General features: G+C 35.3%; 3 protein-coding genes, 1 long non-coding RNA gene and 3 other non-coding genes across 8 annotated transcripts; 3 read left to right on the forward strand and 4 right to left on the reverse strand.

Moving 5' to 3' along the window:
• The first annotated feature begins 406 nt into the window (after positions 1-406).
• LOC107615398 (putative pectinesterase/pectinesterase inhibitor 28) lies at positions 407-3168 on the forward strand. The gene is made up of 3 exons (XM_088500186.1): positions 407-889; positions 1138-1669; positions 2435-3168. Exons 1-3 carry the CDS (start codon positions 407-409, stop codon positions 3166-3168), a joined length of 1749 nt encoding a protein of 582 aa, XP_088356312.1.
• An 18567-nt stretch (positions 3169-21735) lies between these two features.
• LOC107619718 (uncharacterized) lies at positions 21736-25051 on the forward strand. 2 transcript variants are annotated; one of them, XR_001615758.3, is made up of 2 exons: positions 21736-22550; positions 24817-25051. It is a non-coding gene; the product is annotated as an uncharacterized LOC107619718 (long non-coding RNA). The 2 variants fall into 2 exon arrangements; XR_001615759.3 differs by having other exon boundaries at positions 24831-25051.
• Positions 25052-25580: 529 nt separating this feature from the next.
• Positions 25581-34320, forward strand: LOC107619128 (epoxide hydrolase 3). Its single transcript, XM_016321352.3, has 3 exons — positions 25581-26267; positions 33480-33724; positions 33841-34320. The coding sequence occupies exons 1-3, from the start codon at positions 25794-25796 to the stop codon at positions 34088-34090; spliced, it is 969 nt and encodes a 322-aa protein (XP_016176838.1). The 5' UTR covers positions 25581-25793; the 3' UTR covers positions 34091-34320.
• A 1006-nt stretch (positions 34321-35326) lies between these two features.
• Positions 35327-37651, reverse strand: LOC107618985 (large ribosomal subunit protein eL18). The gene is made up of 5 exons (XM_016321183.3): positions 37513-37651; positions 37320-37409; positions 36098-36226; positions 35808-35990; positions 35327-35691 (listed from the first exon to the last, which is right to left on the reverse strand). Exons 1-5 carry the CDS (start codon positions 37513-37515, stop codon positions 35533-35535), a joined length of 564 nt encoding a protein of 187 aa, XP_016176669.1. The 5' UTR covers positions 37516-37651; the 3' UTR covers positions 35327-35532.
• On the reverse strand, positions 36428-36511 carry LOC148544335 (small nucleolar RNA snoR53Y). Its single transcript, XR_015901797.1, has one exon. It is a non-coding gene; the product is annotated as a small nucleolar RNA snoR53Y (small nucleolar RNA).
• LOC148544336 (small nucleolar RNA snoR53Y) lies at positions 36885-36970 on the reverse strand. The gene has a single exon (XR_015901799.1). It is a non-coding gene; the product is annotated as a small nucleolar RNA snoR53Y (small nucleolar RNA).
• Positions 37138-37241, reverse strand: LOC148544337 (small nucleolar RNA snoR69Y). Its single transcript, XR_015901319.1, has one exon. It is a non-coding gene; the product is annotated as a small nucleolar RNA snoR69Y (small nucleolar RNA).
• Positions 37652-72089: the final 34438 nt, after the last annotated feature.

Below are 72089 nucleotides of genomic sequence, written 5' to 3' on the forward strand. Positions count from 1 at the left end.
TAAACCATAGCTTTAGTCTTCAAATTAAAACAATACCTTTAGTACAACTAGCTTCTAAACCGTTCTTTCGTGTCTATATATATTTATATTTGAAAAATTTTCTATCAACCTGAAAAAGAATATTAAAACGAAAGGATTTTCTATTTTGCACATTCAATCACAAAGACGCACTCTCCAGAGGGCTTTGACGGAGGATCGCCACCGCGCCTCAGCAGGCCCTTTTTCCCATTCACTTCTCCCGGGGTGCAACTTCTTCTAATTTTACGTATATCCTAAAACAAAAAATTTAACATAAACAAAAAGGTACTTAATTTAATATGTTCTTTACAAAGTTGTAATTAATTGTGATATTTTACATGCATGACATTATTTGTAACCCAGGAGGAGGTTCTTAACAAATTCAAGAATGACGACCAACCTTGAAGAAAGTGCAGAGGCGAAGCGGAGAATCGCCGTCATAGGCATATCTACTGTCATACTTGTCGCTATGGTGGTGGCAGTTACCGTCGGTGTCAGTCAAGTCGACGGGGACGAAAAAAACACGAAAAACACAAACCATGTGGCTTCGACGGTGAAAGCAGTGAAAGCCCTTTGCCAACCAACAGATTATAAGGAAGAGTGTGAGGAAAGCCTAACTGCCGAAGCTGGCAACACCACGGACCCAAGAGAACTTATCAAGATTGCATTTAATGTAACCATTAACAAGATTGGTGATGGGCTCCAGAAATCACATCTCTTGCAAGAGGTTGAGAACGAACCTAGGGCCAAGATGGCGCTTGACACGTGTAAGCAGCTCATGAATCTCTCTATTAGCGAGTTTTCGAGGTCACTTGAGAGAATAGGACAGTTTAATCTCAACAACCTCGACGAAATCCTCACTAGCCTAAAGGTTTGTCATATTTTATTTGTCAAGGATGATAGTGTGTACGCCGAAAATCACCAACCAAAACAATCAACCAATATAGAATATAGTTAAAATATTAATTAAATGTTTAAATTAATTTTTAAAAGTGTTATCAAAAAATAATTTATGATACTTTATATAATCTAACTAACAGGGTCGTCTTATATCTTCAAGAGCAAATTGACGTAACATTTTTATGCGAATATAACACAATGTTTATATTTGGGATGAAGGTATGGCTCAGCGGAGCGGTGACATATCAAGAGACATGTTTGGATGGTTTTGAGAACACAACAAGCAAAGCTGGTGAAAAGATGAAGGAAGCGTTGACCAATGCGACGAAGATGAGCAGCAATGCCCTAAGCATAATCACGGAACTCGCAAATACTTTCTCAGAGTTGAACGAAACGCGGCAAGACAGCTCTCATCGTCGCCTCAAGGATGAGTTCCCATCGTGGGTTGACAATGGTGCTGGTGTACGTAGACTCCTTCTATCGAGTTCACGCAAGCTGAAGCCCAATGTGATTGTGGCCAAAGATGGCAGCGCAAAGTTCACTAGCATCAATCAGGCTTTGAAGAATGTTCCTCAGAAGAACATGAAGCCATTTGTGATATTCATCAAGAAAGGTGTTTACAAAGAGTATGTTGAGGTTACCAGGGAGATGAGACATGTCGTCTTTGTTGGTGAAGGTGGCGACAAGACACGAATCACTGGCAACAAAAACTTCATTGATGGGACCAACACTTATAAAACTGCTACAGTAGGTACGTGCCCTTTAAAAAGAATAAACAAGATTTCGTTTAAAATTATTTTATTTATCTTAAATTTTAAGTCTTAAATCATACTTTCTTAATTTTAAATTTTAAAATATAAATTTTAAACTCTAAATTTTCAAAAAAACAAAAACTAAAATTTTTAAAATTAAAAAAAATAATATTACATAGAACAATAAAATTTATCATTTTTGCTAATAATTAACCAATAAAAATAATTTTATACCAAATTCTAAATTCTAATAGTATAAATCTAAAGTGTTGGGCTATAATATTAGATGTTGACTAATATTGATAAGAAGTGTTGAACCCAAAAAATTTTTAAAACGTAGAGTAGTTATACAAATGAGTCATATTTTTTTTAAATATTTGTAGACCTATTATTATTATTATTATTATTATTATTATTATTATTAATTTGTTTCATTTGTTAAGTCGTGATGGACAATTAAAATGAAAAATTTTAAATTTTGTTAAAAGTTTAATTTTGATATACTAAAATAAATTTATAAGTACATCTAAATATATAATATTATATTAATAAAATAATTATCTTTTATATTGATTAAGTGAATAATTTTTTAAAAGAAATATAATTATAGAATTGTATAAAATTATACTCTTTTATTAAATCAAAACCAAAATTAAAAAGAAAACTTGGTAGAAACAGAAACAAAACTCCGTTGACTCTTATATCTATTAAATCTCATGTATATCATCAAGCTAATACCTAAGAATGGATGCAAATTATGGCAGCAATTCAAGGAGATTACTTTATCGCCATCAACATGGGGTTTGAGAACTCTGCAGGTGCCCATAAACATCAAGCAGTAGCAGTAAGGGTCCAAGCAGACAAGTCTATCTTTTACAAATGCTCGTTCGATGGCTACCAAGACACACTCTATGCTCACACCATGCGTCAATTCTACCGAGACTGCACCATCTCAGGTACCATCGATTTCATCTTCGGCGACGCCGTCACCGTCTTCCAAAACTGCACCTTCGTGGTCCGGAAGCCCATGCAGAACCAGCAATGCATCGTGACGGCGCAAGGCCGCAAGGAGAAGCACCAACCTTCAGGAATAGTAATCCACGGCGGCTCGATTGTGGCGGAGCCAGGAGAATCAAAGGACCACAAGAACGTGAAGTTCGATAGCAAGGCTTACTTAGCGCGTCCATGGAAGAATTACTCAAGGACGGTGTTCTTGCAAACATACATCGGAGATTTGATTGAACCCGAAGGGTACATGCCTTGGCAAGGGCCAGAAGGTAATACCGGCATGGATACTTGTTACTATGCAGAGTTCAATAACATTGGCCCTGGTTCAAATGCAACGAAGCGCGTGAAATGGCATGGTGTCAAGCACCTCACGGAAAAATCTGTAGGTGCTTTCTTCCCATCCAAGTTCTTCCATGGTGACGATTGGATTAGGTTTACTAAGGTTCCTTACTCCCCAGGCTTAACTAATTTCACGAAGCACAAAATTTAAAGGGCAATAGTGGTTAATTAATTATTACTTGTGCTTAGTCTTTTTGTATTTTTAATTAGTTTTTAGTCATCAGTGGAATGTAAAGGTTATTTTTATTTTCTAATTATTTGAGGGCCATATCCCTTAAATTGTAAATACTCATGTTATGTACGTAATATATTCTTGTAGGGTGTGTACTTTCACTTTTGGTGTGTGATCCCACTTTTAGGAATTTTATGCATGGTAGACTGATTACCAATCCCTCTTTAAATGTATTTTAAAGAAATGTGACAAAAATAGAAAATAATGTTAGGTAATCAATAATTTTTTGAAACAACATGAATAATTACTAATCAAATCAAAACACAATACATCTCTAAATTACCCACATAAATTTTAATAATAGAATAATTATCTGCACACCTAATAAAATAAATATCCGATACATCAATTATTCACATTGTTTAATATTTTTATTGTCTACCTATACTTTTTCTATGTTATTTAATTTCTTACTTGTTCTATGTCAAGCTCATGAATAACCGTAATCCTATACGAAGTTGGTCCCCATTCCAAATGCATATGTGAAGGATGTTGTGTCATAGAGAGTGAACTAAATTTGAAATATGACCTAAATCATGAGCAGCAGCATCCTATTATAGTTAGCAAAAGTGATATTTTCTAAATTCTAAACAAGAAAAAAAATCATAAATCCTTAACCTTACACCATAAATTAATTATAAAGTCTAAATTTTAAGATAAACTAATATTAACTAACTAAAAATGATTCTTTATATTTTCTTTACTTATACTATTTCTTCCTTTTTGTGGTTCACATTTATATAATTAGTTTCTAATTATGAATATTTTACAAAGAAAAAAGTTCAATAGCACTACCACAAAAAAGGAGTTTTATAAAAAATTATATTATTATATGACACGTGTGTAATGTGTCTTATTGTATTAATTTAATAAATATTTAATTAAACAATAAAATAAAAAAATTATATGATTATTTTTTAAATGTAACCAATTTGATAAAAGTTAATTTTTATGAAAAAAAATATCAAAATGCAGTCTTTTTTTCCTATTAATAAAGTCTTTTTTTTTATTGACCATCAATAACTTAATTGAAGAAAAAATTAAGAAAGTAAAAAAATGATAAAGTAAATTCTTTCTCATACCATTATCAATTTATCACCATGGATCAAGACTAGCTAGTAACTCTACTCTTTATTTCTATTTCTATTGTGAAAATCATAAATTTTAAAACTTTTTTCTTGTGATTAGTTTTATAATGTACACTAAAACTATATTAAACTAACATGTAGTATCAAAATTTTTAGATTGTGAAATTTATGATAGTCCATAAAAATGATATTTTTACTGCAAAATTGATATAGCATAACATCTGCAGTTATAAGAGTTTGTAACTATATTTTCAATTCATGTGATTTAGTGCATGATTGTTTAATGTATGGATATATATGATTATAATGGATAACCATGCTTGCACATATAAATGATCAACGCATGGCTATTATGTTGTGTTATTAGGGTGGTATATAAAATAACTAAATTATGATTAATCGGTTAAAAAATTATAACCATATTTTGGTCAACTATTTTAATAAAATAATTTTAAAAATTATATTCATAATATTAAAGAGTGATTAACTAAAACTAAATTTTAAAAGATGATTTTTAACTCGTTCACCAAAACTAAAATCAAATTTTATGTAATTCTTGTGTTCAAATTGGTTAACTGATTTTTTTATAAAAACTAGTTTTTAACCAGTTAAAATCGGTTTTTAATTTTTTTTTTTTGAAAAATCTAATTTTTTTATGTAAAAACTAATTTTTTAAAAAAATGGTTATTTTTTAAAATTGGTTTTTATTTTTATAACCAGTTAAAAACTGATTTTTAAATTTTATAACCGATTAATAACCAATTTTATCATATAAAATCAATTTGGTTTCCAAATTATAATTTTGGCTAATCCAAAAACGTCTGTTTTTGGATTAACCAAACCATGTACAGCCTACATGCTATTATGCTGTGCCCATATCGATATTGGTTTCGTGAAATTACGCGTTGTGCTATTATGCTTGCATATCCAATTTTCTCTCTTTTATTTTTGTAATAATAAAAGAAAGTTTTTGTACTAAAATTTTGAGATTTGTTAATTACTAAAGTGGTCAAATAAAAAAATTTAGTTAATATAATTTTGTATCAATTACATATAAAAAGATGCTAAATGATAATTATTTATATGTTAATTGAAGTTTATTGTTATGAGATATTTAAGGATCACTCAAAGGTTGATTAATTGATCTTATAATTAATGAACATGATTGTTAGCATATATATGTACTGTTACTAGTATCTAAATATCCAAATATATTAAATATTTTTAATTAGCGCATATATCTTTGCTAAATAAAGTTAAGTTTATTAGCATCATTGTGTTATTATATATTGATATATCATGCAAAGGAGAATATTAATATACTTTTGAATATTTTTATGAATGCTCTTTGTATTTGAATAATGTATTATCTTATGACTCAAAGTGGTAATTTTAAGTATGTGTTAATTGCAGCAATTCTTTCTGTCACATTGTATTCGCATACTATGTCTTTTCCAATGTTTAATGGGCAGAATTTTTTTTGTTGGTCTGAACAAGTCCATTTTTAGTGTCTTGCATCTTGATTTGACACTTCAAGTTAAAAAACCTGCTACTATTACTGTTTGTAGTAGCAATAAAGAAAAAATTTATTATAAAGCTTGGGTAAAATTAAACAGACTTAGTATTATCTTCATGCGATGAGCATAGGAAATAATATCAAGTCAGCTCTTCCCAAGTCTGACAATGCTAAAGAATTTATGAAGCTTGTGGAAGAGCGCTTCTAAGCTGCTGATAAGTCTCTTGCTGGGACATAATGGGTACTTTGATCACCATAAAATTTGATGGTTCTCGTACTATGCATGAGCATATCATTGAAATAACAAATATTGCAGCAAGATTTAAGTGATTGGGAATGAAAGTAAATGAAAATTTTCTTGAGCAGTTCATTTTAAACTCGCTACTGCTTGAGCATGATCATTTCTAAATGAACTATAATACCATGAAGGACAAATGAAATGTGCATGAGTTACATAGTATATTAGTTTAAGAAGAAACTAGACTTAAAAATAAAAAAAACCATTCTATCCATTACCTGAACCATCAAGCAATTGGAAAGAAGCATGAAAAAAGAAAGAAAAAATGACCATTAAAGACTACTAAGTCCTCTTCCAAATTCTAGAAGAAAGACAAGTGTCATTTCTGTAAGAAATTTGGACACTTTTAAATTGATTGTCCAAAGAGGAAGGCTTGGTTTGAAAAGAAAGGCAATAAACTTAATTATACTTATGTATGTATTGAATCAAACTTAATTGAAGTTACTCGTAATACATGGTGGATTGATTTTGGAGGTACAACTCATGTTTCTAAATCGATGCAGGAATTTCTTACAACTCGAACCCTAAGGTCAAATAAAAAAATTATCTACATGAAAAATAAAGATAAAGTTCCAGTAGAAGCTATTCGAACTTATCAGTTGGTTCTCGAAACTGGACATCATTTAGATTTTCTAGATACTTTTTATGTACCAAATATTTCTAGAAATTTAGTTTCTTTATCTAAACTTGATGTTGCATGATACTCTTTTAATTTCGGTAATAGTTATTTCAGTTTGTTTAAGCATAACTATATGATTGGATCTATCATACTTTTTAATAGTTTATATAAATTTAATCTTGATGATTTATATGTTGAATCACTTATGACTTTGCACATAAAGTTGGTACTAAACGTGGTTTAGTGAATGAACGTTCTGCTTACTTGTGGCATAAATGTTTAGGTTACATTTCTAAAAAAAGAATGGACAGGTTGATAAAGTATGACATCTTTCTAAATTTAGATTTCACTGATATTAATATTTGTGTGGATTGTATTAAAGAAAAGCAAACAAAACACACAAAGAAAGGAGCCACAAAAAGTATTTAACTTCTTAAAATTATACACACTGACATATGCAGACCCTTTGATGTAAATTCTTTCAATAAAAAAATATTTTATCACCTTTATTGATAATTATTCACGTTATAGCTATGTCTATCTACTTTATGATAAATCTCAAGCAATTAATATTTTAGAAATTTATATAAATGAAGTTGAAAGACAATTAGACAAAAAGGTAAAAATTGTTAGATCTAATAGAGATGGTGAATATTATGGAAGATACATTAAAAGAGGAAAAAATTCAGTCAGGTCCATTTGCTAAATTACTTGAAAAACTTGGCATATGGGCTCAATACACAATGCCAGGTACACCTCAACAAAATAGTATATCAAAAAGGCAAAATCGTACTTTAATAGAAATAGTTAGGACAATGATAAGTAATACATCTTTACCTATATAATTGTGAATGTATGCTTTAAAAACTACTATGTATTTGTTAAATAGGGTTCCTAGTAAGGCAATTTCTAAAACTCCTTTTGAGTTATGAACTGAGAGAAAATCTAGTTTAAGACATCTACATGTTTGGAGATGTCAAACAGAAATAAGAGTTTATAATCCGTAAGAAAAAAACTGGATGCAAGAATAATCAGTGGATATTTCATTGATTATCCAAAAAAATTAAAGGGGTATAGATTTTATTGTCCTACTCATAGTACAAGAATAATTGAAACTAGCAATGCACGGTTTATTAAGAATGGTGAGACTAATGGGAGTACAACTTCATAAAATGTTGATATTAAGGAAGTAAGAATACAAGTTCCTTCAACTTGTACTTCTTCTTCTAGAGTTAGTTGTTATTCCAAATGTTATTGAGCCTCAATCAACAGGAACAACAAATTATTGATCCTGTTATTATTGGACTAAATAACAATCAAACCTCATCCGTAGAATATTTAAATATTTGTCCGAGGGTAAATTAAACCTCACATAAGCATTAAGAATAAGGCAAAAGATCGATGCATCTGGCTTAACCACATCCGTAGATTGAACCTTTTTATCCTTCAAGCAAATGTAAGAGTCACAAACATAAGATAAATAATTACATGCAATATATGCTCCAATCTCTATCTTTACAAGGTGCAAGAAGACCAATTACAACAAATGCATAAGGGGCACACATCTGTTATCCAGAATTGTTCTTCTCTTTAACCACATGCAAAACCAAATCAAAAGCTTTTCTCGTCCAAAGATGATTAGATGAATAAAACAATTGAACAATGAGCTAGTTTAGCAAGTGAACCTCAGGGTACCCATACAATAAACCTTGAAAAAATTCACATCAATAACATCAAGGAATCAACCTTAAAAAAATAGAAAAAATAAATAAATTCTCACCTGTTGTTGCAGAGGCATAACGTAGATGACGAATAGCAGTTCAGGCAGTAAAACCACGAAAGAAAGGCAAAGGAGGGACAAGGCACAACGTGATGTCATGCAAGCACTCACCAAGAAGCGAGCACTCACCGCTGGCAATGAGCACGCGAGGGATGACGAGCAGAAGAGAGCACACAATGTGGTGGATCCATCGAGAGGCGCGGCGACAGAGGTGAACGTGCGGTGGTGGTTGTAAGAACCCGGTTTTTGGTAAACAGATTTTTCTGTCTATTTTAAAATTTATTTCGCAAAATCTAGAATCATGGCCCAATAAAAAATAGTGAAACTAACCCAATGGTAAAAAAAATGAAGAAAGAAAAAAAGAAAAAAATTAAAAATTAAAAAGAAAAAGGCCATTAATAAGGTCAAAATTGACTTTATGAGGATAATTAATTCTCCCTAAGTCAACTTTGACTAGTAAATAATAGATATTAGATTACCATTGGTTTATTTTCTCACTAGAGACTTTTTGAGCTGGAAATTCACTTTTAGTGACGATTTTGTGTGTGTCAAGAAAAACTCTAGTTACCGAAAACCTCGGAATCAGTGGTCAAAATAATTTTTACCCAAATAAATGTGGCTCAAAATTTATATTAGTTATTCATTCATAATTTACTCCTTTAAGAATAAATATTAGCCATTAATTATTTTATAGCACAGTAAAAGTTACCCGAACTTAATTTCTTACTAGTATTCCGTAAACGATTCCTAGAGCCACCAATTCTTCTTACTTGGCATCCAAGTAACTTGTATCTCCTTCTCAACCTTTGGGCCGAGATTATCTCAGACTTTCACCCCTCTCTGCTGTGTTTTTAACCTCGAGTAACTAACTGCGGTTAATTGCGGATAAGCTCGACACGCAAGGGCTGACCAAGCTTCCTCGTTTTCATGCCCCTTCTTCATCAAAATTCCATCCCTTGACCACGAAAATTCCAGCACATTTTACCATCATAAATTCACTAAGACTTTGATTTTTTTATTTAAGGAAGCATTTGCCACAAAATTCACAAAACATTATACATTTTTACACTCTTTTGACCAAATTCTTGAGAGAGAAAGAGAGAAAATTCTACACACTCTACCTGAGTTTTCAGCCTCTTATCTCACCATTCATACACTATTCTTCAAGTGTTCTTCAAGGACTCAAACCATACAAGCACAAACTCTTGTCCGTTTTCGCCAATCTTTGCATTTATACCAAATTCGGCTAGGTAAACTCGTGTTCTTTCTCCTTTTCTTATTCTTTTAAAAAGAAATAGTAATCATGATGAATTATTAATCTCCTCCATGTATAGAGAACTCCTCTTGAAGCACCCATGGAGCACGCTTAAGGAGTTAAGGAGTTTCGAGCTCACAGCGGTTAAATTTCGACATTTTTGCGACACTTTCGGCCAAAAACAAAACTGCACCATCACCATCTGTGCTTTTACCCTTGTGTGCACGTTTTCTAGTGTGTAAAAGGTTTAAGAACTGAATTCAATAAGAGGTAAGGGTTGGCATTAGTTAGAACATGTTTGTGCTTGTTCATATGAGCCACTTTGTGCTGATTTTGTGCTTGATTCTTAATTATAGAAAATCAGTGCTATTTTTGGACTATTATTTGAGTGATATATGAAGCTTATTTATCTCTGAAAATTGTATGAACTCACTGAAAATTATTTGGAGCACTTGGGATTTAAGTTTCAAGCTTTAAGAGTCACTAAAAATGGATAAAAATAAAAAGGTTTTCTTTTCTTCTTCCCCCCTTACTTTTCTATTATTCTTCTTATTTTTATATGTTATCTTCTTTTCTTTTCTTTTTACTTTCATTACCCATATTTTCTTTTTCTTTCTTTTTCCTTTTTACTTGATGTTGGAAATTTATTTGAGTCATTATTTCTCATTATATACTTGTGGATTGTTGTAAAATTGTTTGGCAATTATATATTACCTTTTTAAAGGGTTGTTTGCATGTTCACTTTAATACTTTCTATACCTTATTTACCATGCATGCTATGTGTTTGTGAAAAAGCCCATATGGCATCACGCATTTTTCTACATTATTCTATTCTACTATTCAATGCTTGCTTTTTACAAATTCCCTTTACTATTGTATTAATTGAATTCAATTGTCAATACAAACGTGATGGCTAGTTTGTTACGAGTGATAATACATTTGACTAATTAAATGCTTGATCTATGCTACTCATGCCTTTGCCTGCATGCCAATAAACCCCTTGCATTTAATTATCCTCCAATGCACTTGCTATATTTCCATTGATGAACTTTTCACATGCAGTCATGACCATGTGTTAACAACATTCTCTTTACCGTGCATTGTTTATCACTTATACAACCCTCTTCCTTGCTCTTTCTCTTTGAATTTACGTTACTTTCTTTTTTTCCTTTTCAGGATGGCCACCAAGAAAGGAAAAGAGAAAGCTACTCCCAAACCACCAGCAAGAAGAGGAACAAAAAGAGCATTAGTGGAAAAGCCCTCTTCAACTGCGGTTAAACCTTCAACAAAAAGAACTAAGAGGATTATAAAGGTTGATGATAAAGAAAAAGCCTTCCCAGCAAAGGACACTGCGCGATTTCCCAATCGCTACTGTGAGTAGATGTTCTCCATCCTGGCAGCAAGGAGTTACAACAACGAATACCTTCTTCTCCTCCCAAACCATATTGCTACCTTTGTTGAGCCGCAAATTGCACAAAGGCAATGAGGTTTCCTACAGAGATAGCCGAGGCAGGTCAATCTTTCTTGGGTGGTCGAGTTCTACTCCAACTTCCACCTGCCAACCCTGCAGTCTGTCTTTATCCGTCAGAAGCAAGTCCCCATTACAGAAGAGGCCATTCAAAAAGCTCTAGGTCTTCCCCCTGTTCCAGAAGGATTGGACGCCTTTCAAGAAGCCGCACTCAAGCGCCAAATGTATCAATTTGACTGGGACACCGTTCTCAGAGTTATCGCACTACCTGGCAGCCGTTGGATCTACGGATACCATCGTACCCGCCCTAAGGGAATATCGGCTTCAGCACTTACCTTGGAGGCTCACGTATGGGCACAGATCATGTCCCATTACATCTTTCCGAGCACTCACGAGTCCTCCTTCACTGCGGACATGGCCGTTCTACTATGGTGCATCCTTACAGACCAACCTTTGAACCTACCAAGACACAGCTGGAATGCCATGGGACACGTACAAATTGTGGGCAACTTACCTTTTCCCGCCTTGGTCTCAGACCTCGTCTCAACAGCCAGAATTTCCTACAGAGCTGGGGACACCAAAGCCATGCTCCCACGGGATGATCAGTATGTCCCTAACGGGAAATACATCAGACCTCCACCAGCTGCCACAAGCCATCCTACTGAATCGGTTGAAGATATTCCTTCTTCAACACCACAAGCACCTACAACAGACCAACTGCTCCATCAGATACTCGAAAGGTTGGATCGGCAGGAACACAAAGTTAAGATGAGAGAGCGCCGTAACAAGCGCTGATTCACATACCTCAAGGAGCTGATTATGGGAAAATTCAAGGACTCAGACACCCCGGACTCCACTTCCTTTACCAGCACAGGAAGCCATGATGGTCCTGACTGTGGAGATACTGCTACCAGCCCACCTTTGTTCCTGACAGATGGCACCGAGGATGGTACAAGGCCTTAAGTGTGGGGAGGTTGGTCAGTACCTGACTTCCGGAGGTAATTTCTCTTTTCTAAACACCAATAAATTAGGATATTTAGTTAGTTTTTCTTTTGTAGAATATGATAAATTACATAGTAATAGGTTAATTGCATGCATATTCTACTTGATTGAAAAGACAATAAGTTTTCCTCTAAGACCCTATTTTTGGAACAAAATTTCACTAACTTTAATTAAAACTTTTATGTTAAATTTGCTTGAAGTTGTATTTGGAACATGATTTTTAAGCTAAAGAATACACAACCTGTGAGATTTGAGCCTTTATGCATGGTTACATTATTTAACCATAATTATTCTATTCTTGTGTGTTTACTTCTCTATGATTGTAATCTATATTTTGTTTCATCCTATATGTCCAATGTTTATTATATTTGTATGCTTGCATATGATTGAGGCCATTATTTGTTTAAACTCACTTATCCAAATTAAACCTACCCTTCCAATTACCTTTGTTAGCCACTTTGAGCCTTTAAATCCCATTTGTTCTATATTTTACCACATTACTAGCCTTAGGCGGAAAAATAATTATATATCCCAAATTGAATCTTTGGTTAGCTTAAGATAGAATTGTGTGTGCTAATTAAGTATGAAAAATTGTGGGAACAAAAGATAATAAGGGAATGTGTCATGATAATACAATGAGAATTTGGATACCTACTCATGTGAAACTATAAGAATTAAAAATCTATGTGCATTGATAAGCTATGTTTATTTTTATGTTTATGTTAAAAAAAAACCTAAAAATATTCAATAAATAAATAAGGGGACAAAATTACCCCAATGCTAAGTTAAGAATTCAAAGATCAATGCATGTATGATAAAATTAAAATAAAAAGTTGATACACGAGTATGGAATGTGAAAGGAAAATTCTGGGTAGCTAGGTATGAATTCTAAAGTTATAAAGAATATATATAGGTTATGTTAAAGTTTGGGTTAATTAAAGATTCAGTTTATAAGCTTACTTAGCCACATATGTATCCTTACCATTACCTTGGCCCCATTACAACCTTGAAAAGACCTCATGATGTTTGCATTGGTATATTAAATGTTGTTGATTAGTTAGGAGAAGAACAAAAATTAGAGAGCATGATTAGAGAAGGATAGAGTGATTGCCCTATACACTAGAGATATTAGAGCGTACATACATCATCAGTGAGGGTTCAATGCTTAAAATTCTATGTTCCCTGCTTTCATGAGCTACCTTCTTGCATTTTTATCTATTCTTACTGTATAAGAATTGAATTAGTGAAATTTGATTTGTAATTATTTTGAAGAGCTTATTTACTATTGATCAAGTGGACAGGAATCATATAGTTGCATTCACATATATAGGTTGCATTGCATTGCATGAGTTTTACATGTTCCCACTCATTTATTTTATCTCCTTCAACTAAGCATGAGGACATGCTAATGTTTAAGTGTGGAGAGGTTGATAAACTACTATTTTATGGTTTATAATGTGTTTAATTGTGTGGTTTTATCATGATCTTTACCCACTTATTCATATGATTAGCATGCATTTATATTTCCTTCCTAAAATTATTACATGATTGAAAACTTGCTTCCTAGAGACTTTTAATTATGTATTTTAATTCTCCTTTATTCCATTCGATGTCGTGATCTGTGTGTTAAGTGTTTTAGGATTTATAGGGCATGAATGAGTTGGAGATTGAAAAGAAAGCTTGCAAAAATGGAAGAAACACAAGAAATTGAGGAGATGACCAGCGAGAAGTGACGCGGCCGCATGGCTCATGCGACCGCGCGAAAGAGAGGAAATCGCAGTGACGCGGCCGCATGGCTCACGCGACCGCGCGGATTGGAATAGCACAAGTGACGCGGAGGCGTGGACGGCGCGCTCGCGTGGCAGGGCAAAACGCCGAATGACACTGCCGCATGAATGACGCGATCGCGTGACGTGCGCGATCTGCATAATCTGCAGAATTCGCTGGGGGCAATTTTGGGCCCTGTTTTGACCCAGTTTTCGGCCCAGAAAAGCAGACTAAAGCCAGAGAACATGCAGAGACCGAAAAACAACATTTATTCTACACAATTTTTAGTTTTTAGATCTAGTTTTACTCCTCCTCTAGGTTTTCTCTCTACACATTCATAGTTCTTAGGATTTTTATTTCTATTGCTTTTTGCATTGGGATATTGAGAAGAGTTATTACCTCATCAAGACTTCGTCATTCTAGTTCGTTTTCTTTACTTGGCTCTTACTCTTCCATATCCTTTAATTTACTCAATTTTACTATTGAATTATTTTTAGAATTTATTAATACAAGAATTACTTTTATTTTTAATTGATTTCTTTGATTATTATTTATCATGACTTTCCTTAATTCCCTTTCCTATGTTATGAATTCTACATTCACAATGAGTGAGTAGTTCCCTAACTTGATGGGGAGTTGATTGAAAGGAACCCTTGAGTTGGAATGCTCAAAAGAAAAATTGTAATTGGGTTTATTGTTGGATTGCCCTCTAGTCACTGACACCAATTCCTTTTAATTGAGTGAGTTGGAACTTGTGAATAGAAGTAGCATTCTAACTTGTTTGACTTTCCCTTACCTAGTAAGGGATAACTAAACAGAACAACCTTCAATTATCAATTAATCTTGAGAGTACTCCAACAAGAATAGGGCTTTCAGCTAATCTACTCCCAGTCAAGGCTTTTATTTAAATTATCTAATTTCTCTAATTTAATTTCCTGTTTATTCAACTCAAACCCTTTTTGAAAACATATGATTAATAAAATAGCACACCTTTCTGCAACTCGTTGGGAGACGACCTGGGATTCATACTCCCAATATTTTTATTTTAATTTTTGTGACACCCTTCGAAATTGATAAGCAGATCTCTGGTTGGTTAAGAACGATACTTGCAACGCATATCTTATAACAATTCTTGACTCGCCAATTTCTGCCACGTCAAGTACCCTGCTGGAACCTTAGGTTCTCACCCCTTACTTTCCCATTCCGCAGATGCAAACCGGTGAGATCTTCTTTGAGTTTCTAGTTTTGGGACTAGCGAGCAGCAGTAGCATTACCGGAGGGTCAGAGCGACTTCTTTTACTTTCACACAGCACTTCCGTGTTTCTTCAACTACCAAGGATCGATGACCAGCAGTAGTTATAATAGTAGCAGTGGTAGTAGTTTTCTTTGCCCTCGCTTTGTATAGACTTTTAGAGGTCTAGGTGCTTCTGTAAATACCTATATAAACAAGTTAGAATGGGTCCCAGACTACAGTGACTCTTGTGAGTCAAGGCCTGTTAGTATAAATACAGAGTCTGTAAATATTTTCATGAATAAGCAACGACGCAAGTTGGTGTGAATTATGATGTACTAAATGAGCCTTCGGGCATATATGTATGATATTTCTATGCTTCATGTATATATTATCTATTTATCTATTATCTATTTCCTTATATCTATATATCTGACACGTGATCTCGATTAGCGCTACAGGCTCATATGTATATATTTAGTATAAGGTTTAGAGTCTCTAGGAACAGTCGTATAGTAGCGCCTATCGGCTAGCATTGTGCATGACGTGCTAGAAGCTGGATCGTTACAAATGGTATCAGAGCAGTTTGTCCTTGATAAAGCCTGGGGATGGACTGACCATGCTTCACCGCATGCTCTGCTTGTGTATTTCCATGCTGCTAGGGTATCTCTAATAATACATTTTGCATAATAGTCTGTGAGCATTCATTTTGGAAATGTTAGCACTTAAATTGGATATGTTAAGACTGATCACCTTAATATTGATTGTTTAGTGTTAACAGGACCTCAATGTCTGCAAACTAGCGTAGCACTCGTCAATCAAGTCCGAGCTTCAAGCCGGTATTTGACCCGGCCGCCTTGTTAGAATCTATTAACACAATGGCTGCAGCTGTGCACTATTCTGTCGCTGCGACAAACAGAGTGGTGGAAAGAATGGAACGACAACAGGGGAACAGTAATGAGAATGGTCATGGAAATCAAAATAGATTGGAAAACAGCGTACCCGAAAGGGATAGGCTAATGACTTTAGCATCTTTCCTTAAAATTAATCCGTCCAATTTATCCGACCGGGGCAGATGATTGGTTTCGTGCTATAGAACGGGCTCTACAGGTGAAACATGTCCCTAAGGGACAACAAGTGGAGTTCACCACTTACATGCTGAAGGGGGATGCACAACATTGGTGGCAGGGAGTGAGCCAGTTGATAGGACAAGGAGGCGTTGAGATCACTTGGGTTGACTTTCGCACTGAGTTCTACAAGAAGTATTTTCCTCCATTCTCCCGCACTGCCAAAGAGTTGGAATTACTGCAGTTGAGGTAGGAAAGCATGACGGTGGCTGAGTACACCCGGATATTCGAGGACTTGTGTCGATTTTTGAAGGTTTGCCAGGGAAATCTTGTAGAATATGAGAGTGAAAGTGTATTAAATATGAGGGAGGTCTCAGGGAGGAGCTGTTAGCCTTAGTGGGTCCAATGGAGGTCAGAAACTTCGCTGAATTAGTCAATAAGAGTCAACTGGCAGAGGAATATTCAAAGAAGTTGGCAGTTGCATGAGCAAATCATCGAGGGGCTGCACAACTAAGTTTCGATCGAAGACTAGCCCCTTGGGGAAGAGATTTCAAATCTAATGGGCAGCAACAACACTAAAACTAACCTAGAGGTGACCTTCGTATTCGTTTCAATGGTAGTAAAAATAATCATGACCTAGGATGGATACAGGGAGAACAACCTCAGCAAACTCAGGATGGCTTCATATGCCCGAAGTATGGCAAAATTATTGCGGTAGGCTTTGCCGATTTGGTACAAATATATGTTACTACTGCAATAATGAGGGACATCTAGCAAGGAACTGCCGCAAGAGGATTACAGATAGGGCCTCTAGACCCCACCAACAGGATGGAGTTTTACCATGACTACTAATAAGCGCCACAAGACCCGGTCACTTCGCTTGAGGTGAGTGTTATGCTAATTAAGAACCTTAACCATGACACAAGACATGGATGTCCTTATAATTTTATGTGCATAGTTGAAATTTTGAGGACAATTTTCTTTAAGCAGGGTATAATGTAAGAACCCGGTTTTTGGTAAACAGACTTTTCTGGCTATTTTAAAATTTATTTTGTAAAATTTAGAATCATGGTCCAATAAGAAATAATGAGGCTAACCCAATGGTAAAAAAAATAAGAATAAAAAAATGAAGAAAGAAAAAAGAAAAAAATAAAAAAGAAAAAAGAAAAAGGCCATTAATAAGGTCAAAATTGACTTTATGAGTGTAATTAATTTCTCCTAAGCCAAGTTTGACTAGTAAATAATAGATATTAGATTACCATTGATTTATTTTTTCACTAGAGACTTTTTGAGCCGGAAATTCACTTTTAGTGACGGTTTTGCGTGCGCTGAGAAAAACTCTAGTAACCGAAAACCTCGGAATCAATGGTCAAACTAATTTTTATCCAACTAAATGTGCCTCAAAATTTATATTAGTCATCCATTCATGATTTACTCCTTTAAGAAAAAATATTATCTATTAATTATTTTATAGCACAGTAAAAGTTATCCGAACCGAATTTCTGACTACTATTCCGCAAACGACTCCTAGAGACCCCAAATCTTCGTACATGGCATCTAAGTAACTTGTATCTTCTTCTCAGCCTCTGGGCCGAGATTATCTCAGCCTTTCATCCCTCTCTGCTGTGTTTTTAACCTCGAATAACTAATTGCGGTTAATTGCGTATAAGCTCGACACGCGAGTGCTGACCAAGCTATCGTTTTCATGCCCCTTCTTCATCAAAATCCCATCCCTGGACCACGAAAATTCCAGCACATTTTACCATCATAAATTCACTAAGACTTTTATTTTTTTATTTAAGGAAGCATTTGCCACAAAATTTACAAAACACTTTACACATTTTTACACTCTTTTGACCAAATTCTTGAGAGAGAAAGAGAGAAAATTCTGCACATACTACCTGAGTTTTCAGCCTCTTATCTCACCATTCATACACTATTCTTCAAGTGTTCTTCAAGGACTCAAACCATACAAGCACAAACTCTTGTCCGTTTTCGCCAATCTTTGCATTTATACCGAATTCGGCTAGGTAAACTCTTGTTCTTTCTTCTTTTCTTTTTCTTTTAAAAATAAACAGTAACCATGATGAATCATTACTCTCCTCCATGTATAGATAACTCCTCTTGAAGCACCCATGGAACATGCTTAAGGAGTTAAGGAGTTTCGAGTTCACAGTGGTTGAATTTCGACGTTTTTGCGACATTGTTGACCAAAAATGAAACTGCACCATCACCATCTGTGCTTCTACCCTTGTGTGCATATTTTCTAGTGTGTGAAAGGTTTAAGAACTGACTTCAATAAGAGGTAAGGGTTAGGATTAGTTAGAATGTGTTTGTGGTTGTTCATATGAGCCACTTTGTGGTGATTTTGTACTTGATTCTTAATTTTAGAAATTCAGTGATACTTCTCTATTTTTGGACTATTATTTGAGTGATATATGAAGCTTATTTGTCTTTGAAAATTGTATGAAATCACTGAAAATTATTTGGAGCACATGGGGTTTAAGTTTCAAGCTTTAAGAGTCACTAAAAGTGGATAAAAATAAAAAGCTGCACTCCTAAAAATTTGGCCACTAAATGATCATGAAAGTCATGTGTATAAGGATTAGAAAGAGGTTAGAAAACTGATTTTAATCCAATGAAACAAAGGTGTAAAAATAAAAAAAGGTGTTATGGTCATTTTTAGATTAAAAAAGAGTGAAAAATGTAATTTAAATGAAAAATAAATAAAATTATGAACTTAGTATCATTAGGGGTAAAATAGTAATTATATAAATTAATTGAGTCAAAATTATAATTACAATAAAATTTTGGGCCTAAATAAAAGTTTTAGTAAAAGGTAGAAGTAAAACGGTAAAAAGTGGTAACTAGAATAAGTAAATAAATTAATAAAGGGTAAAATGATATTTTAGGTCCTAAGGGTATAATTAGCATTAGTTAAAAGTATTATGGATAATTTGGTCATAGAAAAATATTAGGATTAACGCGGTAACAATTTGACGGTAAATCAGGTTAAACGGTAAAATTAGAGTACTTAGGGGCATATTAGTAATTTTAGGCATAAAGTCAAATTAAAAATAATTTAATTAACTCAATGAAGGAGAAAAGGTCTATTAGAAAAAAATATGAGTGTAAAATGGTGAAGTAATAATACTAGTGGTAAAAGCGCCACTAAAAGCCTAAAGAAAACTAGAAAAAAAACGAAGTTATGTATAGAAAGGGTAAAATTAAAAATGTACAAAAATTCCATGAACAAATGGTAAAAATATGTGACAAGGCTGAGATATTTTAAGAAAGGGTCGGACATAAATTTTATTTAAAAAGAAGGACAGAGAAGTCCCTTAGAGCTAAAGTTTATTGAGATGTGCCGCAGAAAAAAGAACTATAAACCCCAAGGTGCTAGAGGTTGTTTGGAGGCGAGTATTTACCCACTGATTGCTAAAACTATGTTTCCCCTTTGTGCGTATATTATGGCATAAAGCTTTGCGACGATTGCCTGTTGTCACAGACTGGTGGTATGCTTAACCACATCGAGACATATACACGGACAGACGCAATTGGGAAACTATATCTAGGACTAGTTCCTAGGTAATGTCGGTTGCGGGTAGTCAACCGACGCATGAGCTCATGGCCTGCATAGGACCAGGCATGCATCATATTTGGTTGCTGCATTCTCTATATTTGTGATTGCTTACTTGTACCTATGTTTGTATTTTGTCTCTGCTTCTTGTATTCTGTGATTGATTACTATTCTGCTATATACTTGTGCTTGTACTTATTTGTGTGACTTACCGACCTAACTGCGCGAAGTCTTAGACTTAGGCTGCGGAACCCCTTAGGTTTTCTTGTGTAGTACCCTGCTGGAACCTTAGGTTCTCACCCTTTACTTTCCCATTCCGCAGATGCAAACCGGCAAGATCTTCTTTGAGTTTCCAGTCTTGGGACTAGCAAGCAGCAGTAGCATTACCGGAGGGTCAAAGCGACTTCTTTTACTTTCACACAGCACTTCCGTATTTCTTTAGTTACCAAGGATCGATGACCAACAGTAGTTATAATAGTAGCAGTGGTAGTAGTTGTCTTTGCCTTCGGTTTATATAGACTTTTAGAGGGTTAAGTGATTTGTAAATACCTATATAAACAAGTTAGAATGGGTCCCAGACTACAGTGACTCTTGTGAGTCAAGGCCTGTTAGTATAAATACGGAGTCTGTAAATATTTTCATGAATAAGCAACGACGTAAGTTGGTGTGAATTATGATGTACTAAATGAGCCTTCGAGCATATATGTATGATATTTCTATGCTTCATGTAGATATTATCTATTTAACTATTATCTATTTTCTTATATCTATATATCTGACATGCGATCTCGATTAGCGCTACAGGCTCATATGTATATATTTAATATAAAGTCTAGAGTTTCTAGGAAAAGCCGTATAGTAGCGCCTAGTGGCTAGCATTGGTCATAACGTGCTAGAAGTTAGGTCGTTACAGTGGTGAACCGATATGAGAGTGAGAAAGCAGGGAGGGGTGGCATTGTGCCTCTGTTTGTTCGAGTAAGAGTAAGGGAACTTGGGAGGTGGGTGAGGTGGGTTACTGAACACTTAAGACTAAGAATGTGAGTGTACGACAAAATGATAAGAATTTTTTTGTTATTTTCGAAATATGGAGGTGTCTTCAATTAGGTTTTCTACCTTAGTTATGAGAATATTCATCTTTTTAACGAAATTTTCTATTATTTCAAACGTTTTTGTCATAGTATAGACTAAAGTGAAAAAAATATTATATAGTATAAAAACTCAATTCTAAAAAAAAAACTTTAAAGAATTAAGTAAAAATTTAGTAAAATTATAGATCTACAAATAATTAAATGTACAAAATATTACATCAAAATATATTCTTTAATTTTTTTTTAAAAATATATATTAATTTTTTCATATTTTTTAGTTTTTAGAGACTTATTTATCATTAAAGTCATACCAAAATTTGGAAGCTTAATTATAAGACTCTAGATTTTTAAAAATTAAATAATATGTTATTTATGGTTTATTATATTTATTTAAGATTATATTTTTAAAAATTTTTATATTAATTGAGTATTTTCTTCTTTATGATTCAAAGCTTTTGTAATTGAGAAACGCTAAGGATTTTATAAGCTTTAATTTGAATATTTAGATTTTGAACTTTATTTTATGAATAAAAAAAAATTAGTTTGATAACCTCTCATTCTTAAATTAGAGTATTTATTAAAAAATAATAGTATTTTTATTGATAATTATTGTTGGATTAAAATTGATTTTTAATTACTATATTATTCTTAGTTTTATTAAAATTACAAAATTACCCTTATATATAAATTTACCCTAACCTGAACACACAACACACTCACCCTTCACTCACTGACCCTAGTCGCCACTCTCACTCCCTCAACACACCCACACACACAGAGAACAGAGAGGGGAAAAGAGAAGAGAGAGGAGAAGAAGAAGAGAAGAGAAAGGAGAGGGAGACGGCGTGGTGGGCGTCACTGCCACCATCGCCTCCACTGTGCCGTCAATAGGAGAGAGTTCACAGAGAGATCTCGCATTGAGGGAAGAGGAGCTGTCGAGCCACGCGTCGCCATCGTCCTTGCGTCGCCGTTGTTACCGCCGAGGAGGTAGAAGACGCTGAGAAAGAAGGGCACGACCTAGTGACAGGGAGGGAGGACTGCTGCCATTTTGCCTTGTCGCCATCAAGCTCCTTCATCTCGTCGTCACCGTCACGTCTGTCGTCACCGATGGGTGAGTCTGCCGTTGAGCTGGTCACCGGAAAGAGAGAAGGTGACGGTGGGGGTATTGTCGCTACGGTTATCGTTGTTGTGGAAGGAGGTTGCTGCTAAGCTGCATGCGGCTGTTGGAGCTACACCGTTGTCGTCGCCGTTACTGGGGATCCTCGGAGTCAGCTGCCAAAGCTGCGGTTGCTCTGTTCTTAATTTTTGTAATACAGTAAATGTCTCTACTCCGAAAACCCTTTTAGTCATTGTTTCGTTATATATTGTTGAAGTTTCTGCGGCGTTATTGCGATAGGGTTGAGTTGCGATTCTTGCATGCCGCGTTTGGAGTTGCTGTTGTTGTTGCAGAAGCGGTATGAAGTTGCGGTTGTGGTTGTCGCTGTTGTGGGCCGAGAAAAAGGGTTTTGCTGCGTTTATTAATTACCGAGATTGACAATCGAGGTGGGGGACTTTTTTTTAAAACTATTTTATTATAAAAAATTGTTAAAAATCGATATTGTCATGAAAAATATATTTTTATGATTTCGTAAGTCTTATGGATTAAATTGACCTATTTTGGATGAAATGCGTTGTTTGCTTAATGGATATATTGATTATTTGAGAAGGTTGTATAATCTGGTTAATTGATTGATTTTTGTTGAGTTGATGATTGTTGAATTGGTCTCTTAATTTACCGAAATTGATTGGTTGTTGAGATTTTGTTATGTTGATTCTTTGATTTGGCGTTGGATTGAAATTGGTTTGATAACGTGTGTTTTTGTAAGTTGATTAGAAAGTATCAAATGCTGGAAATCCTAAATGAAATTGATTTTCTTGATTTATTGGAAGTGAAGTGACTTTTGAAAATGATTGAGATTTGGGAATGAGTTGATATTGAAATTGGATTGAATTTTAAAATGATTTTATATGTGAAAATGGTTTGACATTAAAAATGATTTAGTTTTGAACTTATTGGAAAGGATTGAGAAAAGGTTTTGTTAGGATCCTTGAAGGGGGACAAAAGTCTGAGTTTTAGAAGGGATGCTGCCAAAATTTTATGAGAAATTGAAAGTTTTATTTTGGTTAAATTGATTAAAGAACTATTTTATTTTATTTTGATTTAACTAAAGGAAGGAGTACGTATTGAGGCGTTTTAACGAATTTTTAAGTATTATTGAAAAATAAGCAACTATGTTTCAATTAGGATTTATAATTGAAAATTTAAAATGGTTTTAAAACTTTTGGTAACAGCTTTTTAAAACTTAAAGTGAAGTTAAAGTTAGTTTTGAAAAAATCGGTTCTAAAAACTTGTTTTCAAACGAAAGTGAGTTTTACTCAATTAAATCTAATTTAAGAGTTATGTTTTTGGGGATTTCAAATGGATCTGAAGGGACGAATTATTGAAGTCTGTTAAACGATTTTTTTTAATCTTTTGAAAGGAGTTAAATTTGAAATGATTTTAAAGTTAGCTCGAGGATTTTGGTTAAGTGAGAAATGAGTTTTATGAAAGAAAAACTGGTTTTAAGCGAGATTGTTTTGAAGATTTTGGAAAAATGTCATAAAGAAGTGGTATTGGTTTTAAAAGTAAAGGATTTGAGAAAAATGTATTGAATGGTGTGTTGTAAGAAAAGTGGGAATGTTTTGAACTTCAGAATGAGATTGAAATCGGTTTAAGGAGTATTCTTGTGATTGAAAAGTATGGTAAACACTATATCCCAAAAGTGTGTTGGGCAGTATATCCCTGATGGATGGTGATTGTGATAATGATGAGGTTTTAATTGAGAAATGATAATATTAAGTTACGATTTTGCTTATGATCTTGACTATGCTTGATTTTGATTATGTTATAGATGAATTTGATGAAGATAATGGTTATGATTGAAAAGTGTGTCGGGCACTATATCCCTAGAGTGTGACATGCATTATATCCAGGTTCTGTATTCTCTTGGTGTGTGAAATGTGCCGAGTATTATATTCCAAGAGTGTGTTGGACACTATATTCCAAAAGTGTGTTGGGTATTATATCCCTAAAATGTGCCGGGCACTATATCCCAAGAGTGTGTCAGACACTATATTCCAAGTCATACAAGAGAGAAGATATTCGAGTTAGCTATCGGAGGTGTCAAGTTTTGGCAATATAACCGACGTATGAGCTCATGACCAATAGGATAGGCATGCATCATACTGCATTTATTTGCTATTGTTTGGTTGTGCTTAAGTGTTTTGGTTGCCTATCTGATGAATTCTGTCTAACTGTTAATTGTGGTACTTACTATAACTGTTTTCGGATTGTGTTTATGTTGTATTATTTGTGTCTGTGATTGGTTCTGTCTTGAGACTAAGTATTGGTGAATGAATTGATGCTTTCAATAATAGTGTGGTTGATATTATTTGGGTCGAAGGCCCTGATTTGGTTTTATTGGGCCAGAGGCCGTGGTTGGTTTTATGTGGACCAGAGACCGGAGTTAGTTTTATTTAGGCTAGAGGCCATGGTTGGTAAGATGGGTACGAATTGATTATGTTATGGGATATTATTTGAGTTTTGAAATTTTTTTAAATCGAATAGTGAAAATTCTGGATGATTATTTGTTATGATCTTTGAAAAAAATTCATAAGACGAACGATGATTATTGCTTTTGAAATTCATTCTTTTTATACACATCCTCTTATGACAATTTTTAAACCCTCTATTGAGAACCTGGAAAAACGATGTTCTCACTCCTTACAGACTTCTCTTTTCAGGACGGACGAGAAAGCTTACGGAATTTTAATTTGCTGAATTCTTAGCTATGCTGTTTCTGTTTATATACATATGTTATGCATTTCCCTCGCTTTTATTATTATATTCTTGTAAGAGGGATAGGAGTCGTGATTGTAATAATATGTATGTATATAATATTTGTAAGCTACTTGTGTAAGAAGTGTTTGTATATCTATATATGCATATTTGTTTTCAAGAAAAAGAACTTTCAATTTTTCAAAGAAAATAGCGATACGATTTCGAATCAAAGGCTCTATTTTATTATTGAGAAATAAGAATATTGAAGTCATCATAATATTCTTGCTATCAGAATGACGCAATCAAAAGCGTAATATTTCAGTAGCAAAGATATTACACTAGTTTACTTTTATTTCTTTTTTCCGTGTATATTTGGCATGGAAGATACTAGCTATTTTTTTTATTATGAAAGTAAAAATAGTGATATACTTTAATATTATAATTTTTTGTATTTTTTAAAATTATGAAAAATGCACAAATCCGAGGACCCAAATTTTGTAATTCAAATTTTTTAATTTTTTTAACACAAATCGAATGGTCTAATTTGTGTACCTCTCATAAATTAAACCGTCCAATTTATATAGTTCTTCTCATAAATTAAACCGTCCAATTTATATAGTTCCAAAAATCAGACGGTTCGATTTTCTATACCTCTAATAATCGCTCTAATTAAACAGTTTTGTTTTTAAAAATAAAACTCCAAAAAAAACACCGTTTCACTCCAATATCAAAAATATATCAAAAATAAAAAATTACGAAAATACCAGCAACATACTAACATCGAACAAATTTGCTGTCACGACTCACGAGTCTATTTTAGCGCTCTGTGGTTTCTGTACGTACTTATGACAAATTAAACCAACACAGAAGTTCGTCAAAAGTAAATACCAAACACACCGGAAAAAAAGAAAGAAACAAAACACAATATGGATACCATAAAGCACAGAACGGTGGAAGTCAACGGCATAAAGATGCACGTGGCGGAGAAAGGAGAAGGCCCGGTGGTTCTTTTCCTGCACGGCTTCCCGGAGCTGTGGTACTCGTGGCGCCACCAGATATTGGGCCTCAGCTCCCTAGGCTACCGCACTATAGCCCCAGACCTGCGGGGCTATGGTGATACGGAAGCACCGGGGTCGGTGACGAGCTACACGTGCTTCCACCTGGTGGGTGATGTGATAGCTCTGATTGATTCTCTTGGCGTAGAGAAAGTGTTTGTGGTCGGACATGATTGGGGGGCCATCATCGGTTGGTACCTCTGCTTGTTCCGACCGGACAGAGTTAAGGCTTATGTTTGCCTCAGTGTCCCTTTCCGACCGTTTCTTGGAAGAGACCCAAAAATCAAGACGGTTGACGGTTTCCGGGCCGCATGTGGAGATGATTTTTACATATGCAGGTTCCAGGTAATATACATGAGATGATGATTTTATTAATTTTAAATCTAAGAAGAGTAAATTGCATTGTTTATCACTGATATTTTTAATATTATTTCTAACTTCTAAATTATTGCAAGTTTGCATATATATTTGGAAAACATCTAGAAATCAATTTTTTTAACCTACAATTAATTTTTTTTTTTTTTTACTTCTCTCTGCAATAACAAGTACAACTCAGATCCTTTAATTTTTTTATTTTTATTTTATTCGTCGGTTATTTGTTTAAAGAAAATGTAGAACACATGTTCACTTAAATATTTGATAATTATTAAGGGATTTGAATCCTCTAAATTTTGAATTTAATTTTAGAGGATCAAATATAATCTATTACTATTTATTTTATGGAAGTCACTTAGATAAAGACGCCTAAAACGCCTAAAACGTCTTTTTTTAAAGATATTTTTTAATAATTAAAATGTTCTTATTTTATATATATATATATTAATTTTAAAAATATATATATATTAATTTTAAAAATTCTAAATCCTAATCCTACGATAGAAAAATAAAAGATTAAAATTTAGGATTCTCAAAATTAATATATATAATAGAAGTATTTTAGTTATTTTCTATAATAGGGTATTGTAGTCATTTTCTATAAAAAAAATATTAATTTAGACCAGTTCAAGATTTGATTCATTATTTTTTTGGTCAAATTAAATGTGTTAAATTTTAATTATTAAAAAATATTTAAAAAAAAAGACGTTTCAAACGTCTTTATCTGAGTGACTCCCTTATTTTATAGATGAATCAAAATCGAAAATACATGAGAAAAAAAATATTTAATAATAAAATATTTTATTTTATCCTCTAAAATAAAAATCTAAAATTTAAAAGATTCAAATTTATTAAGAGGACTTAAATTTAAAGTAGACAAAAAAAAATAAAGAAGATAATAGGAACATAATAAGGATAGTAAGAAACCTCGTTAGATTATTATAAGAAGGTTTAATTAATTTATTATTTTTTATAATTTTATTAAATTTATAATTAAATTTTTATATTTTTTTAATTAATTTTTTATAATTTTTAATTTTATAATTAAATTTTTAATTATAAATACTTTTAATTTATAAACAAATATATAATAAATTCTAATATTTTTATATTATAAAAAACTAATTAAAAAATTAAAAAATAAATATAAAAATTTAATTAAAAAATTAATAAAATTATATAAAAATCAATAAAATAATTAAACCATATAACAATTAACTAGACGTGAATGGATTGAAGTCTCTACTAAAAAGTAAATCAAACTAGCCCACCAACGTAAATTATGGAACATCCAGATTTTTTTATGATTTATATATTTATTTTGCCTCCTCAATTTGTCAGAAGAGCGGTGCCGCTTGTTTTTAAATACTGCTGCATGTGCATTTTTTTTTATATTCATATTATCAATAAATATATTTTTAGCCAAACATAAATTTATTATGAATAAAAATATGAATGGTTTATAAATGTTATGTAGTTTTACATATGTTTTTTCTTTTAATGAACATCGGGACAGAAACGTCCAAAAAATAAGAAAACTAAATAAAAATTACTCTAAAAAGAGTCATACCTATAGAATTAGCATGAAAAGCTAAGAAAATACAAAAAGGTAGATTGAAAAAAATATAATAGTCAAATGAGAGATTATGACTAAAATGAGATAACCTATCAGCACAAGTATTTACTTTCTGAAATTGGTGATGAATATTCCAGCAAGTAAACCTGTTGCATCTGTTTTTGATAGGTTTAAATAAAATATGAAAACATACAATTTTATAAATTATTAATTTAAATTATATCTATTTAAATTTTAAATTACAAACTAATATAAATTTTATAATTTAAAAATCTAATTATTTAAATAAAATTAAATTGATTAAAAATAAAAATATATTAATACAATTTAAATCGTATTAAAACATAAACAAATTTGCTGAGTCCATAAACAAATTTTACGTAAATAAATAAGTTTAGTTAATGTGATAGGTGAATTTTGTAGAAACTTTATGAAAACACGATAAAAAAATTAAATCCTAAAAAATAACATGATTTTTTTTAGAATTAATTTTTTTATATTTTATAATAGAAATAAAAATCTGATTAACATTGAGCTGGTCCAATATTTTAGATAATTTTATTTTTTTAGTGTAATTCGAATTGGATCCCTTATAATTCGAATGAGTGTAATTCGAACTACCCTGGGTCAACCTACATGCATAATTCGAATCAGGTAAGTTCGAATTACGTATCAATTTTGGCTGCATATTTATTACTATTGGTTTGTAATTCGAATTAGTTTGATTCGAATTATATAAAAACACGCTTCTGGTTGATCCATGTTACATTTTTTGCTTTGGTTGTTGAATCATGTAATTTCTCCTCAATTCTGATTTAATAGTGTGATTTGCCCTTATTATTTAAAAAACTCTCTTCCTCACTTGCCATTATAAAATACTTCTCTTCAATAGTTTGAATCTCACTCATATATATATATAATTTTTCTCTCCATAAACCGTGATATCCTCATAAACCGTGGTGACCGGCCACAGTTTCTACCAAACTTTTCTATGCATATTCTGTGGTAAGCAACTACGGTTTATTCTCAATATTTCCTACAAATAAACTATGTTTACCTTCCACGGTTTACGTTTAAATTGAAAACTGTGGTTACCTATCACAGTTTACATAATAATAAAACAGGACATTCATGTAAACGAATGGCAAATATTGTAAGAATCTTTTCAAATATTTTATTTGAATAAAATGTCATAAAAAATACTTGTGAGTTATTTTATTCCTCGTTTTTACCAATAAGTTTTCATTAATGTAACGTTACTATTTGTTTTCAGTCATACTCTATTAATATTACTCTAATCAATCATAGAGATTAGAGAGAATAAATAACAACAACAACAATAAAGCCTGGTCCCACTAAGTGGGGTCAGCTACATGAATCAAACGACGCCATTGTGCTCTGTCATGTATCATGTCTACAGAGAGACCGTTTACATGTAGATCTCGTTTGACCACTTCATGGATGGTCTTCTTAGGTCTTCCTCTGCCTTTCGCCCTTTATCCATCTTCCATCTCATCCACCCTCCTGACTGGATGTTCTATCGGTCTTCTTCTCACATGTCCAAACCACATGAGACGCGATTCAACCATCTTTTCCACAATGGGTGCTACTCCAACCCTCTCCCTTATATCTTCATTCCTTATTTTATCCAATCGCATATGACCACTCATCCATCTCAACATCTTCATCTCTGCCACACTCAGCTTATGTTCGTGCTCTCCTTTAGCAGCCCAACACTCCGTATCATACAGCATAGCCGGTCTTATAGCGGTGCGATAGAATTTATCTTTAAGTTTTAAAGGCACTTTTTTGTCGCATATAAAACCAGATGCACTCCGCCATTTTGACCAACCTGCTTGGATCCTATGATTTACATCATGTTCAATCTCTCCATTATCTTGTATGATGCACCCAAGATACTTAAAACTTTTAACTTTTCGTAGGATGTTTTCTCCAATCTTCACCTCTATATTGGGGTTTTTCCTTCTCAGACTGAACTTACATTCCATATATTCCGTCTTGCTACGGCTTATGCGCAGACCATACACTTCTAGAGCTTCTCTCCATAACTCCAACTTCTTATTTAGGTCTTCCCTTGACTCTCCCATAAGGACGATATCATCGGCAAAAAGCATGCACCATGGCACAGGCTCTTGGATATGCTCTGTGAGTACTTCCAAGACTAGTGTGAAAAGGTATGGACTTAAGGATGATCCCTGGTGTAATCCTATACCAATAGGGAATTCCTCTGTCACACCACCTTGAGTCTTCACACTAGTTGTGGCCCCATCATACATGTCTTTAATTGCTCGAATATATGTGATCCTTACTCTCCTCTTTTCTAAAACCTTCCATAAGACCTCCCTTGGTACCCTATCATATGCTTTTTCCAAATCAATAAACACCATATGTAGATCCCTTTTATTACTACGATACCTCTCCATCATCGTTCTTAATAGGTATATCGCTTCAGTGGTAGATCTGCCTGGCATAAATCCAAATTGGTTCTCTGTTATTTGTGTCTCTTTTCTCAACCTCCGTTCTATCACCATTTCCCATAACTTCATAGTATGACTCATAAGCTTAATCCCTCTATAGTTTTCGTAACTTTGTATATCCCCCTTATTCTTGTAGATAGGTACCAAGGTGCTCTTTCTCCACTCATCAGGCATCTTCTTTGACCTTAAAATCTCATTAAAAAGCATGGTTAACCAGTTGATACCTTTTTCTCCAAGACCCTTCCAAACCTCAATCGGAATATTATCAGGTCCTACTGCCCTGCCATTTTTCATCTGCTTTAGAGCCTCTTTTACCTTGAAGTCTCGAATCCTTCGATAGTAGTCAAAGTTTTGATCTTCTTCCCTTGTGCATAATCGACCAAGGTTCGGAAGAGTCTTTTGTCCCTCATTAAATAACTCGTAGAAGTAGCTCTTCTACCTTTCATTAATCTTCTCCTCTTGAGCCAATACCTCTCCATCCTTATCCTTTATGCACTTAACCTGATCCAAATCTCTCGTTCTTCTTTCCCGACTCTTTGCGATTCTATATATACCTTTTTCTCCTTCTTTCGTGCCCAAAGACTGGTAGAGACCCTCATATGCTCTTGTTCTTGCTTCACTTACAGCCACTTTTGTCTCTTTCTTAGCCGCCTTATATTTTTCCCAATTATCTGCATTGCGGCATAAAGACCACTCTTTAAAGCATTCCCTTTTTATCTTTATCTTTTCTTGTATACTCGCATTCCACCACCAGGACTCCTTGTCTCTTGGTCCTATTCCTTTAGATTCACCAAAATTTTCTTTTGCTGTTCTTCTAATAACTTCTGCCATCTCCCTCTACATCTTTTCCACGCTTCCATTCCCATCCCACTTTGCCTCTTCTCCTACCCGTCTTAGGAAGCTTCTTTGTTCCTCACCTTTCATTCGCCACCACCTTGTCCTTGGGTTCTTCGTATGATGTCTTTTCCTCAACTTTTGCTCAACGCGAAAATCCATGACGAGCACCCTATGTTGTGTTGTCAAACTCTCTCCCGGGATAATTTTACAGTTAATGCAAAATTTCTGGTCGACTCTCCTCAACAAGAAGAAGTCGATTTGAGAGCTTGTCATGCCACTCTTATAGGTTATAAGATGTTCGTCTCTCTTTTTAAAACATGTATTTGCGATGAGAAGATCAAAGGTTGAGGAAAAGTCCAAAATAGTTTTACCCTCGGCATTGATCACCCCGAAACCATGGCCTCCGTGAATACTCCCATATCCAGTCACTTTTCTCCCAACATGGCCATTTAAATCTCCTCCTAAGAAAATCTTATCTCCCAAAGGTATGCCTTGAACCAAACTCTCTAGATTCTCCCAAAACCTTATCTTGTGTTGTTCGTCCGAACCCACTTGCGGTGCATAGGCGCTAATCACATGGAAAGCACCTCCCTCCACCACAAGTTTGATAGAGATGATCCGATCTCCCACCCTCTTGACATTCACTACGTCCTTCTTCCACTGCTTATCCACAATTATTCCAACCCCATTCATATTCTTCACCTTTCCTGTATACCAAAGTTTGAAACCAGAAGTATCCAACTCCCTAACCTTTGCACCAACCCATTTCGTTTCTTGTAGGCACATAATGTTAATCTTCCTCCTTATCATGGTGTCCACCACCTCCATGGACTTTCCTGTTAGAGTGCCTATGTTCCATGTCCCAAATCTCAACCTTCTATCGCTTCGACATTTACCTTTTACCTTGTGAACTAGCTTATTTACCATCGTCCGTTCACGAAAACGCGAGAACCCTTGCTCATTTAACACTACATCCGGGCACCGATGCAGCGGCTCTTGCTTTGACACCGTACTCGAGCCATACGGCGCGTTGCTTCCGGGCAACGACCTAGCTTTTGCGCAATAATGTCTTTGATTCATGTCATGGGGGTTCGGCTATATTTTTATGTTGGTTGCCGAAGACCTAACACAACCCTCCTCCTTTATACGGGTTTGGGACCGGCTATGTACCGCAAGTGTAACATAGGCGGAGTGGGATAAAATAGTTAAAATAGTTACTCAATAGAGGGAATAAATGGATAAAATAATTTAAAATAGTTACTCAAATTAATTTATAAGATTTTAAAATTGGACTCTCAAATTTTAAAATATATAAATTAATCTTTAAAGTTTAATTCATTACTCAATAATAGAAAATACTAACATAGTATTAACTCGTGTGTTAAATGTTTTTGTGTTGCGAGTTTTACAAATCAATTCTTATAATGAGATAGGCGAATTAATTTCGAAAAGAGAACAATAAACAAATCAATCTCTAAAATGAAATGGACAGATCAGTTTCTCAATCACCACAAGCTTCATCTCCTTAGAGACGCTCTTCTTTGCCACAACCGTCATTGTCACCGCCGCCTCTTTCCCATTCCCAACTTCCTTTCTATACTCCTCCATCCCCTTGCTCCTCTTTTTCACTATCGCCTCCGTCCTCTCCTATATTGCTTCCTCCTATCCCTCTTTTACCACGACCATCTTATTTCCCTCTCCACTCTCTGCTTTTCTAAAGGATAGCTTTGCAAATGAGTTATGTTACGTGTACACTAAAATTAGCAACAAAAATTAGTTATCAGTATAAAATATATGCTGGGATACAAATATACATTAAAAATAAATTAAACTATACATATATTTATACACAAATACATTGATAATCGATTTTAATGACTGATTTTAGTGTATAAATAATATTTTTATTTGTAAATTTATTTTAAATATTTGTGGCTTTAACATTTTTTGATTATTTTTTTAATTCAAATAAAAGTTTAAAAGTAGAAATTTATTTGAGGATAAGGGGTAATTATTAATTTATTAGTTAAGTTAACGTGTATGTATCGTATAAATGTAAAAATAAGTTTTAACACATACAATCAATTACGTATTGTTATATAGTAAAAATAATTAATTTTTAAATTTACTACTTAAAAAGATTATTTAAACACATGAATTTGATTAGACAATCATGTGTATCAAAATTAAACTCATTATTAGATGTGAAAAATATTCTACAAAAAATAACCTTTTTTTCCCCTTCTATTTTGTTGAATATTGACCTTACAGGAACCAGGGAAGATGGAATCTGAGTTTGCTCGAGTTGACACAGCTTATCTGTTCAAGAACATACTTACAACTCGCTTAACTGAAGCCCCAATATTTCCAAAGGGAGAGTACGGAAATGGTTTTAATCCAAATCCTCAAGAGACATTGCCCTCTTGGCTCTCAGAACAAGATATTGCTTATTATGTCTCTAAATTTGAGAACACAGGCTTCACTGGAGCTATAAACTACTATAGAAATCTCAACATGTAAGTGTGTTCATCTCCTCTTTATTCTAGTATAATAGTTTAAGATCAGAGCTTCTATAAAAGCAAAAGAATTAGTCATGTATTTATGTTAAATAACAAATTCAATTTTGTTGCAGAAACTGGGAACTAACAGCACCATGGACCGGGGTAGGAATCAGCAATGTGCCAGTGAAGTTCATCATAGGTAGTGTGGATTTGGTGTACAATTTCCCAGGGGTGAAAGAGTATATTCACAACGGTGGTTTCAAGAAAGACGTGCCTAATTTAGAGGAAGTGGTTGTGCAAAACGGAGTGGCTCACTTCAATAATCAAGAAGCAGCAGAGGATGTGAACAACCACATTTACCAGTTTATTAACAAGTTCTAGTCTTGAACCATTCATCTGGTTCATACTTGATGTTTAGACTTTAGATACATTTTCTGATGCTTGCTTGAATAAGTTGTGATTGCCAGTTACGTTTGCATTGGCAACCTCTTTGCTTTTAGCTTCATCTGAACTCTTTTCTTTTTATTTCCTTTTTTTTTTTTTTTTCAATTTCTTGTTGTTGTACTCTTGTTTGACGAGCCAACGCCATAATGGAAACATGTTTTCATCAAGTTGTCTTCAACTATGGACCCTGATGATAGTTGGTATTTTCACAGTATCATCTAGGTTTATGTTATAGTTAGTCGTTGATATTATAAAAACTTAATAGGAACATAAGTAAAGTTTTATATTTATAAGAACTAAATAGATATTTTAAATGCTTTAATTTTATACTATTAATAAAGGGGTAAGATAATTACTTTTATTCACATTTCCTTGAGCTCATTAAGGGTTAATTTTGAGGATTAACCTCGTTATTTCACTATAAGTTTCTCCTATAAATAAAGAGGCAAGAAGCCTATAATAGAAACTAACTTGAGTTAGTCATATAGTTAACTCTCAGTCTCTCACTAGTCCAGTTTAAATAACTCAGTAACTAAAAATGAACTGGATCTCAATTTCACATATTAATCTGACTTATGGAATTAAAAAACATCATAAAAAATAAAATAAAAACAAAAAAACACCTAGAATAGAACAACTACTTTTAGTTGACACTAATTCATTATCAATTAAATTTTTATTATTATTACATGAATAAAGAAAATGCATAATTCGTCGGGTTCAAATGACTGAAATTAATAAATTTTAATAAAAAGCCGCCACCAAGACAGCTTTGATACTTTTATTAAACCAAGATAATTTTATGCAATTGCAAATTACTAAAAAATATTCCTAGCGAATCACTATTTGAAAGACGACCAAGAAACTCTAATAATAAATAATCTTAGAAAGTTTGATATCCTTTAATCAAATGATTTGTCAACCCATATTTCAAAACTTGATTTGGGCACTGAATAGCAAAGTATAAAATGATAAACTTATTGTCTTCATCTGTTCCTAGAGTAAAACCCATTTTTCGCTCTATACCCTTCGATGATTAAAGCAAAATTTGAATATAAAAAGTTTTACTACCTCCGTCACCTAATTCGCCAAAAAAATATGAATGAATGCTTTGTTTTCATGGGTTCCCAAACATGCTCCAAGTTAGTATGTCAACGTTTAGTTACGTCTGAATTCCAAACTCTCAACATCAAAACTTAGTTGATAGTAAGCATACGTTACACTTCAAGAGAGAGGAAGGCGAGAAACAAAAAAATCATCATAAGTTAAGAACGTAAACAACAACTTGAACACTCTTATCACTGTCTATGATATTGGAAAAATATGAATGTCAAAAATAATAGCACAAGTAGAGAAATAGGGATAGAAAGATCATCATATCAAACCCTAAACCCTCTGCTGTTCCTCCTTCCTCTAGCCTTCTCAAACTTCCTTCCCTTTGATCGCACATAAGGCTTGGTGTGGCTGTGTGGCACACCAGGTGCGGGACCAAAGTGCTTCACGGCTTCTCGAGCATTCTTCGGGCCTCTAAGAAGGACCTGCTTCCAAGAATTTTAGATTAAAAATTGACATTCATAAAAGTGATACGTGTTAGATATGCGACAAATTCGACAAAATATAATGACGATTGGCATAGAACAGTATCCACACATACCGTGTTCTGTCCAAGAGGGGCCCTAAGAGCCAACTGATCGAATGTAATGCATTCACCACCAGCCTTCTCTATTCTTGCACGAGCAGTCTCAGTAAACCTGAGTGCGGTAACTTTCAAGGGTGGAACATCATATACACGAATATCATCAGTTATAGTCCCAACCACCACTGCAATCTTACCTTCCTGCATGAATTAATTCGATAATTAAATCAATCCACAATAACACCACAAAAGTACGTATAAAACCAAATAATAATAATAATAATAATAATAATAATAATAATACACACCTTCCCCTTGGTATACTTAATCAGCCTTGACAAAGATAGTGGAGGCTTGTTAACCTTGCTCATGAACAAGCGCTTCAATATTACAGCATTGAAGTTGCTGTTAGTTCTCCTCACAAGGAACCGGTAAAGCTGATCATGTAACAACCACCATCAAAAATAAATCAATGCATTTAACAATATCAAGAAAGTACGAAAACCACAGATCCAAATAATAAATAATATTGTACTAAAGATATAAGAGCAAAATACACTAATATAGCACATAACATCTGGTTCTGAAACTAGTTATCTCCCAAATGCATGACTAACAGCGAAATAATGTAAAGGACTGGCTCCCTCAGTAAAATAAACTGAATGTCTTAATCATCTGATATCAGCATTAGCATGGTATTGGAAAAGGGCATCACAGGGAACCTATTTCTCCTTTACAAGAACAAAATTCTCATCGATAGCTTAGTTAACAGGTTCAAGTAACAACAAAGTGGCTTAGGGTCAGCCAAATATAGTTGAAACACAAGAAACAGACATATTTCGATCATGCAGAAAATCTGCCCTACCATTACCAAAACAATGCATACTACAAAGCGAAGTATTGCAGTTTCACCAAGATTAGAGTTACTGATAAGACATTTTTAAATAACCAGTGTTAAAATGGATTTAAAATTATTTAATCTCTGAAAAGTATGCATGGAACCATACCAATATTGCTTGTGAAAGAGTGTATCAAAAACGATTATTTTACTTTCACATTGCAAATGATACATACAATGAAATAGAGAGCAGAACTAGTTCCCTCAGTACAATAAACCAAATCTCAATCATATAGCTTCAGGTATACATTAGCATGATATAACAAAATGCATCATTGGGAACCTTTTCTCCTCTACAAGGACAACATTTTCATTAACATCCTACCTCAACAAAAAATCAAAGCGCACTTTAGGGATACAAACATAACTAAAACACACAAAAGGACTATAAAAAACATCAGTGCTAAATTGGATTTAAAATCATTCATCACCAATAAAAAAGACATGAGTTTTAGGGCTCAGACAAATGTGTGGAAAGATATATTCCCAGACCTAACGAATTTTCGAAGGTCTCATAATGAGCTGGGATCACATTTATCATCATCGTCACGAAAATAAAACACAATAGCAAATTGAAAATAAAAAATTAACAAAAGATAAAAGGCATATGCGAAAATGAACAGGTAAGTTACCTTGACCAAGAGCTTAAGGTAGATATCATTGGACTTTGGTGCTGTTCTTTTGGTCTTCTTGCTCTTACCTCCAGCCTTCAGATCGATCCCCTGTAAGTGTGTGTTCAATTCAAAATGAAGATTGGGTCAGAAAATGTGACAGATAAAACGGAAAAGAATAAACAAATTGCAGTAGAAGAGAAAGAGAAAGAACCATGGGTGCTTCGGGAGATGGAGGAGCTGCTGCTGCTGCGACTGAAGGATTTAAGATGGAGTTAGGGTTTTCGAGTTGCCTTTTGTGCTCTCTTGATGGAGGGATGAAATGGGCCAGGCTTCACTTTTGGATTCAATTTATTGGGCTATCCTCAAACTAAAGAAAAATGAAAGCATGACCTATTTGTGGTTTTGGGCAAGGGATGGCAACAGGGCTCTGTCCTCCCCGTTCGCAATAGCAAAGAAACGTCAATTCCTTTGATTAAAGTTAAACTAGGTGTTCATAGGTCGGGTGAAATTGAATTTGATGTGATTTAGATTTGGCCTAAAATATATATTGGGCTTATTTGTTAGATCCGAACTCGATTCTAGACCCAATGAAACCTACACATTTTCGGACCACGATTATATAGGATAAAAACCGGGCCGTTAACATTACTTTCTTGTAAGCTAGCATGTAAAAATATACAAATTTTTAAAACTCCAACCATTATTTGACATGGTAAAATTCATTTAGAATTAACAAGAACCAACCATTCCCTAAAATTAAAGCATAACCACAATCAATACTAATATTGTCTAATAACACAAAATATTTAAATCAATACAAATAATATAATATTATACATTAGTCTAAAGTCCTATGCATTTTAAACATAAAACATTAATTTATAGTCTTATAATGACTAATAACACAAAATATTAAGGTTTACAATATTTAAATTCCACATAAGAATAGTCATCATCCATCACCAATAATACAAAATATTAATTGTGTATGATGACCGGACCCGCGGGTCGAGTTCGGGTGACCCGAGCTATGGCCCGGACCTGACCCAAAATAATGATCGGGTCTATTTTTGAGATCCTTACCCGATTCTAGACCTAGTGAAATCACACCAAATTAACCCCTAAAAGGTTCGAGACCGGGTCGAGTCATGAACACCCCTAAATTAAACATATAATTAAGTGGAGACTGGAGAGTGATAATTTTTGTGAAATCTAAATCTATTTAATCATAAAAATATTATTTATAAAATAAAATTAATCATTTAAAATCAGCCACCAACCATCATATATTTTTGTATAAATATATATATAGTTTATTTTATTTTTAATATGTATTTTATATTTTCAATATGTATTCTATACTAATAACTAATTTAATAGTTAATTTTAGTATACACTTAGTATAGATTTATCTATCTATCTATTTTATATATAATAGAAAAATAGTGTATGGTTATATAGGGCTGCGTTTGTTTTCAAAGACAGGATACTGAGATAGGGACACAAAGACACAAAATTGTATTTGTCAGAGGAGATATGGACATAGACAATGTGTCCAGAGACACTGAATTAGTGTATTTTGTGTCCATCCTAACAGGAAGGACACGAAGACACTAACAAGAGACACAACTTATTTTGCATTTTTTCTATCATTATTCTTGTTATTTTTTATAATTATATTTTTTATTATTATATTTTTCGTCTTAATTTTTTGAATGAAAAAAATGAGAATAAATTAGATGTTCATAATTTGTTCTAATTTATCACCAAATAGGATACAAGAATACAAAATTTTGTATCTCTATCTTTTATGTCTTGTTCTCAGTATCTTGTCTTGTCTTATTTTCAAAAATAAATGCAGCCTAGTTGACCAGTATAATATCTCTATATTTGGCAAAAATTAAAATTCAATGCATAACAAGTAACACTTAAAAAAAATTTAAAAAAAATCACTTTTTAAACTTTACATATAGTCCCTCTTGATAAAAGAAGGAGCTCTAGAATTGTGTCTACAGTCTTTTTTTTTTTTTGTTTTATATTCAAATAAAATTTATTATATGAGAATTTTTTTTTGAAAAAAAAAATTGAGAAAGTTTTAATCTTTTTCTCAAGATTTCAAATCTATCATTTGAATCTCTCATTTATCCTCATTTCTCTTATTTTATTTTAACTAACAACTAAAAAAAGTCACAACTTCTCATTATAAATTTTAACTATTGTACATTTTTTTCTTGTATCTTATGATCTTCATTCTTTTATCTCTCAAGCAACCTAGAGAGTGAATCACTCCACTTCTCGCATAATAAATTAGTAACTAATAAATTATTATTCGGCAATGATCCTTCTATGCAGAAAAGCGTTGATTTAGGTAGTTGGAGCTCCAAGAAAAATGACAAAAGGAACCATTTAGAACAATTCATGATAATTTTCTTGTTATTTATCTATTTGTCTATCTATTAATATATAATAGGAGTGTAGTAGTGATTTTTGCTTGACAGGTGGGTCATCTTTGCTCGACAAGTGTATCTCCCAATTAAATGACAATTGGCAACCTAAGAAAACAAAATAAAATGGGCCAATGCATAGAGTAATAGACCAACCCAGCAGATACTCAAAGAAATAGATTTTTGTGATTCAAATAATTGAAATAATAGTATAAAAGGTAGTGGAACTTTTTCTCACTAATTTCTTGATACACTCATTGTTGGATAGAGTAGAGGCTGGAATAAACAAAAAATAGTCCATTTTTATCAGACCTGTATAAAGATGTCTAAAGGATATGATATGCTAATGGATGTGAATGCCAAGAAACTTGAAAGAAAATTTAAGGTGTGTATTGTTCATATATGGAAAAATCCAAACAGGTACAACCAAAAGGAACTTAATAGTATAGAGATGGTGCTTCAAGATATTAAGACAAGCTCTTTCATTTTATTTACTTTCATTTTTTTTATTGATAAATGAGAAATTTATACAAAATGATTTTTTTTTTCAGGGAGGGAGGATCTAAGCTTCAATCCATAAAGGTTTTCAAGAAGTGGAGGAATTGTTTTTAGGAGTTTAAAATGTACACTATGAGTAACTTCATAGTTGTGGACAAGATGGAGAAAATTAAAATAACACTACATCAGTGGACTTTAAATTTCTCCCACAGAAAGTTGTTGTTTGACACGAGCCCCAAGGGTGTATTGGTAAAGATTTTTTTTCCAATAAGGTCGCGTTGCAAGTATAGCTCTACCAACAACAATCATCGGGGGTCAAATTTAGAAGAGAGATCTGGTTGTCACAAGTTCAACCCCAATAGAAATAACCGAAGTATTCAAACCTCGGGTCGTCTCACAAGCAATGGGCAAACATGTGCTTCAATATTGGTTAGAAATCCGGGGTTGTGAGTTATGAGCATGAAAATAAATGGGAATCTTAACAAGCAAGTAATCTTAAAATGCAACAACTAGTTCAATTAACTAAGCAAAACATGAGCAACTTCAATGAATAAACAACATTCCACTTAATTCTATTATAACCCAAACAAGTAACTACAACTAAAGCAATTAGTTGAGAAAATTGAATTTTAAATATGAATAATAAAAGCAACTCTTGGCTAGGCTTGGGAATTGGGGCCACCATCCTTGTCTAACAACTATATCTTGACAATTATGAGGAACCAAGCTCATTAAGTCTACTCTCAAAGTCTTAAGTACGTGATATCTACTCCTAGACTTGAAGTACGTCAAATGGCCTTGATCACATCAACCCATAAGTCCCAACCTACCTACTAATTAGATTAGTAGTGGGTTGGCGTCAATGAGTATCAAATTGACCACCTAGAGCTCCAAAATCATCAAATCCATTAGACCCAATGACTCAAGTTTACCCAATTCCCTTAACCTAGGCCAAGAGTAAAGAAGACTACTCCATAATCAAAATAAACAATTCATCAAACACTTGGTAAGCATCAACAAAAGACATGTTCAAAATAGCAATTAAATTGAAATCTACAAGTACCCACTAAGAATTATCAACATATGATCATCCAAACAACAAAGCTAAACATAGAAATCATCAATGTAACATCAACAAGTCAAGATTCACAACATTCATGAAATGGGTATAAAATGACAATTGACAAGAATTCATAAACTATCACAAGATATAAGTAAAATTGTAACAAGGAATTCAAATTGAATAATTAAAACTAGTAATTAACAAGATTCAAGTCACAAATCAACAAGGGAAGATCAAATTAAAACTAGATCTAGAGAGGAACAAGGGTTTCTCCCTCTAGAATAACACAAGAACCAAAAACTAACTAAAAATTATGTCCTAGTGTAAAATGAGTATTCCCCCTTTCTCCCTAGCATCCTTGGGTCTTTTCCATGCAGAAACAGCTTGAAATTGGGCCTAATGAGCCTCAGAAATCGCCAGGCACGATTTTCTTTAATGAGGTCACGTGCAGCTTTCCACGCGTGCGCGCCAAGTACGCGTGCGCGTCGATAGAGATTTTCTGATCCGCGCGGATGCGTCCATCCTTGCACGCCGCTTCCAGCCAATCCCGTCCACGCGTGCGCGTGGAGTGTGCAAGCGCGCCGATGCTGCTTTTCCCAAGATTTCAATTCTTCATGTTCCTCCCTTTTTGTACATGCTTCCTCCCTCTCTTCTAAGTCATTCCTACCTTATAATCCCTGAAATTACTCAACAAATACATCACGGCATCGAATGACAATAGAAGAGAATTAAAATATGACAATTTTAAGGCAAAATAAGCATGTTTTCCATCATGGAGCAATATTGGGAGTTGAACACAAAATCATGCATTTCTTGTGAATAAGTGTGAGAAATATTGATAAAATCTCCCAAAATAAGCACAAGATAAACCACAAAATTGGGGTTTATCAAATCTCCCCACACTTAAACCAAGCATGTCCTCATACTTAAAATAAAAAGACCAAAGATCATGATGACAAAGGGTTTATGAAATGCAAACTACCTAAGTGGATGCATGCAACTAATGTAAAATCATCTACCTACTTGGTCAAGAGTAAATCTATCCTCCGAGAATACCACTAAATTGAATACCACTAAAGAGTGCATATGACTTGCTAAACGAACGCTTGTGAAAGCCGGGAACAAGCATTGAGCATCGAACCCTCACCGGAAGTGTATCCGCTCTATTCGCTCAAGTGTATAGGGTTCGTCACTCAATCTTCTCCTAATCATGCTTTCCAAGATTTGTCTTTCATCTAACAATCAACAGTTACTCGATGCATGCTTACAAGTATCATGAGGTCTTATTCATGGGTTATAACGGGGCTAGGGTGAAGGTAAGGATGTATATGGTCAAGTGGGCTTAAAATTTGAGTCCTTGATCAACCTAGGATCTACTAGACACATAGAACAACCTATAAAACTACAATACATTACCTAGCTACCCTTGAGTTTTCTCTTTTTGCACACTCATATGTTCTTTTCAATTCACACCCATATGCATTGTTTTTATTACTTTATCTTGGGGCATTTTTATCCCCTTTCATTGCTTTCTTTCTTTCTCTTTTTTTTTTTAATATTCCCTTTTCTTGAGATTTCTTTGTGAACCAAAATTTCAATGCATACAGTTTAATCATTCAACACATGAGTATGTTCCCAAATCCTAGAATTTTCAATTATACTACAATTACACACCTATATATCTGCCCGAATTTTCCAAGTATACCCTCCTATTTGAATGATACACATCCTAACTTACCTAAGCTAATCAAGGATTCAAATTTAGGAACATTCATGGTCTTTCACTTAGGGTTGTTGATGTGCTCTTTTCAAGAACAAAAGGAGTTTATCATAGGCTCAAAATTGGTTAGCAATGGTAGATAAAAGGGTTAAGGCCATTTGGGAAAAGTGACTATTGAAATGATGGCCTCAATCATGTAAATGCATTCATACACAAAGCAATGGACATATAGAATCAGACAAAGTAAGGATCACAATCATAGAGAGAGAGATATGCACACAAGAATGGAAATAATGGTTAGAAGATGTAACCATGCAATAGGCTCAAAACTTTCATGCTTGTGTTCTTAGCTCAATCACTATGTTCCAAAATAAATTCTTAAAGCAAGTTTACTGCAAAATTTTTTTTCAGAATTTTGGTTTGGTAGGTCACCCAAAACACAGTTTCTTGGAAAGGAAGTTATTGTTTTGACCAAGTAACTCTATAGAAACTAACTATCATGCAAATGGTATTTACAAGCAAAACTAACTACACATGCAATATATTAACTTCTAAGCAAAAGATAAATCCATGGGTATTGAGGGGAAGAGAGTGTTACCCATGGAGATCGGTCGAACGACCTCCCCACACTTTAGAAATTAGCACGGTCCTCTGTGCTACGAATAATACGCAAGGGACGGTCGGGACCGGAACTTTCACTATCCCCTTCATCAGAGTTTCCATCACTTGGGTTTGAGGTGGATGTGAACATTTCGGGTTCCTCCATGCTAGGGGTAACACAACGCAGAAGCTTCTTGATGTAAGTATATCGGCGGTGGTTGCGCCGCTCATATCTATCAAGCTTCCGGTGAAGATCTTCTATCCTTTGATGTGTGGATCTCAGTGGTGGTGATGATGAGCTAGAAGGAAAAAGAAGTGGCGGGGCCATGTCGAGGCTTGGTTTGTTCATGGGAAGGTGTAGGTATTTTCCGCTTGGGACCACATCGCCCTTAGCTGGAACTATAATCTTCTTATCCTTGGCTTCCCAAGAAACACCCGCAGTAGCAACTAAGTCAGATACCAATGCTGGAAATGACAAATTACCCTGGTTATGAACTTGACTCATCGCTTTCTTGACAAGAGGTAGAATGTTCACCGGCTTCTCCGTGAGAACACACCAAACAAGTAAGGCGAGGTCTGCCATGAGAGACGACTTGTGGGTGCTAGGTAGCACATAATGAGATAGGATCTGGGCCCAAGCTCTAGCTTCCACAGTGAGGAAGCGAGCGTCAATAGACTTTGGCCTCATCCGTAGTCGACCATGAATCCAAGATGCCTCTGGTTCAGCAATGACTCGGAGAATCGAGTCCCAATTGAATCCATACTTCTCTCGCTGACGTAAGACTTCTTGGTAGCCATCCATGTCACTTGGCACTGGTAGAACATTAAGCACTTGTTGAATAGCCTCTTCTGAAACTGAGACTTGCTTCCGGCGCATGTACACCGATTGAAGAGAGGGAAGATGGTAGTTGGTGTAGAATTCCTCCACCCAAGAGAGGTTGATTTCCCTTGGTTTCCTCAAAAGAAACTCCCATCCTCGCTGTTCAATGTGGGGTAAAATATAAGGAGCAACCTTGTCCGGCGGAGCGAGTAGATGCTTAGGATGATAGTTCCTTACAGCTATAGAAGGAAACATAAGTTCACAGAAGCGGTTGGGGAACCTTGAAGAATCTTTCGCCGGTTTGCCCTTGTCATTCTCATCAAGAGGAGCGGGTGTCTTCCCTTTCTTAGATAGGGGTTTGGCTCCTAATGAAGAGCGCGTCTTAGAGTTTGACTTTTGGGGTGCCCTTTTTGCGGCTGTTTTCCTTGGAGCTATCTCCTTGCCTTTTCTGGTGGCCATCCTAAAAAGGAGGAGAAGGAAGGAAAACATTAAACCCAAGAATCAATTTAGCGAAAACATGCAAGTGACTTGTGGTGCCCATGATGAATGTAAAAGCAAGGGTCATAACACTTGGCATGGGATGCAAGAGGAAGTAAAGCATGCAATGGCATGAGAAGAGTGGTCTTAAGCATCCATAATAAAGAGCAAGTCATGTTCAATTAATACCTAATTGGCAAGTATCAACTTTAAGCACACAAATTAGACTCAATGCATTTAAGAGAAAGCAAGTGAATGAGGAAGGAGCACCAATTAAAAAGTATATGGCTAAATGGAGCCAAAATGGTATATGTGCATTTCCTCGAACACTTGACGTGCAATAATCAAGCAATGAGCAATTATGAGATACTAAACCAGTTCAAAGCCCAAAATAGAACATCAATCATCACATAAACATCACACAACGGCAAAGGTTAGAGAAAGAATGACAAAAGATCTACTAATGAAAATTAAGCTCAAATTCAACATCCATGGAGAAATAAGGAAAAAGAAAAAATAAGCAGACAAAGAGTAAGAAACATCATCATGCAAGTAAAAGAGAAACTAAGTAAAGCAATAAGAAGCATCTAATTAAAAGAAACAATGCAAGGAAAAATGGAAGTAAAGGAATGAAAGAAGCAAAACCTTGATGAGTATGAAAGAACAAGGTTGAATCTTCTTTTGTGAAGATGAGAGAGAAAATAGGAGAAGTGTAGTGCTACCGGAAAAGAGTGGTTGTCACCGGTGAGTGGCCAGAGACAGTGGTGGTGGATTGTGGAAGAAGAAGAAGAGAAGGGAAATGATGGATGAAAAGAAAAATAAACTAAAGGGAAGAAATGGTTGAGAGAAAGAAAAACAGGGCAGGGCGCGAAGGTATTAAACTGACTCGCGCAACCGGCACGCACGCGCAAGGTGCGCTGACGCGTCGGTGAGGGTGCTAGCAGATGGCGCGTGCGCGTCAGTAGCGCGCGCGCGCGAGAGAGGTTGTGCCTCAGGCACAAAAGTGGCACAAAGTTGGCTCAAGTCTCTGGTTTTTGTACCAGAGTGAATCAGTGAAGCAGGCGCGCGAGCACGCACCTTGCGCGGACGCGTGCTGGAGGTGTTTTGCAACTGGTGCGGACGCGTATTACGCGCGGACACGTGGGTTTTGGCACAAGGTTGGCCCAATTGTGGCACAACTCTCTGGTTTTTGTACCAGAGAGTCCACATATCTCCCTCGGCGCGCGCGCGCACCGTGCGCTGGCGCGTCGATGGTTGAATTGCCAGGGTGCGCGCAGGCGGCATGTACGCAGACGCATGGATGCCTGGCACAAGTTGGGCATGAAGTGGGCATAACTCTCGGGTTTTTGGCCCAAGAGTGGAATTTCGCTACCGGCACGTGCGTGCATTGTGCGCTGGCGCGTCGGTGCTCTTCTTCAAAGAAAAATTTTGTTTTCTTTATCCTTTTCACATCCTATCTACATGAACATCCTATCTATCCAACAAAAGCAACAAAGCTAGCATTCCTATGCACTCTATCAATCATCAAAAGATCACAAAATTCATAAGAAACTAAGAATACAAATAAGATGGTATAAACAAGGAAGATCTTACCACGGTGGGGTGCCTCCCACCAAGCACTTTTCTTTAACGTCCTTAAGTTGGACGGTCATTTTCTTAAGCTTCCTCTCTCCTTGGTGCATCCTCCAATATGTATACCTCTAGCTCTCTTGGGGGCTTGCAACCATGATACTTCTTCACTCTATGTCCATTCACCTTGAAAGTTGCTTCACTCTTGGGATCAAACAATTCCACCACTCCGTAGGGCTTTATCTCCTTCACCTTGAAAGGTCCTTCCCATCTAGAGCGGAGCTTGCCAGGCATAAATCGGAGCCTTGAGTTGTAGAGGAGGACCTCATCACCTTCTTGAAAGTCCTTCTTCCAGATGTGATGGTCATGGAATGCTTTGGTCTTTTCCTTGTAGATTCGGGCATTCTCATACGACTCGTTTCTCAAACATTCAAGCTCCTCTAGTTGTAGCTTCCTAGCTTCACCCGCCTTGGCTAGATCCATGTTGCACTGCTTTACCGCCCAATAGGCTCGATGCTCAATCTCTACCGGAAGGTGGCATGCCTTACCATAGACGATCCGGAAAGGACTCATTCCTATCAGAGTCTTGTAGGCCGTTCTATACGCCCATAATGCATCTCCTAACCGGAGGCTCCAATCCTTTCTTTACGGATTGACCACTTTCTCCAAGATACTCTTGATTCCCTGGTTGGACACTTCCGCTTGTCCATTTGTTTGCGGATGATAAGTAGTGGCAACCTTATGAGATACTTCATAGCGCTTGAGCAATGCTTCTACCTTCCTGTTACAAAAGTGGGATCCTTGGTCGCTCACGATTGCTCGTGGCGACCCATAACGGCATACAATGTGATTCCTTATGAAAGAAACAACGGCATTGGCATCATCAAGGCGGGTAGGTATGGCCTTTACCCACTTTGACACGTAGTCAACCGCTAACAGAATATACAGATACCCACTAGAGTTGGGAAACGGTCCCATAAAGTCAATGCCCTATACATCAAATATCTCACAGAACAACATAGGTTGCTGAGGCATTTCATCCCTTTGGGATGCGTTTCCTAACTTCTGACACTGATGGCAAGACACACATATCCGGTTAGCATCCTTGAATAAGGTTGGCCACCAGAATCCACAATCCAACACTTTTTTAGCGGTCCTTTATGGGCCAAAGTGGCCACCATATTCGGACGAATGACAAGCTTCAAGAATTGGTTGGAATTCGGATTCCGGGACGCATCTTCGAATTACTTGGTCCACGCCCCTCTTCCACAAGTGAGGGTCATCCCAAATATAGTATTTGAAATCACTCCTTAACTTGTCCCTTTGGTTTTTCGAAAAGTTGGGAGGGAAGATTCTTGCAACCAAGTAGTTCGCCATTGGGGCAAACCAAGGAGAGCTATTCGACACAGCATGCAAACTATCCAATGGGAATGAGTCATTGATCGGAAATGGATCAGTTTTTAAATTCTCAATGTGGCTTAAATGATCCGCAACTAGGTTTTGAGATCCACTCCGGTCCCTAATCTCAATGTCAAATTCTTGCAAAAGCAAGATCCAACGTATGAGTCTAGGTTTTGACTCATTCTTTGTCAATAAGTACTTTAAAGCTGCATGATCCGTGTATACCACTATCTTTGAACCTAGCAAATAAGATCTGAACTTATCTAAAGTATGAACAATAGCTAGAAGTTCTTTTTTAGTAGTGGTATAGTTGGATTGTGCTGCATCTAGTGTCTTAGAAGAGTAAGCAATGACATAAGGGAGTTTACCATCGCGCTGTGCAAGCGCGGCACCCACAGCATGGTTTGACGCATCGCACATTATCTCAAATGGCAATATCCAGTTGGGGCCTCGCACAATTGGTGTCGTGGTAAGGACTCTCTTTAGCTCTTCAAAAGCTTTTACACATTCACTGTCAAACTCAAAATCCACATCTTTTTGGAGTAGGCGCGACAATGGCAAAGCAATCTTGCTGAAGTCCTTGATAAAGCGCCTATAGAATCCTGCATGTCCCAAAAACGAGCGGACCTCCCTCACGGATGAGGGGTGAGGCAAAGTAGTAATAACATCGACCTTGGCCGGGTCCACAGAAATGCCTTCATGAGATACTACATGTCCTAACACTATACCTTGTTGTATCATAAAGTGACATTTTTCAAAATTTAAGACAAGGTTAGTGTCAACACATCTAGCCAGGACCTTGGCCAGGCTCTCTAAACAAAAATCGAATGAAGTACCATAAACGCTGAAGTCGTCTATAAAAACTTCCAGGCAATTCTCCATTAGATCGGAGAAGACACTCGTCATGCACCGCTGAAAAGTGGCGGGTGCATTACATAGCCCAAATGGCATCCTTTTATAGGAAAAGGTGCCAAATGGACAAGTAAATGTGGTCTTCTCCTGATCTTCAGGAGTAATATGTATTTGGAAATAGCCAGTAAATCCATCAAGAAAACAGTAGTGAGATTTACCTGCCAAACGGTCTAGCATCTGATCGATGAAGGGTAAGGGGTAATGGTCTTTTTGTGTGGCGGCGTTCAATCTTCTGTAGTCAATACATACTCGCCACGTATTTTAGACTCTTTTAGTGACCAATTCACCGTAATCCTTCTTGACCGTTGTGATGCCCGACTTCTTGGGAACAACTTGAACCGGGCTCACTCACTCATTGTCAGAAATTGGGTATATTATATCCGCATCCAGTAATCGGGTGACCTTTTTCTTCACTACATAAAGGATGGTTGGGTTGAGCCTCCTTTGCGGTTGCCTAACCGGCTTGGCTCCATCTTGGAGAAATATCCTATGCATGCACTTGTGGGGGTCAATTCCCACAATATCCGCTAGGCTCCATCCTATTGCTTTCTTGTACTTTCTTAGAAAATCTAGGAGCTTTCCCTCTTCTTCACTTGAGAGCTCACTAGCAATAATGACCGGAAACCTTTGGTTGTCCTCTAAGAAAGCATATTTCAAATGAGATGGAAGGGGCTTCAGTTCACTTTTTATCTCAAGATGAGGTTCCTTTTCATCAAGCTCATGGGATTCATTCTTGACAACTTCCTCATGTTCATCTTCTTGATCATCCGTCTCTTCAACAATGGGGTAGCACAACTTGTCATGGTCTTCTTCTTGCACTTTCGCTACCACTTCATCAATTACATCACATCGGAGCATGGAATGTTCTTCGGGAGGATGTTTCATGGCTTCCTCTAAATTGAACTTGATAGTCTTGTCTCCAACCCCAAAGGAATATACACCGGTGAAGGCATCTAACTTGAATTTGGAGGTTTTGAGAAAGGGTCTACCAAGTAGAACGGAGGATGAGCTTCTACTTTCTGCTGGAGGCATTTCAAGGATGTAAAAGTCAACCGGAAAAACCAAATCCTTAATTGCCACGAGTACATCTTCCGCTATCCCCATCACTGTGATCACACTTTTATCAGCTAAGGCAAACCTCGCCGCCGACTTCTTCAATGGAGCTAAATTCAACCGCACATAAATAGAAAGCGGCATGATGCTAACACAGGCTCCCAAGTCACACATACAATCATGAAAGGTGTATCCGCCAATACAACAAGACACTAAGCACGGTCCAGGGTCACCACATTTTCTTGGAATAGGTTCCATCAAGGAAGAAATTGAACTACCCAAGGATAATGTTTCCAATTCTCCTATCCTATCCTTGTGTGTACACAAGTCTTTCAAAAATTTTGCATACTTTAGAATTTGTTGAATAGCATCAAGGAGTGGTATGGTTACCTCAACCTTTTGGAACACTTGAAGCATGTTCAAATCAAACTCCGGTGTTTTCTTTGCCTTTTCACCATGGAAGGAAATGGAATAGGAACGGACTCATCCACTATGGCTTTCCTCTTGGGTTCCTTGAGGTTTACTCCTTCTTCCTCATGCCTTTTGTCTACCACCTCTTCTTCATGTGGAGCTTCAACAACTACCTCTTCCTCATGAATTTCTCCCATGACCCTTGGAGGTATCTCTTCTAATGTAGTCCCCGACCGTAGAGTGATGGCGTTAAGACCGCCTCTTGGATTTGGTTAGGGTAGGGATGGAAGGTTAGAAGAACTTGAGGGTTGGTTAGTGTTGTTATTGGGGTTTGGTGGTTGGTTTGACATGTTCATCTTTGAAAGCAAGTTGGTGAGGTTAGCCAATTGGGTGCTCAAGGCATCAAATTGAGCCTTGTTGCTCTCATCTCGTTTTTCCATAGCGGCTCTAAGCTCTTCAACTTGATTGTTGGAAGATGGAGGAGTTTGGTTTTGGTTTTGTTGTCTATGGTGTGGTGCTTGGTACTTGGTGTAGTTGTTTTGGTTTTGGTTGGAGTGGCTTTGGTTGGCTTGGTAGTTGGTGTTGTTGTGGTGGTATTGGGATGAAGATTGGTGTTGTGATGAGAAGGAGAGTTGTTCCATCTTTGGTTTTGATTGCTTCCTTACGCATTATCCCTCCACCCTTGATGTTGATTACCACCTTGATGGTAATTGTTTTGACCTTGAGAAGGGTAGGGTGGACGGTTGTTGTAATTCACATTGGCTACCACAAGGGCATGTTCCTCTTGAATTTGATGGCATTGGTCGGTGTAATGTGTGGTGCTAGAGCACAAACCACAAATTCTAGGAGGGCCTTCAAGTTGAGCAACCGGAGGTGGGGCTTGGACGGCTTTGATGGAGTAGTATTCCTTTTGATCCCTTTGGATTTGTGTAAGGATGGTGGTCATATCCCCAAGTGCTTTGTTTAGACTTGATTCGGAAGGGGATGGTTCAACTACACCCTTGAGAGGATTACTTCTCACTCTTGTGTGTTGTGTAGATTCGGCAATATCCTTTATCAAATTCCAAGCTTCTCCCTCCGTCTTGTTTTTCGAAAAGGAACCACCATTAGAAGCGGTGAGCAATCTTCTATCCTCCGTACAAAGACCTCCGGTAAAGTAGCTAATGAGCAAGTTAGTGGGCATTCCGTGGTGTGGACATGACTCCAATAGCCTCTTGAACCGAGACCAATACTCGTACAAACTCTCTTGGTCTCTTTGCATTATGCCCGAAATCTCTTTCCGGATGTAGTCGGTCTTCTCCGATGGAAAGAATTTATCAAGAAACTCTCTTCTCAAGAAATCCCAATTAGTCACAATCTCATCCGGTAGCGAATAGAACCATGTTTTTGCTTGCGCTTCAAGAGAGAATGGGAAGGCAAAAACCATGATAGCTACCTCATCGGCTCCATGCCTTCGAGCCGTAGAACAAGCAACTTGAAAATCCTTCAAATGTCGGATGGGGTCTTGACCCGGCAACCCATGATACTTAGAAAGTAGATGTATCAAGCTACTCTTCAACTCAAAGTTCGGATCAAGGTTAGGATACCTTGCTTGCAACGGTTGAAGTATGATATCCGGAGCTCCTTGCTCATGCAAAATGATCCGGCGTTGCTCCGCCATGTGTGGCTCACCTGTAGGATGCAAAGATGTATTAGTAGTGCCAACAGAAGAATAGGAAGTAACGGACTCCAAGTCACTCTCGGTAACGTCTAGTGATTCGGTATTTTCCTCAAGAGAGACCGAAGTACTAGGCGTGTAATTCAACTGCCGTCTACCTTGCCGAGTGTGTAACAAAGTTCTTTCGATCTCGGGATCAAAATTGGCTAAGCTAGAATTCGGTTGAGACCGAGTCATTAAACTTGAAAGTCATAGCACAAATGTAAAAGAAATCTAAACTTTGGCTAAGTATTGAAAGAAGTAAACTATCTACAATATTCACATAACCAATATCAAGGCATATGTTGCAACTATTCCCCGGCAACGGCGCCAAAAATTTGACACGAGCCCCAAGGGTGTATTGGTAAAGAATTTTTTTCCAATAAGGTCGCGTTGCAAGTATAGCTCTACCAACAACAATCCTCGGGGGTCAAATTTAGAAGAGAGATCTGGTTGTCACAAGTTCAACCCCAATAGAAATAACCGAAGTATTCAAACCTCGGGTCGTCTCACAAGGAATGGGCAAACATGTGCTTCAACATTGGTTAGAAATCGGGGTTGTGAGTTATGAGCATGAAAATAAATGGGAATCTTAACAAGCAAGTAATCTTAAAATGCAACAACTAGTTCAATTAACTAAGCAAAACATGAGCAACTTCAATGAATAAACAACATTCCACTTAATTCTATTATAACCCAAACAAGTAACTACAACTAAAGCAATTAGTTGAGGAAATTGAATTTTAAATATGAATAATAAAAGCAACTCTTGGCTAGGCTTGGGAATTGGGGCCACCATCCTTGTCTAACAACTATATCTTGACAATTATGAGGAACCAAGCTCATTAAGTCTACTCTCAAAGTCTTAAGTACGTGATATCTACTCCTAGACTTGAAGTACGTCAAATGGCCTTGATCACATCAACCCATAAGTCCCAACCTACCTACTAATTAGATTAGTAGTGGGTTGGCGTCAATGAGTATCAAATTGACCACCTAGGGCTCCCAAATCATCAAATCCATTAGACCCAATGACTCAAGTTTATCCAATTCCCTTGACCTAGGCCAAGAGTAAAGAAGACTACTCCATAATCAAAGTAAACAATTCATCAAACACTTGGTAAGCATTAACAAAAGACATATTCAAAATAGCAATTAAATTGAAATCTACAAGTACCCACTAAGAATTATCAACATATGATCATCCAAACAACAAAGCTAAACATAGAAATCATCAATGTAACATCAACAAGTCAAGATTCACAACATTCATGAAATGGGTATAAAATGACAATTGACAAGAATTCATAAACAATCACAAGATATAAGCAAAATTGTAACAAGGAATTCAAATTGAATAATTAAAACTAGTAATTAACAAGATCCAAGTCACAAATCAACAAGAGAAGATCAAATTAAAACTAGATCTAGAGAGGAACAAGGGTTTCTCCCTCTAGAATAACACAAGAATCAAAAACTAACTAATAATTATGTCCTAGTGTAAAATGAGTGATCCCCCTTTCTCCCTAGCATCTTTGGGTCTTTTCCATGCAGAAACAACTTGAAATTGGGCCTAATGAGCCTTAGAAATCGCCAGGCACGATTTTCTTTAATGAGGTCACGTGCAGCTTTTCACGCGTGCGCGCCATGCGTGCGTGCGCGCCGATTGCTTTTGTGATCCACGCGTGTGCGCCAAGTGCGCATGCGCGTCGATAGAGATTTTCTGATCCGTGCGGATGCGTCCATCCTTGCGCGCCGCTTCCAGCCAATCCCGTCCACGCGTGCGCGAGCGCGTCGATGCTGCTTTTCCCAAGATTTTAATTCTTCATGTTCCTCCCTTTTTGTACATGCTTTCTCCTTCTCTTCTAAGTCATTCCTACCCTATAATCCCTGAAATTACTTAACAAATAGATCACGACATCGAATGGCAATAGAAGAGAATTAAAATATGGCAATTTTAAGGCAAAATAAGCTTGTTTTCCATCATGGAGCAATATTGGGAGTTGAACACAAAATCATGCATTTCTTGTGAATAAGTATGAGAAATATTGATAAAATCCCCCAAAATAAGCACAAGATAAACCATAAAATTGGGGTTTATCATTGTTCGTGTGAAAAATTCAAGCTATCCTCTCAAACCCTTCTGCTTGAAGCCAATTTCGGAGCTGCTTGCTACTGAAAAGCTTGATGATTCTCAGCTATTAGGTACACAACCACTTAGTCTGTTATTTTATATTGTAACCAGCCTTTCAAGTATCTTTCAAATTGTGACTAAGTAGGTATTATTAATTGTTAATTAGACATCTTAGGTGAGGTTAATGAGAAGGAGGATCCAAGGGATATAATCACTAATAAAGGAAAAGAGACAAAGCGTATGATTGTTGTGATAGCAGACCTAAAGTAAGCCTTTTGAAAAAAAATTAACAAGTTATGTGTCGTTTGAAACCGTATACATCATTTTAATGTAGATTTGTATGGATGTTGTGTAATGCAGTAACAACAATCTTGATTGTGTGCTGTTTGGTGACATCGTCGACTAAATACTACCCTATTTTGAAGATGGCAGGGTTGAACCACTGATAGTGGTATTGCAGTTCTTTAAACCCAGCTGATGGAATGGTATGCGTCAACATGTTAAAGTTTCTAAACCATTTCATTTATATAAGTGGTTGGTTGAGTAAAATTTGCATGTGATATAATTATATTTACTAACAATGGTTTGATTCTTATTGTTTCTATTTTCAGAGAAGACATCGATTCAGAGCCACTTTGATATCTCAAAAATAACGGATTAATTCAGACATGAAATAAGTACATTATTTTTGGAATAGGTTTGTGTGAAACTCAATGACAAGCATTTTTTTAGTGTTGTGTTCTCATTAACGACTAATGCGTGCAGAAATTGGCGAATTAAAAATTGTTAAAATATATACGTTGCAAGTATAGTTCCTAACTCGCCAGAAATCCACTTATCAATTTAGAAAGATGTCACAGAAATATAAAATTAAAATACTGGGAGTATGAATCCCAGGTCGTCTCCCAACGAGTTGCAGAAAAGTGTGCTATTTTATTAATCAGAGGTTTTCAAAAAGGTTTGAGTTGAGTAAACAGGAAATTAAATTGGTGAATTTGAATAATGTAAATAAAAGCCTTGGCTGGGAGTTGATTAGTTGGAATCCCTATTATTGTTGGAATACTCTCAAGATTAATTGACAATTAAAGGTTGTCCTGTTTAGTTATCCTTTACTAGGTAAGGGAAAGTCAAACAAGTTGGAATGCTGCGTCTGTTCACAAGTTGCAATCCACTTAATTAAAAGAGATTGGTGTTAGTGACTAGAAGGCAATCCAACCATAAACCCAATTACAATTTTTCTTTCAAGCTTTCCAACTCAAAGGTTCCTTTCAATCAACTCCCCATCAAGTTAGGAAACTACTCGCTCATTGTGAATATAAAATTCATAGCATATGAAAAGGAATTAAGGAAAGACATTGTAAATAAAAATTGAAATAGTCAATTAAAAATAAAAGTGATCCTTATATTAAATAATCCTAAAAATATTCCAATGGTAAAATTAAACAAAGCAAAGGACATGGAAGAGTAAAGCCAAGTAAAGAAAACGAACTAGAATGACGAAGTCTTGATGAGGTAATAGCTCTTCTCAATATCCCAATGCAAAAGCAAGAGAAAATTAAAATCCTAAGAACTATGAATGTGCAGAGAGAAAACCTAAGGGAGGAATAAAAACTAGATCTAAAACTAAAACTATGTAGAATGAATGTTGTCGTTGGTTTCCGCATGTTCTCTGGCTCTAGTCTGCTGTTCTGGGCCGAAAACTGGGTCAAAATAGGGTCCAAAATCGCCCCCAGTGAATTCTGCAGATTATGCAGATCGCGCACGTCACGCAATCGCGTCGCTCATGCAGACGCGTCATTCGCGCTGTTCCATGCCGCGCGGTCGCGTCGTCCACGCCTCCGCGTCGCTTGTGCTTTTCCATTCCGCGCGGTCGCGTGAGCCATACGGCCGCGTCACTTCTCGCTGGTTGTCTCCTTAATTTCTTGTGTTTCTTCCATTTTTGCTAGCTTCCTTTCCAATCTCCAACTCATTCATGCCCTATAAAGTCCGAAACTCTTAACACACAGATCACGGCATCGAATAGAATAAAGGAGAAGTAAAATGTATAATTAAAAGTCTCTAGGAAGCAGTTTTCAATCATGTAATAATTTCAGGAAGGAAATATAAATGCATGCTATTTTAATGAATAAGTGGGTAAGGATCATGATAAAACCACACAATTAAACACAATATAAACCATAAAATAGTGGTTTATCAACGACATACTTTAATGGAGTTAATATGCAGCTTGCGAGGCAGTGCAAGGCCTAATTCGGTCAGGATTAGTCGTGTCTCCGGTTATGGTGTCCAATCTGGTGCCACAGAACTGAATCCAGGAGGTGTCGTGGTAAAATCAATCTAGGACTGATAAACCCCAATTTTGTGGTTTATCTTGTGCTTAATTTGGGAGATTTTATCACCTTTTCCCACATTTATTCAATGAAATAGCATGGTTTTGCATTTCTCCCTTGATTTGTGCTTAAATGTGAAAACATGCTTTTTAGGCCTTAAAATAGCTAAATTCAATTCACTTTAATTCCATTCGATACCTTGATGTATTTGTTGAGTGATTTCAGGTTCATAGGGAAAGTGTTGAATGGAAGAAGTGAGGAGAAAAGCATGCAAAGTGGGAGAACTCATGAAGAAATGAAGGAACCGTAAAGTTGTCAAGTCCGACCTCTTCACACTCAATTGACCATAACTTGAGCTACAAAGGTCCAAATGAGGCGGTTCCAGTTGCATTGGAAAGCTAACATCTGGGGCTTCAAAATGATATAAAATTTGCTATATATTGCTTTGTGTATAGGGGCACGCACGCGCCATGTACGCGTGCGCACCGATTGAACACGTGGTCCACTAAAGTGAAATCGCCCCCAACGATTTCTGAAGCACTTTGGACCCAACCCAACTCATTTCTAATGCTATTTCATGCAGAATTCAAGCTTGGGCAAAGGGAGAGCAATTAGTTTAGCCAACATGAGCTTTTAGTTAGTTTTCTAGAGAGAGAAGCTCCCTCTTCTCTCTAGAATTAGGTTAGGTTTAGGTTAGATTATCATAGATCCATGTTTAATTTCTTGCTTTCATCTTGTTTCTTCTATATTTCCATGCTCTAGTGATGTAATCTTCTTGATTCTCTTGTTAATTCCTCTTTTGAGAATCTTTTTGTGATTGATGAACACTTGTTGGATTTGGATTTTTCTTTAATGAGATTTGATGTTTGATGTTCTTTTGATGTTGATTTGAGTTGTGATTTACTTTTCTTACAATTAGTAGTTGGTAGATTTATATTTCTTCCACTTTTACTATGCTTTCATTGTATACCTTCCAAGTGTTTGATAAAATGCTTAGAAGGAAGTTATAGTAGATTTTGAGCATTCTTGGCTTGGAAAGAGTAATTAGGCAATCTTGAGTCATAAAAACCCAACTCATGTTGGTGATCTAGAGTTGTTAGCTAATATTGTTTCCATTGACGCTAATCTTTTGCTAATATAATTAGTAAGTTGATTAGGACTTTTGGATTGAGATTAGCTAGTCTTGTTAGACTTTCTCCGAGTATGAAGATAACATGATACCTTCCTCTATCTTCGGGGATGACGTAATAAGATAAATTCTTGTTTATATTTGTGACATGATTAATTAGTCTTGTTTGACATTCTCCCTATTTGTTGGAGTTGACTAAATGAGATGAATTAATCATTATATGACTAGGATAGAAAGCCTATATTCTCAATCCTTACCATGAATGTCTCTCTTTATTAATTGCTTTCTTTAATTGCTCTCTTTACTTTTCTTGTCATTTAATTTCTTGCCCTCTTATCAATCAAACCCCCTTTACCCCCTTCATAGCCAATAATCATTCACTTCATTGCAATTTCTCGTGAGACGACCCGGAGTCTAAATACTCTGGTTAATTCTTATTTGGGGTTTGTACATGTGACAACCAAATTTTTGTATGAAAGGACTATTGTTTGGTTTAGAAACTATACTTTACAACGAGAATTCATTAGTGGAATTCTAGACCACGCAAAAGTCTCATTCATCAAAATGGCGCCGTTGCCGGGGAGTTGCAATGGTGTTATGTTATTGGTTATTGTATATATGTGAATATTGTGAATATGTTTGCTTTTGTTAGTTCTTGCTAGTTTTAGGATTTGGTTTTCTTTGTTTCTTATTTGATTTTATTTTCTTTTTCTCTTGCTATCATGAATTCTTACTTTGGCTATGAGTGTGATTACAACTATGTTGTAGGAAATGGGAACTTCAATGAAGATGTGCATCAAGGATGGGATAATCAAAGGTGGGAGGAGCCATATGCATATGATCAATCCTCATGGCAACAACCTCCACCAATGCACTATGAAGAGGATCCATTCTATGATGCATATCAATCCAATGGCTATGGTGAATCCTCTTGTGACTTTCAAAAAACCACCACCATATACCTATGAGCCATATCCCCAACATAACCCTCAACCATACTCACAAGCCCCTTCTTACCAACCATCTTCATATGACCCTAATCTATATCCATCCTACCAACAATCATATGAGCCATATGAACCACACATAGAGCCACCACTACTCCAACATCAACATTTTCAAGAGCCGCCCCCTCCATATTATTACCAAGATGGACCACCTCCAATACATGAAAACTTTCAACCACAACTCTACCTAAAAGAACCACCTTTCGACTATAATACCTTTCCCTCAAACAATGAACACTCTCTTCCACCATCACTCCCCGATGAAGCCTTTATGCTAGAATTAAGGGATCTTGAATCTCACATCTTAAGGCAACATGAGGAGGATGAAAAGAAATTTGAGGAGTTAAAAGCAAAAACGGCTATCATGGTAGAAGCCATTGGCAACATAGTCTCATCCTGCCTAAGCCTATGTGATCAAGACACTTCTATTGTGGAATGTGGAGAAGCAACGAAGAAGCTTAGTGAGGGAGTGAACTTGAAGCTCCAAAGTGAAGAAGAGGAGTTAAAGCAAGAAATGCAACAAGAGGAGGAGGTAGAGATTATTGAAGAAGAGGAAGAAGCGGTTGAAGACTTAGGAGATGTGGAACCACCTTGGGAGTCTAGGATTAAAGAAAACCCCTCCAAGATGATTGAATTTGATGCTAAGGAGGAATGTGCACAACCTCCAAGGCATATCTCTTATAAAGAATTAGATGGGATAGAGCAAGAATTGAGTTCCCTTGGTGATGGAGATCAAGCATCAAGTCTTAGTGGTGAAGAATCCTTTGAGCATGAAGAACCTTCACCCAAGGAGACGGAAAGCAATATGAAGGTAAATCTCTCTTGTCCCCCCATTTGTGATTTGAGTAAGGGAAAAGGTTTAGATAAAATTGTTGAATAAAGGATTGAGATTAAGAGATCTTGTGAGGAGGTGGAGATCTTTAGAAAAAGGAAGATGTGAATTGAATACGCCTTGTCAAGACCTTTGGAATCACCTTTGCCTAGGTTGCCATCTACTCCTTCATTTGAGTGGGTGAAACTCATTTCCATTAGCTTTATTATCCCACTTGAATATGGTTTGTTTGAAACGGATGGCCAACTTAGGATGCTTTGTGGGATGAAGCGTAAAAGAAAAATATTTTGTGGTTGGCGTTGCAAATCAAGGCTCATTATGGTTGAAGCTTCAAAGAGCAAGGGTTGGACTAGCGCTCAATTGGATGGGTCTAGGAGAATAGATTGGTGCTCCCATAAGAATTAATCTCTCTTGCCACCCGGAGGAAATCACCATGATCAACTCAAGGATGGGTGTGAAAACAAAGTGTGGGATCCCGGATCGCACAAGGAAGATCAACTTTGGGAGCCTATGGTTTGTGAAGAACTCCATTAAAGCTTGGAGTTACTAACTTTGAATGATGAAGCACAATGGAAGTCCAAGCATTGGTGGATGTTCAAGGATGGATTCAAGCACAAGCCACCTTGACGAGGAGCTCCCATAAGTCCAACTTAAGGACAATAAACAAAAGTGCTAGGTGGGAGACACCCCACCATGGTAATATCCTTTCATTTTTCTCTTTTGTACATATTGGTAAAATAGGTTTAATTTCATGTTTTGATTGATTTGTTAAGTTTGTTTGGTAGTTTAGTGTGTTAAATAAGGTTTTGTGGTGTTTTGGTAGTTGTTTGGAGGTTTGGAATGCTTGGTTTGGTACAAACACATAGAATTTTTTTTTGAAAAACAGAGCACCACCCACGTGCATGCGCACTTCACGTGTACGCGTGAATCAAGCAATTTCGGCCATCCACGCGGACGCGCCATGTACGCGTACGCGTGGATTAAATTTTTCCACTTCCCATACATTCACCCGAGAGCTGTGCCTGAAGTGTGCCAACTTTGTGCCCCAGGGCACGCGAACGCGTACCTTGTGCGTCCGCGTCGACTCTCTGCTTTGCCATGCACGCGTACGCGCACTGTACGCGTACGCGTCACTTCCATTTCATCAATCTACGCTTACGCGCACACGTGGATTACCCTGTTTCACCTTCTTTTCTTCTCTTCTTTCCATTTCTTTCCTTCTTCTCTTTTCTCTTCTTTTCTTTCCACCCTTCAATCATCATCCAACACTACCAAGCATCATATAACACCATTTTTTAGTTAGTTAGTTAGTTTAATTTTTGTTTTCCATTGTAAGTGTTGGATTACTAATCTTGTTTACCATTTACTGCTGCTTATTACTAATGGGATGTTAGTTTAACATCATTGTCGTTATTGTCATTGTTGGATTCCTTTGTTGAGGTTGCAATTTATTACTTAGTTTGGAATTTTTCATGTTTAACACTTTTGAATACCAAGTACTTGTTACATTGCCTTCATGCATCTTAACTCTTTGAATTGCATGTTTTGGCCACCATGCATTCATCATCTATTGTTAGGCAATTGTATATTATCATTGCATTTTTTTTAGGTAATGCTTGTTTATGGTTTACCCTTATTCACATCACTTATTTCATGCATTGAGATTGTAGAATCGTGAAATTGGATCAAAGCTTACCTAGTGACATATTTTTGAGCTTTGTAAAGCTTTGTGGGGCCATGCTTGCTATGTGATTGATTTTCACTTCTATCTTCTTTTTCCTAAGTTCCATAGCATCCATGTGTTTCACCTCTATGTCACTTAGGTGTTGCAACAACTTTAATATGTGTCATTGATTGTTGTGTGAGTTTCATATACCATTTTGTTCACTAAGTCTACCTACACATCAATCAATGTCCATGCATTATCCAATTTCACAATTGCTTGATTAATTGCTTGAATGATTTCATGCCTTTTCACTACTTGTGTGGTTGACTTAACCTACAAGTCTTTTAAAGTATCTCAAGCACACTAGAACGAGTGAAATGCATGTCTTCTTTTGTATAATTGTGACATGGTCTCTAAATACTAGAGTTTGAGTTCTGAACCGCATGCAAGTTAGGACCCACACACTTATTTTTCATTAATGTCACACTAATTCACTCACTCAATTCTAGTGATTTACCTCATTCCAACAATCTATGCTTCCTTGCTTATGCATTTACTTGTCTTATTATCTCCTGTTTTCTATGTTCAGGATGAATCATCATAAGCAAAATCAGAAGCGGGAGAAGAACACGCAGCATCAGTTGACCTACCAACTGAAGGTAGCAACTAGGAAAGTCGTCGTACCCCCTTGTTCATCTTTGTATGCACCGAGGATGGTGCAAACTTTTAAGTGTGGGGAGGTCATCCAACCACCCGGCATTTTTGGGTAACAAGTTTCTAATCCCAACACTTTTGCATTTCATTTTAGGATTCTTAGTTACACTTTCTTATTTTGCATATGTATATAATAAGCTTAGTCAAAATCATGATAGTTTCCAAGAATTTTATCTATAGGGCACCCCAATTGAAAAATTTTTTTTTTAGAACTTGCTTGAATTATATACTTTGTGGAACATGATTTTTGAGCTAAGAACACAAGCATGTGAGGTTTGAGCCTAATTGTGTGGTTACATCATATATAACCACTTATTTTCATTCTTGTGTGTATTATTCTCTTCCTATGATTGTAATCTTTGATTTGTTTAATTCTATATGTCCATTATTTTGTGTATACATGCATTTATATGATTGAGGCCATTGTTCAAATAGCTCACTTACCCAAATAAGCCTACCTTTTATCTTCCATTGATAACCAATTTGAGCCTATGCTTAACCTATTTGTTCTTAATTATAGCACATTACAAGCCTAAGTGAAAAACAATAAATATCCCTTAATTTGAATCTTTGATTAGCTTAGGCTAGTGAGAGTGTTTATCATTTGATTTTGGGAGAGTTGGGAACATTGGATAGAGATAAAAGTGTGTTTTTGTATTTGTGTTGAGAATCTTGGGAATTGGGTACATACTCATGTATTAATCATGTGTAAACCATATACATTGATGTTCTTGTATATATATTTCAGTTTGAAAAAAAAGGAGAAAATAAATAATAGAAATAGAAAAAAAAGACAAAGAATTACAATAAAAAGGGAACAAAATGCCCCAAAGTAAGGTTCAATAAAAGTCAATGCATATGGGTGGTGATCAAAAAGAGAATGCATGAGTGTGTGAAAAAGTGAAGAATGGATAGTTAGGTTTATTTAAAATTGTATAGGTTGTCATAGGTTATGTGGGAAGTTTAAGTTAATCAAAGATTCAAATTTCAAGCCCACTTGACCATATGCATCCTACCTTGACCCTAACCCTATTACAACCTATGGGAAGTCCTCATGATATTTGTATGCATGCATAAAGTAATTGTAGATTGTTAGATGAAAAACAAATCTTGAAAAGCATGATTAGGGGAGAATTGAGTAAATCAACCCCATACACTTGAGTGCCTAGAGCGGATACACATCCGGTGAGGGTTCGATCGCTCAATTACATGTTTCCACCCATGATCATCTCTTTTCTTGCAAGTTTGTAAAATCTTTTTAATAATTCAATTCAATTGTGGGTTGAGTGATTGTTATTGTCTTAGCCCTTGTGTCTGTATATGTATTCTTGGGAATTGATTTATTTTGACTAAGTGGATGCATTCATGTAGATAGATTGCATATAGATAGGTTGCATGTAGTTAGTTTGCATTGAATAAATGTTAATGTCCCTTTGCTTCTTTCTTGATTTTAGCATGAGGACATGTTTAGTTTAAGTGTGGGGAGATTTGATAAACTCCAATTTTGTGGTTTATCTTGTGCTTAATTTGGGGGATTTCATCACCTTTTCCCATATTTATTCAATGAAATAGCATGGTTTTGCAATTCTCCCTTGATTTGTGCTTAAATGTGAAAACATGCTTTTTAGGCCTTAAAATAGCTAAATTCAATTCACTTTAATTCCATTCGATGCCTTAATGTATTTGTTGAGTGATTTCAGGTTCATAAGAAAAGTGTTGAATGGAAGAAGTGAGGAGAAAAGCATACAAAGTGGGAGAACTCATGAAGAAATGAAGGAACCGTAAAGCTGTCAAGTCCGACCTCTTCGCACTCAATCGACCATAACTTGAGCCATAGAGGTCCAAATGAGGCGGTTTCAGTTGCGTTGGAAAGATAACATCTGGGGATTCGAAATGATATAAAATTTTTCATATGTTGCTTCGTGTATAGGGGCGCGCACGTGTCATGTACGCGTGCGCGCCGATTGAGCACGTGGTCCACTAAAGTGAAATCGCCCCCAGCGATTTCTGAAGCACTTTGGGCCCAACCCAACTCATTTCTAATGCTATTTCATGTAGAATTAAGCTTGGGCAAAGGGGGAGCAATTAGTTTAGCCAACATGAGCCTTTAGTTAGTTTTCTAGAGAGAGAAGCTCCCCCTTTTCTCTAGAATTAGGTTAGGTTTAGGTTAGATTATCATAGATCCATGTTTAATTTCTTGCTTTCATCTTGTTTCTTCTACATTTCCATGCTCTAGTGATGTAATCTTCTTGATTCTCTTGTTAATTCCTCTTTTGAGCATCTTTTTGTGATTGATGAACACTTGTTGGATTTGGATTTTTCTTTAATAAGATTTGATGTTTGATGTTCTTTTGATGTTGATTTGAGTTGTGATTTACTTTTCTTGCAATTAGTAGTTGGTAGATTTATATTTCTTATACTTTTACTATGCTTTCATTGTATGCCTTCCAAGTGTTTGATAAAATACTTGGAAGGAAGTTAGAGTAGATTTTGAGCATTCTTGGCTTGGAAAGAGTAATTAGGCAATCTTGAGTCATAAAAACCCAACTCATGTTGGTGATCTAGAGTTGTTAGCTAATATTGTTTCCATTGACGCTAATCTTTTGCTAATGTAATTAGTAAGCTGATTAGGACTTTTGGATTGAGATTAGCTAGTCTTGTTAGACTTTCTCCGAGTATGAGGATAACATGATACCTTCCTCTATCTTCGGGGATGACGTAATAAGATAAATTCTTATTTATATTTGTGACATGATTAATTAGTCTTGTTTGACATTCTCCCTATTTGTTGAAGTTGACTAAATGAGATGAATTAATCATTATATGACTAGGATAGAAAGCCTATATTCTCAATTCTTGCCATGAATGTCTCTCTTTATTAATTGCTTTCTTTAATTGCTCTCTTTACTTTTCTTGTCATTTAATTTCTTACCCTCTTATCAATCAAACCCCCTTTACCCCTTCATAGCCAATAATCATTCACTTCATTACAATTCCTCGTGAGACGACCCGGAGTCTAAATACTCCGGTTAATTCTTATTTGGGGGTTTTGTACATGTGACAACCAAATTTTTGTATGAAAGGACTATTGTTTGGTTTAGAAACTATACTTTACAATGAGAATTCATTAGTGGAATTCTAGACCACGAATAAGTCTCGTTCATCAAGGACGCAATCAATTCAACAGAGGTCCAGTTAGATAACACTCTTAAAACTAATTGTAGTTGGCATTCACCGAATTCAACCATAGTGGTTTGATACTTTCACTTGGAGTTGGTGCAGAAAGGTCCTATGTGGATTAGCGGAACCATTGTCTCTATCAATGCTGGCAAGAGCGACTATTTTTACAAATTGTGTAGGAAGTGTCCAAAGAAAGTAGAAACACTCATTGAAAATTGATATGAATGTTCCAAGTGTGGTCACACACATGGCAGTGTATCCCTTAAGTGTAACACATGGAGTTAATTATCATATCATTAAAAATAATTTCAAAGAATAATGTATTTCAAAACATTTCAGATGCAGTTTAATAGAAAATTAAATTATTGGCATGAATTGTAAAATATAGAAGATATTTTGTTGGTTTGTTGAACTATTGGCAGTGGACTTTATTATGAAGAATTCCTTTTTTGACTAAGGTTTTTGCATGTTTTATAATAGGCACAGGGTTGAAGTTATGACCTATGATGGAACAGAAAGTATTACTCTGCTAATGTGGGATAGGGAAACAACACAATTTATAGGGAGGTAAGCTAAACAAATCAAGGATGAAGAAAATTTGTTCAACATATGTCCCTTTTAGATATCAAATTTTTTGGGTATTTTTTTGCATATACACTAATTATGATTTGATAATTCTTTAACATTTGTAGTATGTGGAAGGGGAAGGTTACCCCCAACCCTTGATAACATGATGGACAAGAAGTTACTCTTTAAAATTAATGTTAAAACTGCCAACATCAACAAGTATGACCAAGTTTACACTATTATGAAAATATGTGATGATGAAGAGATTGTAAAAAAAAAAAAATTGTCTTACTTCTAATGTCTTAACTGTATGTATCTTATATATCTATAGTTGTATAACCTACTAATCAAGAAATTAAGATATTGCCTACAATATCTAGGAAGGATTATTATGTGCCTCTCTGTAGGAGCTAGGTTCAGTAATTTAATGGATGTTTCAACTCCTATGGTTAATGTTAAGTCTGATAATAATTCTCAATGCTCTATGATGTGTATCTCAAGTACATACGGATTATAAGCAAACACAACTAGAAATGATTGGTTTATCGTCAACTAACATAATATACACTTATATATTGGGCAGGATGTTGTGGAGGATTCTGTCATAAGCTTCAAGTGCAAGACCCCAACAAAGAGAGCTCCCAATGGGGTTAAACAAACAATGTCATTGAACATTGACAATGAAAAAGATTTCCAACTTTTCACTAACAAGTTAAACCATAAGGGGAAGCAAGAGACAAAAGATGCAGATCATTGAATGTGATTATTGACACTAATTAATATCTGGATATAGTTTGGATATTAGACATGATGATTTGCCTTTTGGTTATGTAATATATAAATTAGTATTGATTTATACCTGCTAGCATTTTGAGTACTAATGTATGTCTTAATGGATAATTTATTTCTATTTTCTATTGGTATTTCAATTTGTATTGATATGGATTAACCCCATCAATTAAGACTTTGTCAGTACTAATAGCAAGTCCAAATTTTTAACAATGTCTATATATTTATATGATCCAGACTTCATACTATAATTAGCCTTTGAAAATATAAACTAACAAGGCTTCTATCTCATATTGAATATGCACAAGCTGGATTTCATCTATATAGAGCAATTTATTATAACAATGATTTGATACTAACCACAATTTATAATATAGATATTTTCTTGGATATCTAAATGAAGGAGACTCTAATTGATATTAACCACAGTTTACAATAGTGAAATAACAATATTCATTTTGGTGGTAATAATTTGTTTGACTTTGGCTAATACATGACTTCCATCTAACTGACTTTGAAGCAAAGATTTTGGTCATTTGTCATGTCTGATATAAAATAGAATCTGAATATTAATTAAATACCAAATGAATTTAAACTAATTGAATAAGTCAAAATACTGAATCATGTTATCAGAAAAGTTTAAAAGATTAGAGTCTAATCAGTTTTATAGAAAATCAAACTGTGGTGAATAACACTAAGTTAAATTCAATTGGTCAATTCATGTAAGACAGATATAAATGTTTTGCATAGATGTCAATTTATTACTGAAGCAGAATTTAGGGCTATTAATAAATAATAATCATATTATGTAAAAGCATAATCAAGATGTACCTTCTAATAATTTGAAGTGTAGAATATTTTTTATTCTTTTTTTTGAACAAATAATTTTGTTAGTTTCTGAAATATTCATTGCTATATAAATATGCCAATTATCTAAGGTTGCTTTGTCTAGAATAAGTTGATCATAAACTCTGCTATTGTATACTAAAAAGTAAAAGACAACCAACTTTCTGACTTGGCAATTTGTGAGAAGACTTCAAAAAGGCATTTTCTACAATCCCCTGATTTTGAACAGCTGAGCAAGAGATTTGTATCAGATTGACTGTGTGCTTAGACCAATGAGTATCTCAACATCTAAAATCATGATCAATAGATACCTTATACAGATTAGTGAATGACACAGATGCATATGTCAGTGGATATGTAAATCATTAGTTGTCATATATAGGAACATGTAATTAGGACTTCTATCTCATTTGGATTGTGCACAGGACGAACTTTATGTATATAAAAAATTAATTTTATATAAGTTTGAAGTTATTTGTACGTGTAGTGTCCTGGATATGTAACTTAATTACTTTTTGCTAGATTCATTAGTATATACACCAGCTGTTTAACTAAGATTGGATTTCCTTGATCACGTTAACCATAAAGTCAATTGTTGTATACTAATAAAATTAGACACTGATGTCTTGCATTAATTATGCATATTTATACAACCAACTTTTGGTTTAGTTAGGCTATTAGGTGACACAGTATCAGTGGTTTCGATAATCTATATAACAAGACATGATAGCAATGTTAACCATTGAATGAGGAAATCTGAGAAAATCAAAACAACCTAAACGAATATCATAGACCTTCTGATATGGATTGAAAGCAAAATCGAATCCTATTCATCTAACTTAATTACTTTTTGGTTGATTCATTAGTATATACACCAGCCGTTTAGCTAAGATGGGATCTCCTTGATCACGTTAACTATAAAGTCGATTGTTGCATATTAATAAAATTAAATACTAATGTCTTGCGTTAATTGTGCATATTTATGCAACCAACTTTTTGTTTAGTCAGTCTATCAAGTGATATAGTATCAGTGTTTTCGGCAATCTATATAATAAGATATTGATAGAAGTGTTAACCATTGAATTAGGAAATATGAGTAAGAGATCTGTTTCAGATCGGCAATGTGCATAGCATCGAATGCCTAAACATATGGCATCGTCATAAGAGTGTTCCTTATACTAAATAGTGAATGATATGGATGCATAGGCCACTGGATAGAGAGATCATGTGTTTAAAGATGTTAACATAGTTGTTTTGACCAAATCTTCACATATGAATTTAACGATCATCTGATTCACATGTTCAGTTTAGTCTTTTTACAGTTTCTGTGTAAATCAATGTGTTTGTTTAACTGCAGAAAAAAATAGTTAATTGAAAGAAAGAAGCCAGTAACAACAAATGTCCCAAACAATGTATAAAGCAAGGCCAAACCTAATATGAATAATAGATATCGAGGTATACCATATTCATTTTAAGCATTGAAAAATGTAGAAAAGATTCTTTATATAGTCAAAAGATATTACAAGAAAAAAACTAATAAGTAACCAAGTGTGTTCATGTCACCTTAGTGTGTATGTATCGTAACAAGATATCTGTTAACTGGACCAATACTTAAATTAATGTTACGAATGACCAGCACAAATGGTAATTGGTGGTTCAGATTTCATCACAGAATTACTTATGTGAGAGTTAGTGTGTAACTAAAATCAAATAATTATGTGATGTGTCAGTCAAATAAAATCCTGTTTCTTTCACAGATACATGAACTATATACAAGAATTTCTAGCATGGGACAATGCATCAAAAAATTAATATATAATTGTTACTTTCAAATGATTTGTCATTCACAACAATACACTGCTTTATAATGGTTTTGATGGTGGTGGATATCACTAAAAAAAATAGACCAATAGAATCAAAATACTAAAATTTGATTATTTTCATATCAAACAAATCTACATCACAATATTATTAATGGATAAACGGTATAAATTTAATATAAAATGGCAAAAAAACATGATAAATGTATAAGTTAATCTAGATTTCCTATTATGTTCAGTTTAGTATAGGGACGTTAAAAAGTTTATAATACCATAATTATATATTATATGGAACTCCAAATTTTAGTAAAGCCTACCTAAACTATATTTCTTATGTTTTAAGACAAGAAGTGGCACTTTTAGCTATATTTTAGCTATAGTGGGACTTTCAAATAATTTTTGTATTACGAAGATAGCAATAAATGAGAATATCTCATCTTGACTTGTGTTTAAAAATAGTCCAACTGTATCATAGGTTAAGAAAGTACAATTTTCCATAAAAGTAGAATTTGAAATATTTCTCTTACACTAAACCATTTGTGAATTCTACAAATCATATCCTTTCTATGTAGCATAGTATTAATATACAACAAAGAAAAATCTATTAAATAACAAAAAAGGTTCAATGCTATAATATATGCAGAAAAAATACCTTAAAATGACAATTTATGCTAGGCTGGGTCTCAATAAAATGCATACTGATGATATTGATAAAAATTCAGTGAGGTTCATGGATAAAATTTCATATATCTATGTAATGATCGCTAGATAAAGTCCAGACATGATGGATTTATATAGCTAAGTGTCATTGGAAAGCATGAACTATACACTAATCAGCAAGGTTCTAAAAACTGAACTGGTCATCAAACCGCTTCAGTCATTGGTTCACTGATTTAATGGTTCAACCGGTTCAACTGTAGTCCAACCAAAAAAATTGTTTTATATTAAAATAATAAATAAATTATAAATAAACACTTTAAAACATAATTATAGTCTAATATAAATTTTAAAATATCTTTTAAATTTAAAACACTACATGAAGTGTTATCAACTACAATCTTAAAATCTTTAGATAAAGTACAGACTTAAATATTTTAATGAACAGAAGCTTTTGCTTTCAAAGTTTGCTATAAGAGAAACCAAAATTCTTTCTTCATCCTATAAATGTTTGCTTTGATGACATTAATCAATAAAGCAATTACATCAAAAAATATCAAACCAATTCTAACTGGTTTAAATTTGTCCAAGCAACAAAGAAAAAGAATGAAGGTTTCGTCACAAAAAAAAGAATGAAGGTTTCGTCATAAAAAAAAGAATGAAAGTTCCTCGAAATAGCAGCTGTACAATCCACATCATTTAACACAAACTAGAAGTTCTGAAATCTCATTTTTCCATAGCTGCAGGCTCAAACATATCGCCACCTAAATCTAACCTGCCACCTAACATATCACAAATTTCTAATCAAGAGGAGACTCAAACCTCCAGGCTTATATTAAAATTGTATTAACTTGAGGAGACTCAAAACAAATCAGGAAAAGCAAAAGAATTTCACAATAACCCAGAGCTAAACTTAATATTTTAATACTCCTTTATCTTGTTACTCAATAAATCATCAAAACAACCACAATCCAAGCAGATGTAAATCACAAAACTTGACTCTACATTTGTCTACTTTGCCATTGAACAGAGCTGGAAATATAAAACAAAGTTACAGGTAAATTCTAGTTTCTAACCCTGCCAACCTAAATTTCAGCACCTCTAAATTCTATTAAAAGCTCAGTTACTAATATGCAAGGTCAATTATTAGAATGTGATCCTCAAAATCTTAGTAAAGCAACACATAATTTCGATTCAGCAACATTAAACTAAGATAATCCATATTGATCAGCATCGTGCCATAATTCATTTTTACTAACTGAGGTATTATTATCAGCAATACAGTGACACATAAAATAGCAGCATAGAAGAACCAAAGCTAATTAATAATCACAACACATTCAATAATCAATAATCAGTAAATTAAAATAATAAAATCACAACACACAAAAAATAGTAGCCTAGTAGAACCAAACAGAGAAATAAATATAACACATCAGAAATTACCAAAACATACATAAATTAAAAGAAAAAAGCTACAAACCCTAAGATGGAGGACGCGGCGTGACTGAGGGTCGCAGACGACAAGGACTGCAACGAGTAGGATAGATGAGAAGTAGACAACGACACACCTGAGAAGCGGATGACAGCTTGACCGAGAGGAGGAGGAAACGGTAGCGCTTGCGATGATTCTTCCTATATGTGAGCGCGATGGTGACGCAAGAGAGCACCTTCGAAGCTAGAAGCCTTGAACAGAGCATGCAAAAGGGAGACACCGAGACAAGGAGCACCTCCGAATGGGACAGTGGCTGCGGTGGAACAAAGCTAGCGCCGGCGGGTCCGTGGCTGTGCGACAGAGGCTTCCACGTTCGCACAGTGGCTGTGCGATGGAGGGAAAGGAAAGTTGCGATGGCTGCTACACGATGGAGGGGAAGTGAGGGAGCAGGCGGTGGCTGAACGGAAGTGGGGGAGGACCAGGGGCTCGATGAGAGGAGCTCTTGACTGAGTGTGAGAAAGGCAGAGAGCGTGTTCTGGAGTCTGGAGTTTGGTTAGGGCTGGATTAGAGTAGCGGAGTTAGGGTTCAGCACCAACTAAATGACAGCGTTTGCTTCATAATTCAAAAAATTGGCCGGATCACGGTTCGACAGTTTAATGACAGTTTTTAAAAGTGGTGGTTTTGACGTCTGACCGATTCATTTTTTTGCAACAGTTCGCAGTTCAACCGGTTCGACTGGCCGGTCTGAACCAGTTTTTAGAACTTTGCTAATTAGTGAAAACTTGTACTGGGAAGGGAGCAAAGGGTAGAGCAGTTATGCATAAAGCAATTGTGTGGAAAGAAATTTTCATGAGTGACCACTGGTCAATACCAATTTTTTATGGATAAAAAACAGCGTCAATGCACATACTCTTACGTTTTAATAGGTTATATCTAACCTAATCATGTTACCTTATATCTTCACAAAAAAGAAAGAAAATTATATTGAGTATTGTTATACAATAAATTTTTTCAAAAA

The sequence above is a fragment of the Arachis ipaensis genome, chromosome B9 (assembly GCF_059453495.1).
Source record: "Arachis ipaensis isolate K30076 ecotype BB chromosome B9, ASM5945349v1, whole genome shotgun sequence".
Classification (NCBI taxonomy): domain Eukaryota; kingdom Viridiplantae; phylum Streptophyta; class Magnoliopsida; order Fabales; family Fabaceae; genus Arachis; species Arachis ipaensis.

Excerpts from the sequence above, each read along its gene's own strand:
- LOC107615398 (XM_088500186.1), top strand. The coding sequence starts at position 407 with ATGACGACCAACCTTGAAGAAAGTGCAGAGGCGAAGCGGAGAATCGCC. Across the intron at positions 890-1,137 it reads AAATCCTCACTAGCCTAAAG|GTATGGCTCAGCGGAGCGGT; the intron begins GTTTGTCATATT and ends TTTGGGATGAAG. Across the intron at positions 1,670-2,434 it reads TTATAAAACTGCTACAGTAG|CAATTCAAGGAGATTACTTT; the intron begins GTACGTGCCCTT and ends AAATTATGGCAG.
- LOC107619128 (XM_016321352.3), top strand. The coding sequence starts at position 25,794 with ATGGATACCATAAAGCACAGAACGGTGGAAGTCAACGGCATAAAGATG. Across the intron at positions 26,268-33,479 it reads TTTACATATGCAGGTTCCAG|GAACCAGGGAAGATGGAATC; the intron begins GTAATATACATG and ends TTGACCTTACAG. Across the intron at positions 33,725-33,840 it reads TACTATAGAAATCTCAACAT|AAACTGGGAACTAACAGCAC; the intron begins GTAAGTGTGTTC and ends ATTTTGTTGCAG.
- LOC107618985 (XM_016321183.3), bottom strand. Across the intron at positions 35,991-36,097 it reads TTAAGTATACCAAGGGGAAG|GAAGGTAAGATTGCAGTGGT; the intron begins GTGTGTATTATT and ends TAATTCATGCAG. Across the intron at positions 35,692-35,807 it reads CCCCTCTTGGACAGAACACG|GTCCTTCTTAGAGGCCCGAA; the intron begins GTATGTGTGGAT and ends TCTTGGAAGCAG.